This window comes from Lutjanus erythropterus, chromosome 20 (genome assembly GCF_056507025.1).
Source record: "Lutjanus erythropterus isolate fLutEry1 chromosome 20, fLutEry1.hap2, whole genome shotgun sequence".
Classification (NCBI taxonomy): domain Eukaryota; kingdom Metazoa; phylum Chordata; class Actinopteri; order Lutjaniformes; family Lutjanidae; genus Lutjanus; species Lutjanus erythropterus.
In genome coordinates this window covers 8,768,132-8,829,181 of record NC_139336.1, presented here as the reverse complement: position 1 = coordinate 8,829,181, position 61,050 = coordinate 8,768,132, and the positions used below count along the sequence as shown (strand labels likewise).

General features: G+C 38.7%; 5 protein-coding genes across 6 annotated transcripts; all 5 read left to right on the top strand.

Moving 5' to 3' along the window:
* The first annotated feature begins 1,150 nt into the window (after nucleotides 1-1,150).
* gfi1b (growth factor independent 1B transcription repressor) lies at nucleotides 1,151-5,784 on the top strand. The gene is made up of 6 exons (XM_084746565.1): nucleotides 1,151-1,244; nucleotides 2,558-2,737; nucleotides 2,829-3,058; nucleotides 3,234-3,371; nucleotides 4,515-4,680; nucleotides 5,108-5,784. The coding sequence occupies exons 1-6, from the start codon at nucleotides 1,151-1,153 to the stop codon at nucleotides 5,284-5,286; spliced, it is 987 nt and encodes a 328-aa protein (XP_084602691.1). The 3' UTR covers nucleotides 5,287-5,784.
* A 14,012-nt stretch (nucleotides 5,785-19,796) lies between these two features.
* gtf3c5 (general transcription factor IIIC, polypeptide 5) lies at nucleotides 19,797-28,210 on the top strand. Its single transcript, XM_084746491.1, has 11 exons — nucleotides 19,797-20,136; nucleotides 21,573-21,771; nucleotides 21,972-22,167; nucleotides 22,309-22,492; nucleotides 23,983-24,087; nucleotides 24,440-24,554; nucleotides 24,801-24,881; nucleotides 25,607-25,695; nucleotides 25,948-26,030; nucleotides 26,687-26,829; nucleotides 27,878-28,210. The coding sequence occupies exons 1-11, from the start codon at nucleotides 19,933-19,935 to the stop codon at nucleotides 28,069-28,071; spliced, it is 1,593 nt and encodes a 530-aa protein (XP_084602617.1). The 5' UTR covers nucleotides 19,797-19,932; the 3' UTR covers nucleotides 28,072-28,210.
* Nucleotides 28,211-29,614: 1,404 nt separating this feature from the next.
* LOC146308164 (bile salt-activated lipase-like) lies at nucleotides 29,615-40,257 on the top strand. Of its 2 annotated transcripts, XM_084745387.1 has the most exons (12): nucleotides 29,615-30,260; nucleotides 30,453-30,600; nucleotides 32,616-32,735; nucleotides 32,813-33,010; nucleotides 34,839-34,969; nucleotides 35,113-35,220; nucleotides 35,307-35,421; nucleotides 36,599-36,785; nucleotides 36,944-37,147; nucleotides 37,624-37,833; nucleotides 37,935-38,136; nucleotides 40,117-40,257. In XM_084745387.1, exons 1-11 carry the CDS (start codon nucleotides 30,123-30,125, stop codon nucleotides 38,116-38,118), a joined length of 1,743 nt encoding a protein of 580 aa, XP_084601513.1. In that variant the 5' UTR covers nucleotides 29,615-30,122; the 3' UTR covers nucleotides 38,119-38,136; nucleotides 40,117-40,257. The 2 variants fall into 2 exon arrangements, with proteins under 2 accessions (XP_084601513.1, XP_084601512.1); XM_084745386.1 differs by lacking the exon at nucleotides 40,117-40,257 and having other exon boundaries at nucleotides 37,935-38,181.
* LOC146308163 (bile salt-activated lipase-like) lies at nucleotides 39,755-46,153 on the top strand. Its single transcript, XM_084745388.1, has 11 exons — nucleotides 39,755-39,820; nucleotides 40,117-40,264; nucleotides 41,792-41,911; nucleotides 41,996-42,193; nucleotides 43,033-43,163; nucleotides 43,300-43,407; nucleotides 43,518-43,632; nucleotides 44,545-44,731; nucleotides 44,890-45,093; nucleotides 45,593-45,802; nucleotides 45,904-46,153. Exons 1-11 carry the CDS (start codon nucleotides 39,755-39,757, stop codon nucleotides 46,085-46,087), a joined length of 1,671 nt encoding a protein of 556 aa, XP_084601514.1. The 3' UTR covers nucleotides 46,088-46,153.
* Nucleotides 46,154-49,170: 3,017 nt separating this feature from the next.
* Nucleotides 49,171-54,729, top strand: LOC146308162 (bile salt-activated lipase-like). The gene is made up of 10 exons (XM_084745589.1): nucleotides 49,171-49,312; nucleotides 50,008-50,127; nucleotides 50,210-50,407; nucleotides 51,167-51,297; nucleotides 51,847-51,954; nucleotides 52,836-52,950; nucleotides 53,485-53,671; nucleotides 53,788-53,991; nucleotides 54,182-54,391; nucleotides 54,480-54,729. The coding sequence occupies exons 2-10, from the start codon at nucleotides 50,055-50,057 to the stop codon at nucleotides 54,670-54,672; spliced, it is 1,419 nt and encodes a 472-aa protein (XP_084601715.1). The 5' UTR covers nucleotides 49,171-49,312; nucleotides 50,008-50,054; the 3' UTR covers nucleotides 54,673-54,729.
* Nucleotides 54,730-61,050: the final 6,321 nt, after the last annotated feature.

The following is a 61,050-nucleotide window of genomic DNA, read 5'->3' as shown; positions in this document are numbered from 1 at the left end:
TTTAATAAATACCGTCAGTAAACACTGCTAATCTCCCAGACTGGTTTGGTGTGTGATAAAGAGGTGTAACACTGTCATAAGATCTTCTGGCCATGTAAATCTTGCACACAACACATTCATGGGCCACACACACCATTAGTTGGAGTAAATCCTGTAAATCAAACATTGTCAGGTGGAAATATTAGGTCGGATTTTTTTTTTTTTTTTGGTCGAAATTGTTTTTTTTTTTTTCTTTTTGCGTTTTTTTTATTTATTCATTCAAGTTGTATTGATTTTACTTTTCAAAAAAATTAAACGCCGCTAAGATCAGCGCAAATAGTCCATTGAATGCGACTAGTTAATCCTTTATTTACGGCACTGAAATACTCTGTTTGAAACGTATATTTCACATCTAAATTTAACCCTTTAACCATGACATTTTTTCCCTCGGAGGACTGTTTTGTATGACTGTTCCAGGGACAGCAAAGGCCCTGTGTTTTTCTACGCAAATTTCCAGCTGCAGGTTGGCCTTTCATTGGTTGAAACCACAGTCAGATTCCCCTGCGAAATTATCTGATTGAAAATCAGGGAGGGGAGAAAAAGAAAAGAGCAACAAGTGCGTGATGCTTTTACACTGCTTTGCTTTCCTGGCTTTTAGGAAAGGATTTTTGCGACGCGTTTTAACTCCGCTGAGCCGATTCACATCCAAAGAAAACGGACTTTAACATTGATATTACTGCGAGTTTCGATTTCGAGGAACTTTTTCAGTTAACGGTGAGTAGGCCTCTCTGCTGACTGTAAAATAAAGTCTTAACTCAGCTAGAGTGAAACTTTTTTACTTTTCCACAAGTAACAGAATAATTTAAACTTTTGTGAGCTAATTAACCTTTATGTCTGTAGGCCTGCTGGTCATTCGGAAGGTTAATTAAGTTCTGCTGATCAATTAGCGCTTGAATTTTATAAGAAATTAAATTGACAGAACGGCCCACCTGCAATTAAAGACTATGAGGATGTAAATTAAATGTAAAAGTAACCGGAGATCTTAGGCTCAAGCGCTTGTGGTGACTTTTTTCTTTTTAAAGTATGATTTAAGTATTTTATGCTTTATTCCAAGAAAACATTTTAAACGTTATTTTGTCGTTATCGGTGTTTTTTTGTGTGCAGGGTCAACATGCCGCGTTCGTTTCTGGTGAAAAACAAACGGTGCACGTCCTATAATATTCACCGATCATATGAAGACGAGCCGAGGGCCCCCTTAAGTCCAGGTAAGAGTCGAAATAAAGAGGCAATCCCACCCAATCGGTGCCATTTGCTTCCATTCTTTGTCCTTTTTTTCAGAACTAAATCTAACACATATGTTTAACTATTTGAAATTTGTCTGGTCAATCTCAAGCTATTTTATTTATTTGTTTATTTATATTAAGACGTCTTTTTAAATAAGGATTTTACATTTTTGTCACAGAACTGAAAGTAACAGGATCAGGAGTTTTCAGAATAGCAAAAACATGAAATGTAGCCACATGGCATCAATATGTAAGACAACCAGCACCTACAAGGGGTTCACCAAAAGTACCTTAAAAACAATTAAGAAATTATTGAGGGAACAGGACAGAATGTTGAGACTGAAGAAAGAAACTAGATTAAACTAACATGATAAATTTAACCAACATATTATGAATTTCTGATGAGAACAAAATCTAAGGTGGCAATACTGACACGCAAAAATACAAAAAATTAGATTTCTGAAGGGATCTAATCATTATCTTTCATGGTAAAGTGTAGTGTTGAGCTAAAATTCTATTTAATCTGTGTTCTAAGCAGCTTTTTATTAAGGTTTTACATTATTTATCTTCAAATTGGAATTAGGACAAAGTGCAGGACGCTTTGCTTGAGTAATGGCTGAAAGATTATCTGTGAACAGTTAGAACATTTAAATTACTACTGTCTACTTTTACTGCTTTTTATCATTATTTTAAAGCAGCTCTTGTGTTTGAAACATTTGCATGAACTTCTATTTTTAGGATTAATCATGTGTATGATATTAGAGGGACAGTTCATCCACAAGTCAAAAATAGACTTTTTCTTGGTCTGTAGTGCTATAGATCTTTTTGGTGTGAGCTCTGAGATCTCTGCCTTCTCTCCAATATAATGGAACTAAATGGCCCTCGGCTTGTGGTGCTCAAAGCAAAATACATTTGAAAAACTCAAAACCAGTGTCTTCTTCCAAAAATTATGACCCAGTTACTCAAGATAATCCACAGACCTTGTTGTGAACAGTTTCATGTAGGAACGACTTTATGTCTAGTAATAAACAACACTTCTAATAGTCTTCTGCAGGCCAGGTGAAAATCGTGTATTTGACTTTGGGGTGAACTGACCTTTTAATAAACTCATATATTAGTCTTCAGGTGAACATTTCAAGGCTCAGTAACTAAGAAGGTGTTTCCTATTTAAACAAAATGTCCTCCAAGAGGAACTGCAGGGTTTGTTTTTAAAAGAATATTTACTTATTCCTAATCATGCAGAGCTCAGTCGTTTGCTTGCATGAATCACACTTTTATTTGTTGTGGATTTGTAGAAGTCCCACCAGAAGTTCAGAGCACAGACTCCTCAGACGGGCCACAGTCAGAGGGACAGTCTCCTCCTCCAGACCGCAGCTCGTTTGTAAAGGAGGAGGCAGAGCTTGAACGCCTCTTACCTGCTCATCCGGAGCCAACCAGACCCACTGTGGCTCCCACACAGCCATATTACCTAAATGGTGAGCCACCACTGCATTTATGGCAATCTGTTCCTACACCTAAAGACAGCTGGACCTAAAACATGATTATTTTATGTCTGTGCACCCTCAGAGCCTCCCATGGCAGGATTCCCTCCTTATTACAAGCCGCCGTACGCCTGGGAGCCGGTGCCTTCCTCCTATGAGCTCCATCAGATGAGTTTCAGTCCCACAGTGCTGCAGCACGCCAGCAATCTTTACGGCAGCCACATCAGCCGCGGCACACAGCCTCAGCAGCCTCTGGACTGCAGCACACACTACTCCCCCAGCTCCAACACCTACCACTGTATCACCTGTGACAAGGTGCGCACCACGTGTTAGCCTCTGGTACCCGCAGATCCCATGAAGAACCATAAAGTTTAAAGCTGTAAATTCAAGCTGTGGTTTTAATTTTTGTTGAGAAGTTTCTTGTCAAGGCAAAATGAAAACGTAACTGTGTTAGAAAGCGGTTTCTATTAATGGTTTAACTTTGTTTCAGGTGTTCTCGACACCCCACGGACTGGAGGTCCACGTCAGGAGGTCGCACAGTGGGACGAGACCTTTTGGCTGCAACATCTGCAGAAAAACCTTCGGCCACGCTGTCAGTCTGGAGCAGCACATGAACGTCCACTCTCAGGTACATTAATGACTCCAAATGCTGCAAAGTAGAATGCAAAATTTTACTTCAGTGTATTAATTTGTGTAAGATTTTCAGGAGTTTAGCGGCAGAATACAGCAAAAGTGGAATATTCACAAAATAATTATATTTTCATGAGTGTATAATCACCTCAAAATAAAAATCATTGTGTTTTTGTTACCTTAGAATGAGCTGTTCATATTGCAGATTCTCTGCCATGGAGGCTGCCATGTTGCTTGGTCATGTTTCTACATTAGTCTAGAACAGACTAACGAAGAATTGAAATCAGACATGGTCGTTTGCTTTCTGTGCAAGGTTCTCCTACATGTTTGTAAGGGGAGGGTGGGGTTTCCAATCTATAAGCTCACTGTTAGATGCCATTAAATCTTATTATTAGTCCCTGCTTCAAGGATCTAGTCTTACAATTTCATAAAATTTGGTGACTTGTGAGTGACAGATCAAAAAATAAAAAGTAAAAATAAAAGCAGCAGAGGTAAAGATATTTAGACTTTGTAGAATCTCCCAAACAATGGAAGTGAATGGTGTAAATGACGTCTTTCAAGTCAATTTAGCAGGTAGGGGCTTTGGGAGACTTGGATTTCACCAGACGAGCAGTATGAAGGCATTTTGTGTCTTTTTTGCTTGTTAGTTAGTTTTGTTTTTTTGTTTTTTTTTTTGGGGGGGGGGGGGGGGTGCTTTTTTATGTTTGGAAATTGGTCACCATTCACTTAAACTGTTTGGGAGCTTCTGCAAGTCTGTTTTCCTGTGAAACTCCAGTCTTTGCAGCCTCATCGTGGTAAAAGTTACAGAGTCTCCTTAAACTAGATTATTTTATAACCATGGAAATCATAAATACAGGATTGACCACTGAAAGTCTTGGCCAGGACTTCCTTGTGAAATGGCAGTATTTGTGTTAAAATAAAGGTTAAATAAAATAAGTTAAAAAAAAAAAATCTGTCTTCAAATGTAGAAAAAAATTCTACTGACAAGTGAACTCCATTGGCTGATGATGATCATGTGACATGAACTTGTGGTGAGATTATTCAGTCTGCTGCTCTTTTCAAAGCCAAACTCAACATTTCTGACATCCTGCTCATTTGTTGATAAGTGCGTCACATTTTGTATACGTGTGTGTTTGATCAGGAAAAAAGTTTCGAGTGCAAGATGTGCGGCAAATCGTTCAAGCGCTCCTCCACCCTCTCCACACACCTGCTCATCCACTCCGACACGAGGCCTTACCCCTGCCAGTACTGCGGCAAGAGGTTCCACCAGAAGTCTGACATGAAGAAACACACGTACATTCACACGGGTAAGTCACAGTATGCAGATTGTTTTACAGTAGGTTAAATGTTCGTGGCTCCTCTTGCTGTAATCTCCTGCTCTCGATGTGCAGCGTCCAGGAGTTATATAACTACTGATAAATCAGAAAAAGAAACTTAAACAAATGTGCTGTGCATTTGCATATCTGGTTTTCCTGCTTCACACCAGGCCCTGTAAAAGGAACTGTATGCTCTCGACATTTGTTGTCAATAAATGTTTGACAAATCTGAACAATGGCACTATTCTTTATCCATAAATATAAATGCAAACTCCTCCTACCTGTTAAAAACACTCTGCACCATTTATGTATGGTACAGATGACAAACCTGATTTTCCAGAGGCATATGATTTAAAAATGATCTAAGATTTGATTGTGTTGATTTCTTACTTTCTTTTGTGTGTGTTTTATTTTGTAGGTGAAAAGCCCCACAAATGCCAAGTGTGTGGCAAAGCATTCAGCCAAAGCTCCAACCTGATCACCCACAGCCGGAAACACACTGGCTTCAAACCGTTTGGATGTGACATTTGCTCCAAGGGATTCCAGCGTAAAGTGGATCTGCGCAGGCACCACGAGAGCCAGCACGGCATGAAGTGAGGACCGAAGGAGCACAAGAGCCTCAACTTAAAGAGGCAGTTCACCCAAAATCAAAAAGACATATTTCCCTCATATCTGTAGTGCTATTTATCAATTTACATTGATTTGGAAATGTTTCTTTCAAGAAATTATGACTTGGTCACTCAAGATGATTCACAGACCTTGTTGGAGTTTCATGTAGGAACTATTTCTTTTCACCAAACTACACCTGCCAACATGATCACCGCGCTAGCTAGCTAACTGGTGCCACAGATCAGCTGAAGAGGACTGAGGTTATGACAGTAAGCTAAAACTAAACTAAAAACTAAAATTAGGTATGAAAAAACATTTTAGTTAACTGAAATAAAAATACAATTTTATTTGAAAGATAAAAAATTCACAGGAAATGTCTTTAGTCTTTGTCAGTTTGGTCAAACTTGCAAACACAACAAGCATGAGGAAGCATTGGTGTCTGAAATGTTATACCTATTCTGAACACCCCTGTATTATAATAATTAAAAAAAACTAAAATACTTATAACTAATAAAAATGTGACTAAAACAGATTTTTTTTAAAACACTAAACACCAAATTGAAACAAGCAAACCCACAAATTAATGGAATTAAACTGAACTGAAAACAAAACTTAAAAATTAAATTAAAAAAAAAAAAATGAAAAATACAAAACTATAATAACTCTGCACTGTGATATGGTTGGTAGATTGTAACTCAGTAGAAAGAAAACTGTTCCCGTCTCCAAAAACTCCTTCTCTACAAATAGGCATCTCATACCAAAACAATCTAGACTGATAAACAGCACAACAGAACCAAGAACAAAAATGTGTTTTTGATTTTATGGGGGAACTGTCCCTTTAAGAGTACGAAGTATCTGTACATGTACAATAAAGTTCTATCAATAAGCTGATATTGATGTAATCTAGATGTCTGGTATATTTTGGATGGTCTTCAAGATAAAGTATAAGAATGAGGAAGCTGTGAAATCAAATTCTAGTTGAAGATGATTTAACTTCCTCTCTAATGAAGAAATTGAAGTAATTGATTAGTTAAAGGGATAGTTCACCCAAAAATGAAAATTCAGTCATTATCTACTCACCCTCATGCCGATTTAGGGTTGGGTTTATTTTGTTTGTCCACAAAACTCTGCTGGAGTTTTTCAGGAAAACAGCACTGTAGAATTAACCAAACAGTGGAAGTGAATGGTGACCAGTTTTCAAATCTAAAACAACAACTGGAAAAAAAAACATAAAATGCCTCCATACTGCTTGACATAATCCAAGTCTCCTCAAGTCCTGGCATGCCGTTTGCACACCGTCACACCACACACACGCCCAGTTCAGATGGTGTGCATGTGCAGGTGAATGTGGCTCCAAGCTAAAGGTCTGAAAACATGGTGTAAATAACATTTTCTTTAGTCAGCTTGGCATGTTAGGTCTTAAGGAGACTTAGATTACACCAGATGAGCAGTATGGAGGCATTTTATGTTTGTTTTTTACGTTTGAAAACTGGTCACCATTCACTTCCACTGTTTGGGAGATTCTGCGATGCTAATTTCCTGTGAAATGCCAGCAGCAGGGCGAGTGGATAATGACTGAATTTTCATTATTTGAGTGAACTATCCCTTTAATCTATTAGAAGTTCAAAGATGTGTTTATATGTGGATGAATAGGAGATGTACTGATGTCATATAAAGTCAAAATATGTTTTTGGTTTTTGATAAAAGAAAAAATGAGAACATTTTATTTTTTGTTTTATATAATTTATTTAAACTATGCTTCCAGAAATGTTCTATATGTTGGGTGTTGTCTGTGTGTGAGTTGATAAATGCTTTCAAGTGGAATAAAGGGTGAACTGAGTTGGAAAATCCTTGGATGTTCCTTTGCAAAGTAGCTGGAAGGTAAAATAAATGCACAGTTTGTTTAAGATGAGCACTGTAAACACTTTTTCTCCCTGTTCACCTCTTTCTGTGCAGGTTTTTTTTAGTCGCTTTCCTGTCGGAGCAGGATGTAGACATAATGTAACTGTAGCTGCAGGTGAAAATCTTGTGCAGAACCAGATAGTGTGTAATGGAGTAATCCCACATTCAAATAACACTCCTGGAACTTCATGCAAATGCGACTCCAGGGAGCTATTCATTCCCAAGAGCTGACTAGAAAGCAAATGATGTCCAGAGAGATATTTTCATTTCTGTTTAATGCTCTGCAGCTTCCTTGTTATTACAAGGGAGGTGGAACCAACTCTTATAATCTCAGTAAAAAATCAGAATTGCACAAACTGTCAGCTCGACCATAATGAATTTTGGCCACACACCCTCGCGTACATCCAGTGGAGCTGCTTGGCCTGTACTCTGCGTTGAGTCTAATGGGATACAGGGATTAATAAGAGGCTGTGGAAAAGGGATTGATTACTTAAGCAACCGTCACCCCACCCAGTCAGCCTGTTGGATTTACTTCAACAAACAACTGGTGGCTCTAACGAAGGCTCACCACCTTCCTCAAACACCAAACCTGTTAGGACATTAAGCTGCTCGAGGCAAATCAGATCATCACCTGGGCCTTTTAAATCTGACAGGAACCCGGATGAAGTGTAGTCAAGAAAAAAAAGAAGACTGATTAGATCAGTGGTTTTCAACCTCGCAACCCTCACATCTGCCCCAGAAAGTCATTCGATCTAACTCTAAAATCTTGTCTAAGGCACGTTATTCCACTGGTATAGGCCATGTAATGTAGATCACATTCCCCAGTCTAAAATATGCCCTCATTTCCCATCATGACTAGTGCTGGACTGAGTAGTTTGTTAAGTTTTCTGTTTTCTGTTATAAAAAGCAAATGTTACTTTATGTTAGTGTTCGTGTTTGTTCAGGTTTATGTTATTAATTGAACCATCGCTACGCCCCTCCTGCGAAGAGCACCTGTCCAATCATAGACTAGCAACTGTAACTAAGGCGCCGTAGTCTTTCAAAAATGTAAAACACAAGAGGATGTGTGAGGAATGGATTAAACTTTGTCTTTCTCTGCTCTGAGACAAACTGCAACTGGCTAACTAACGCTAGCTTGTTACCTGCAGTAATATTAGCTGCGGTCAAGCTGTCTCAGGTCTAAACTGGGTTAGCTTAGCTTTTATCCCTCTTCCTGAAGCGATGGCGGCTTGCTGTATGACTGTCTCAAGACTTGCTGCACTGCGTGAATTTCTCTTGTCTATAAAATACATATACATGAAATATTTCACTATCTGACCAGAGTTTGGGGCATAAGCTAGCTTTAGCCTCAGTTGTTTAGCATTAACATTATATCATGTACATAGCCGTTAAGCAACTTCACATATAATACTTTTTCACAGGGTTCTTGTTTCAAAATGTGTCGGACGGGAACATTAAACAGTCTGCTGGAGATGGGGTGCCCCTATAGCTTAGCTGGTAGAGTGTGCACACCATGTATTGAGGCTGTCAGTCCTCTGCAGCGGCATGTCATCCCCTCTCTCTCTCTGCCCCACTTCCTGTCATATCTTCAGCTGTCCTATCATAATAAAGGCCAAAAGCCCCAAATAATCTAATAATCTAGGAAAAAAAAGATGACTGAAGGAGTTTTAGCATTAGCTTACATCAGCCAAATCTCCCGGTGAGAGTTATCGTTTTAGCCAACAAAATCTATGGTCACCAGCTAGAAATGAGAAGCTGCTTTATTTTTATTTCAACAATTACTTTTGAATTTGATATTTCATCTGCCACCGTTGTCTAGAGAAAAGAGGGTTGCACTCAGGAGTGATATCATCAAACAAGCTTTTTACTTGGTCAGGCTTGCCACAACATGTGATTTTATTTTATTCTCGACAACAATCTGGCGACCCCCAGAAATTATTTTGCAACCACCTTGGAGGCCCCAACCCCCAGGTTGATAACCACTGCATTAGACCAGTGTAACAGGATGACAACACATTTTTTTTTCAGTTTGATGGATCTTTAATGGGATTTAAAAATTATTTAGATCATCAAGATCATGTAGAAATGAAAAAAAAATAGGATCATCAACATCAGGGTATTCACCTATGTTGTGCCACTGTTACAGAAATCAGTGTCTATGCCAGGCAGAGAGGAGACGTGAAGGCTTACTGTCTGGCAAACAAATCTGAGGTCTTTATGCAAAACGTGTTGATATTACCAGGGCAACAGGGTCCGTTGAGATCCTCCACAACAGTTAGACTGACTGCTACAGCAGCCGAGCCGCTGCATCCTGGTGTAATGCCACAAAGCAAATCAAAACCCTGCACCGAAAAAAAAAGAGACACATGATCATTTTGGGTGGGACTAAACAAACAGGATGTGGGTCCTGAAAGGGGCGAGGCTGGGCTGCAGGTGTAGCCTGAGGAAAAACGGGAAAAAATCAAGAAAGCGTGCAAGTGTGCATGTACCTGAAACATTCTTCTGGTGTACAGGTGTATGGGGGTGAAAAGCTTTATGCAGTGCAGTAATTTTGATTTTTTTTAACACGGGTGTCAGACAGCAGCAAATGAGGGCTGTGTCAGCGGTGTCATGTGGTTATTGATCATTTGCATACGTGTGTTGCCTGAGGTGTTGTGGTATCCTAAAGGTTACAAACTTACTTGATTTTCTTTGTAACTGTTCAGCTCTCACTAACTTAACATGGGAATTTTCTAAAACTTCTTTAAGTTTTTCGGGTAACACTTTACAATCAGGGTTCAAATCATATAGACAGTTCACTCCAAAATCAATACATATGTTTTTCTCTTACCTGTAGTGCTATTTATCCATGTAGATAGTTTTGGTGATATTATCTGTAGTGTTGACAAGGGTGGGTTGGGTTTCAGTTACATTAAGCTGTTACACTTTATTTGAAGGGGTGTACATAAGATTGTCATTATACTGTTATAACCATGTCTTGACACCTGTCAGGAAGTGTTTGTGAATGTTTCTAACTGTTATCATAAAGTGTCTTTCAGTTATGTCATTTTTAATGCAAAGTTGTCATTGTTTGAGATGTCTTTGTTGTGACAACTTGCCGCTGTCCAAGCTAATGATGTTTTTATTATAACAACTTGACATTAATTGAGGCAACATAATTTGTCCATGTCTGTGTCATGACAGCTTGACACTAACCAAGACAACATAACCTGTCAATATCTTTGTTATGACAATTTGACACTAATCAAGTCAGTAATGTCAATAACCAATGTCAGTGTCTTCATCACAAAAGTGGTGGAGAGGTTGTTTTCTTGGGTTTGGCTCTTGGCACTTGGCTGAATCAGCTAATTAGGTGAATAACTCCACAGCTAACCAAGCTAACTGATGCCAGCTAACAGCAGACTGTGGTTAGCCTACTTTAGCAACAAGTAGACTAGCTAACCACTACCTGTCCATCAACTCTGTATGCTAAATTAGTACTGTACTCTATCATCAAACTGGCACCACAGGGATAAGTCAATAAATTAGGTTAGCTTCGTTAAGCTAGCTCCATGGCTAACCAAGCTAACTAGTTTGCACCACCTACCGATAACAAAAGACAACAGTTAACCTATTTTAGCGACAAGTAAAGAAGCTAACTGCAGTCTGTCCATCAGCTACCTTGGTAAGCTAAATTGGTGCTGTTACAGTTAATGAGCTCTTTATGACAACTCCAAATGTTACCACAAAAAAATATAATTGACACACTTATAATGGTCTCATGACGATGTCAAAACCAACCACATATAACAGTTTGATGTACTGTTAAAACATAAAGCTGAACGGTTGATTTTAAATTGTCATGACAAAGACATTGACAGAGTATGTTGTCTTGGTTAATGTCAAGTTGTAATGACAAGGATATTATTGGTTTGATTAATGCCAAGTTGTCATAAGAAAGACATCTCAAAAAATGTAAACTTTGCATTAAAAATGATATAATTGGCTGAATGACACATAACGACAATAGTCAAAAACATTCATAAGACTCCTTCATCTTGGTGTCATGACATGGATATGACAGTGTAGTGACAGTTTTCAGACAGATTAAAAACAAAGCTTTCTATTTCTATGAGAAGAGGTGTTGTTCTGCTTTCAGACAGGCTGAGCAAATACACAGGTCTGAAATACACAACTGAATTCCACCTAATTTGATTACATGTCAATTAATGTATGAAATATCTGTGAATTAACATCTTTTAATGGTGGAAGTATGAATTTCTCATAAAGTCATGGTGATTGTAACATTTGTTAGTTGTGAGCAACAGGCAGTCATCATACATCCTGAATTAATTCCTGCATTAAATCAAGTATATGATTTGTAAGCATGGAGCCAACAACAGGAAAATTTCTGAATATATTTTTCAAAGTATAGTTGTGTATAAAGTATAAAGTATAGCAGTGTGATAGATATCCATAACATGAGTGCAAGTTCCTGCCAACGGTGGAGTAACAGCAGAAAAACCAGAAACAGACCAAATCTGTCCCATCCAGCACAGACTAACCAACACATTAAAAAAAAATCTCAAAAAGATCAGTGCTATGTCTCAAAAACAACACACCCTCAATCTAAATGCAGCTCTGTCTCTCACACCTACACACATGAACACATACCATACCAGGCAAAGAGATGGAGCACAGCGCTGAAATTTGGCTTGCAAATTGCCTCTATGCAAATGATCCCTGGCTGTTATTGTGGAAATGCTGCAGGATGGAGGGGTGGCTTTAACATGCCTGAGGCATCAATGACACATTCATGGAAGGTAGAGGAGCGGGAGATCCCCAAGAAGGGCCACTCTCTCCCTGTGGGATCAAAGTCTGACTCATTATTTACTGCGGTAAGATAAGTGTTACTAAATGGGCCTTTTGTTGCACCTTATATCTCTAACTGGCTCTTGTTTTGGGCACAACCCCCCCAAAAAAATCACTTTTTCAGTTATAGAATCCAGATTAGTTCTCTGTCCCTCCTGTTTCTCTTTAATCTGAGTCTGTGTTGGCTGTTCCAGCAATTTAATATTCAAATAATTTGTCTTTCCTGTTTCTGGTACCCTTTTCTCTCCTTTGTAAGATCACATCTGACAGAACATGAATGCTTTCTGTAAAATCAGGGCAAACATAAAATGACAAGATTTGTCGAAACGGGTTCATGTTAGGTTCAACATTATTTAAAGAAGCAGTGTGAAATTGGAGAAAAAACACAAATATTGTAAACTTATTGTAGACTGTTTGAAAGTTGAATTTAGGGTATGATTATTACAAAATAAAAACAGATGCTTTTTAAACAAGAACTTACAATGCGAGGCAGCTGGATTTGCGCAATCATGTGAGAATTCATCTTGCCGGCTTCAAGTTATTAATTTGTGTTTGCACCAAAATCAGCATCCTAGGAGGGAGTACTGTCAGCTACTGGAGAGGTTTTAGGTGTGACGACAGGAAGAAGCAACCAGGGAAGTGACTTGTCTCCAACAAACAATGCTAACTCCTGAAGAGGTTAGCAGTCTGTTATTCTGTTATAGCCTCAGTCATATGAGAACTGGACAGTATTTCTTTGTTGAAATAAGAGCAAAGAACAACACTAAAGGTTTTCTCCATGGAAAATATGTTTTCATTCTTTTCAACAGGCTTCAGCTAAAGTTTGATCTGGCTAGTTGAAGTTAGACATGATAAATAGATGGTTCATCCAATCACCTAAGTGTTTTTTGAAAGTGCCTGCCCTTTTCAAACTTCCAACACACTTTCTAAGAACAACTTCCCAGATGATTTTGTGTGACAAACCACACCTGCACAAGAAAGATGCCAGAAAAGATCTAATCTAGTATCTAATGTGTACTGTATACATCTATATAAAGCATACGGCAAAAGCAAAACATTGTATGTACAGGTGTGGCAATAAAACAAAATATATATAAAATATGTAAAAATCATACAGGAATTTAGTGGAAACAACAAAAATTTTCTCATTAACTTCTATAAATGTAGAAGTTTTATTTGTTCAAGGTGGTGAAACTTAAAATGTCTAAGATTTATTCTCAGAACACAACTTATAAACATGAGTTCTTCTACCTTGAAGTCTTTGTCTTGAAATGAGTCTAATGAATGTAGTGTACAGAGTTCAATCCGGAAACACCATTAGCATATTAGCAGACCTCCCAGCATGCATTGTTTGAGAGTCAAAACTGAGAAAATGTAAAAGAAAATCTAATTTGTTTGTAATGTTCACCAGTGAGTTGTTGGTTCAACTTAATATCTTAAATTTGTTCTCTCAACTGAATTATTTTTTAATCCTAACAAAATTGGCTCTACTTGTCTTTTCAGGTTCAGTCAACTTGACATTTTAAGGCTTTTTAAATTTGTAACAAATTGTTCATTTTTAAAGAACTGCCAGTTGTGGAGTTTTTCACAGAATATGCCTGTGGAGATATTGATATTAAATACAATGAGCATAACATAACTGAGAAACAAAATCTGGCATTTGAAAGTGATTAGAAAGATTAACTAAAGAAATAAGACGAGTGAAGAGTGACTCAGAGCATCTTGTCAATGAACAGAAAGAAGCTTGAACTGTTATGTCATTAGTGATGATCCAGAACATAGCAAGCCAGAGAATTATGTTGTCTTTGTACAGTCAGTGTTGAATGACATGCCAGTGATCTAACTTGTAAAAGAAACTGTCAGCAGATTTCCTCTGTATGACTGGACACAGGAAGATACTGTATGATCACATCCGCTGCTGTCACCCACTGTGGGGGGTGTGATACTATTTGATTGTCATGTGACACTGTGTTGTGGTCCAGCGCATCCTGCCCTCCTGTAGATAAGTGCAGTGATGACGTGTACAAAAGGCCACGCCCACAAAGTGTCACACAAGAGTGATTAAGAGGGAAAAAAGGCCAACATTTCCCGTGGCTGCTTTTTCTGGGATTTAATCTATTTTACAAATCAGCAATACAACACAAGCTACATCCAGCCTGCAAGAAGAGCCACATCACTAAGATGAGGAAACAAAAAAAAAACAAAAAAAAACTCAACTTTGAAGATGCTCATAAACATCATTCGATATGGTTACAAGTAGGAGCCTCAGAAATAATGTTAGGTTTAGTTTTTGAAATTGTAACTGCTGGCCAGTAAAATGCCTCACAAATGCATTTTGTTTTTGGTGGAAAAGATGAATTTATCATTTTGCCTGTCTGGCGTGCCAATAAAATATGTCAGCAGTGGTAAGTGCTGATACTGGTTGGGGTGGTCTTGGATGTAAGCCACATCCCATCCCCCTCTCCCTTGAAAACTGTCCAATAACGCAAAAGGTAAAAAGAAAGCTTTGATATTGCTTTGCAATGAGTATTAATTTATTGTTTTTTTAATTTATTGAGCGTGATTGCTTAAAGGTCCATTGTGTGTGAAGAATATTGCAGAAATGGAATATAATATTCATGTTTTCATTAGTGCAGTATAACCTGAAAATAAGTGTTTTGTTTTTGTTACCTTAGGTTGTGGGTCCTCTTCAATGGAGCCCACTGTATTGCACCAACATATATGTACAGTAGCCCAGAATGCACAAACCAAACATTGGCTCTAGTTATCCTAAATGCTTGGAGGGATGAGGGAGAGGCAAGGTGTTACGCAAGCTCAGTGTGAGATTCCACTAAATCTGGTCCTTCAACATAAAGCTGTAAATTTTTAACTTTTAAATATAAACTTTGAAGAGGATTTAGAGGCAGCATCATTTCAAGCAGATAGTCTACTGCAGCCACTGCAGGGGGGCGCAGATAACCAGGGGAGAAATATATGGTAAAGTTAAAAATGAGCATAATTTATGTAGGAAAACAAACAAACAAGAGTTTGATGATGCTGTCACTTACTTTACTTTACTTTACTTCACTTCACTAAAATTTTGCTTGAATCCTTTTTATAAGTTGTTTCCAATGTCATTGTCAAAAATGTGGGGTGGAGGTGGCACGAAGGAAAAGTTTGGGAACCACTGGGTTGCTAAGAAATTTTGGACACACAATGATGGTCCACAGAGGGTGAATCAGTTTGATAAACTTTGCTGATCCAGGGCCTAGCGCCACTTACAGGTTGGCAATCTTAGGTTTGGGTGAAATGTCTTGATAATTATTTGATGAAATTTGGTACAGACCATTTCATAGCCTTAAATTTTAGTGTCTGACACTAAACTTTGAGACCATGATAAACCTTATACCTCAACATGTTCAGCATCATCATCGTGAGCATGTTTGCATGCTGATGTTAGCATTCAACTGAAAGCAAAGCTATGCGTAAATACAAACCTTGCAGATGTTAGACGGAGACCATGGTAAATCTTACACCTCAACATGTTCAACATGTTAGCATTGTCGTTGTGAGCACATTTGCATGCTGACATAAGCATTCAACTCAAAGCAAAACTGTGTTTAAGCACAGCCTAACAGAGCTGCTAGCTTGGCTGCAGATTCATGTTACAAATTACTATTATTATACTATTATTTTCAGGCCTCTAAAAATAATTCCGAAAGATCAGGGAAACAAAAACACCCTTTTATTACCTTGGCCATTATGTGCAAATATATTCAAACGGTGACATGTGTCACATGTGCTTTGTTTCAGGGGTCACAAGCCCAAAAAGGTTGGGAGGAGCTTTTCTGTAGATCTACAGAAGCATTTTGAGTGTTGCATGTGATTAAAAATGTAATGTGTGTGCAGTTGTGTGATAGCAAACCTTCACATTAAAGCCTGTTGTTGAACAATTTAGTGTGCAGCAAAAGCAATCGCTGATGATGATCTTCTGTTTTGACTACATAAAGTGACTGGGCTTTGTAGGTGTGGTCTATTTGTCGACATCACAATGTCCGAATATGGTTGTACATATGGAAAGCCTGTCTGACAAACAGCCAGCTGCAGGTCCAGAGGTTGGAAGTGCAGAAACTAAGTGAAAGGATGACAGGAGAGGGGATATGCTGAGTGAGAAGTCAGGGAGGGTGAAATCTGAGGACAGCAGGCTCTTTCAGAGTAAGCCGGGCGGTGGAGACTGTCTGATAACGTTATCATGGCCTCGCCACACTGTAACGGTTGGAGCAGGCCAGCAGGGCTGCAGGGAGGAGCGGACAGGCCCTCGACTGAGATAGCACCAAGGGCCGGACGAACGCTCGATGGATGAGGGCCCCCTACTAGACAAAGAGGCAAATAAAGACAGAAAGATTGTCAAAATCCTTACTTCACCACAGCACACAACAGATTGCCAGCCAAAACCTCGGGTACCTTCTGCCCCCTCCTCCTCATATCCCTCCCACAAAACACTCAGCTTCATAACATTGTGATAAGCCAGGCTTTTACCATTTGTTTGTTGACAGTGTTCACAAAGTTGCTTTAATTTCCCTCCAAAATGGAAGAAATTATAACAGAACACAGAACACAATAAACCCATAAGAACTGATTTAACATGGTGAGGAGTGTACAAGTTGACAAAACAAACTGAGAATAAAAAGAAAGGTAAAGAAATAGAAAATAAAAAATGTACCAAACAAACAATATAGTCCAGGGAAGGATTAAGTCACTGTTTTGCAAGTCACAAGTGTTTCAAGTCTTAACCTTTGAGATTAAAGTCTTAAACAAGTCATAATGTGACAGTGAGTTTCCAGTGACTCAACTGTTAAGCTAACATTAGCCAAGTATTAGCTAAGCATCAGAAATCACTCACTGCTCACTGTATAATCCACTATACAGTGAGTTTGCCATTTGGTACTGCTGTACTGGGTTTACAAGTGAAGTCAGGAAGTCCTAGTCGAGTTGAAACTAATTTTTGATTTTTATCAAGTTGAGTCTAAACTCGTCAACTTTGTGGCTTTAGTCTGACTCGAGTCAAAGTCATGTGACTGGAGTCCACACCTCTGGTATAGACTTCTCCCAGAAAAACAGTGAAGGTGGTTTTTAAATTTCCAATCATGTCCTCAAGTAAACCTTTTAAAAGTGAAGAGTACCTGACAAATCATTCAGCCACGTTTAGTTCTGATGTGTTCTGATGTTGTGGTTGTTTCCTTGATGTTATAAAGCCATGAGCAATTTTTCACAGCAGATATTTTGACATAAAATAGGAGGGTAAACAGGTTTTAGCAAAGATACTAATTAAAGTTGTGCATGCTGGCTCATTAGAAAGGCTCTGCTACACTAAATGTTATGGGACCTTAATTAGCATAATTAGCTACTGTGTCAGTGAGACATTTTCTGTAAGTTAAGTCATTATGTCTGATGTAACACCATACTCAGAGTCATATTATCAGTTTCATCTCTGTGTATCCAGCATGGAAACTGATCCAGGGACTTTCTAGCCAGCGGACTGCAAAAAAACAACAAAACTGGAGGCAGAAGGAAACTGTTAGCATAGAACAAGCAAACAGAAATACACTTCCTGACTACTCAAAGTTGTCTTGTTTGCTTTGCATGTTGCAAGTTACACACCAACACTTCCAAGAGACATGTATCTACCAGTGTTGAGATGTAGTTAACCACATGTGCTTCAGTTACTAGTTAAACTACAATCTGCAGTTGGGTGGTGTAGTTTTTATAGTATTTAACCATTTTGGATCATACAGAATAGTTTTAGTAGTTAATTAACAAACGACATACTCGTGATGTTGTTTTTTGCTTGACAATATGCACAATGACACAGCCATGGGGGACATGGTTGTCATTTAAAGACAATCCCCTGCTAATTGATTAAAATCACCTGTGGTTTGCAATCAGCATGTCTGAAACTGAATCCTGTGATGTTCCCTAGATATTAAACCACATCCTTGGGCTGCCCAACTACCTAAATCAAACACACCTACACTTTACTCAGTGTCAGTTCAGTTGTATCTCAGTGTAACAATACAAACAACTCCAGACTCAGATTGTGATCATTTCCTGTGACGTCTGGATGAAGGTGAACTACTTTTTGAAAGTAGTTTTTGTTTGACAAGCTATTTTTTAGAGTAGTTAACATGTAGTTTAACTACTTCTTTGTGAAGTAGCTATGTAATGGGAAATAGACAACATTGTCGTTGTTCGAGGGCATGTTTTCCATCTTCAAAGCTCAGCACCGGGTTGGACAGGATGCTATGAAATGAAATATAGTATGGCCATTATTACTTCAACATCCAGCATGAGTGTGAACTAAAAACAGTATTATATTCCAGTTAGGGAAGTTGTCATCCCAATCTCTACAACTGCACATGAATCACCTTTCCACTTTTCCGTCATTCTCCACTGCGTATTTTCCACACAGACATCTGACAGGACAACATTACCAAAAGGTCAGACAGTTCTTCAAAAAAAATATGTTTTCAAGATCAAATAAAATATAATGCTCCAACTCAAATAAAGGTGATTAAAAAAAGTAAATATAAGATGACTATAGACCCACATTGCAACCAAGCTAGTGTTGAGTTTTGTGCTCCCTTAAAGGCACAAAGAAAGAAGACAAACTAGAATCAAAGTAAACACACAGTGTCACATCAGGCTATAATTGCCTTTACAACAGAATCTTAAATAACTCAGTAAACACACAGACAAACTGTTTCTTCAGTCTTCTTTCTTCTCTGAGGGGATGACAGTCTGTTGACAGTTTCAGGGAGGGACAGAAGACAAATCCTCTTTACTGAGGTCCCTCTGACAACAGTGATGTCTCAGATGTCTCTGATGTCTTCTGACTAAACAAAGATACCTTTAGCTGGTGTTGAAATATTCAATCTGCAATATAAAATAATGACACATAGACATATCATTCAGAAAAAGTCAGAGCTTTCAAGAAGATTGTTTGTGTTGTTTAACTTTGATGGAGGCAAATTTCTCTATTCCCTCAGCCAGATGATTTCCTTTATCAGTTGCATTATGTTTGTTGTTACACTGCCACTATGTGGCCAAATGCGTACATTGCGTTCATTACAAGTGTGCCATTGTTAAGAGTGTAATGTGTTGAAGAAATATAAAGAAAAGGAAAAAACTGTGAAAGAAAAAAAGAGCAGATTTCTAATATAACCTAGAAGAGAAATCTACTTGAACATCTTGTCAGTGATGCCACTGAAATAAAACTACATTTAGATAAAGGTCTTGCGCATACTCATTTATTACTCATGTCCTTATTTATTTATTTATTTATCCCCTCACCCTCCTCTATGTATTATTTTGCCTTTACTGAATGCAAAAGCGTATAATTTTCTGGCATTTTATTTCCCCTTTCGTTCCTTAAAGATGTTTATATGTTAGTGTTTTTCTCAGTAAAATTCGGGGAAAAAAAAGAAATAAAAATAAAGAAAGAAATACACTACTACGACTAGTACTACTACTACTACTACTACTACTACTAGTACTTATAATAATAATAATAATAATAAAAATAATAATAATAATAATAATAATAACACTTAAATGGCGTTGGTAACTAAAATGTGTTTTATTGATTTTTTAAATTCTATTTCAGTGGTTAATTTATTCGGCGTCTCGTTGGTATCAAAGGGAGTTAAAAAAAAAAAAAGAGGAACTTTGGGCTGTGGAACTGTACATGTGAGCTACCGTTTCCACCCGGCGTTATTTTGCACTTGGACACACATACACGCTGCTGTAAGAGCAAAGGGGTCTTGGGCGCGTTTACTTACATCTTATTTAAGGTTTAACTACAGTCATTACGCTCGCTTAAAGATCAAATTTAAAAGAGCCAACATGGCGGGCTCCAAGGAGCTGAAGCTGGATTTTACTCTGAAAGAACTGACTCTTTCCGGTCAGTCTGAAGAAGTCGATGTCCCCGGCAGCTCGTCTACCGTGGAGCTGCGGGACAGCAAACTGGTGTGTGTAGAGTATCCGGCGGTGGTCACCAGTGTGGACAAGATGCTGGAGACTCTCGGGGGTGAACAAACAGTGTCCAAAGTAAGCAGGCCACGACAGGGACAGACTGTTGTAACTATCAGGACCCCCTGGTGTTGATTATTAAGCTCCAGCCTCACATACTGTCACACTTCATCTTGTTTCGTGTTATTCAGTAATTTTATGCTTTACCTAAAGTATGTTATAATATCTACATGCCATAAACCGTGAGACAAATGAAAGTGTTTACATATGTATATATTTTACCGCCATTTATTTTAGTCTGTTTCAGTTACAGAATTATAATGCAAATACGTGGTAATGTTTGGTTATTCGAATTTAAACGGTAGCTACATAGCTAGCCAAAATGCTATTTTCAATGTTTCATAAACATTTGTCCCTGAAAGCCCCAGGTTAATTGCAGTTTTTTGGGAGGTATATGCACCAGTAAAAATCAGTGTCTGCAAACATTGTGGGGGCCTTAAACCCCAAAGACACACATTTTTCTTCTTACTTCTAGTCCTTTTTTCTATCTAGTTTTGGTGTTCATTGCCAAGTTTTGGAGATATCGGCCACAGGGATGTCTGCCTCATCCCCAACACTTAGAACACTCCAAATCAAATTCCCAGAAAACATGATCTTGTTACTCAAGATGATCCACAGACCTTGTTGTGAGCAGTTTTATGTAGGAACACTTCTCTTTAGTTGAAAGAAAGTAGTTCTGGTAGATTCTACCATAGAAAGAAAGTAGTTCCTACATAAAAATCCTCGCAACAAGTTCTGTGGATCATCTTGAGTAACAGGGTGTGGATTTCTGGAAAGAGACACAGCTATTGATTTTTTTCAGATGTTTTTTTTTAGGTGCTTTTGGCACCACAAGTTGAGTGCCATCTAGCTCCATTATATTTGACAGAAGACAAGACAGATCTGTCTGTGACTGATATCTCCAAAACACTACAACTCACACCAAATCAATTTACATGGATAAAAAGCACTACAAAAATATGTATTTATGATTTTGGGTTGAACTGTTCTTTCATACCCTGACCACAAGATAGCAGTGCTGTTATCTATATATTCACTGTTCTGTTCGTGTTTAATAAGTAACCTTTTATAACTCAACAATATAACAGTATATTGAATTATATCAGAAACATTTGTCTACCTACCTTAACATATTTGTTGCCTTTTTTAGTTTTAAGCTGCAGGGATGTGACACCAAAAACTGCAGATATAATAATACCATGATTAAAGCTGTGAACGCCCCAAATGAATCGTACCTTTTTTGGGGACTATGCACTAGTAAAGTTTGGTGTCTGCTGACATGATGAGGACCTTCTGGTTACTATCTGAAGCATGTGAGAAGGGGTTAAATGGGCCCAGGATTGGCTTGTGAACAGATAACTGTCAATCTTTGTTCTGGCCACAGCTTCATCATCAGCTCTGTAACTAAACCGCTCTAATCCGACACCTGTCTGCATTTCCTTTTGATCTCGTAGACCTTCGCTCACCCCAACAGGCGTCTTGAGCTGCGTTACCGACCTCAGGACCCTTTCTGTCACTCTCTCTGTGGAAACCGCTTCCCCTCAAGTAACCTCCTCCTCAGAGTGCGGCGACGGGTGCGAAAAAAGGATCCCAAGGACGCTGAGATCAACATGGAAATACTCGGAGTCATCGGAACAACATACAAATTCCAAGGTTATAGATGAAAATTCCTCCTAATGTATGATGTTTTTGAAGATTTCAGAACTACACAATATTTGGAGTTTGAGAAACAAATGCACTCTTTATCATATAGAGATGTTTTGAACATGTCATAATAATAAAATTGATTGATGTGAAAAAAAAACTAATAGATGATTGATTGGTTGTTCTGATAACTTGTTTGTTTTCTGCAGGGATGGCGGACTTTCAGTGCCTCGCCGTGCACTCAGAAGGTGGAAAAGACACATCTCTGTACGACAAAATCATCCTCCGCAAATCAGAGAATCAAGATTTCTTTGAGCGGCCCATGCCTTACTTTCTTCCCCCAGCCATCTTCTCACGCCTCGACACTCCTGTGGATTATTTTTACCGACCTGACATCTTTCAAAAGTAAGTGTGAGGGCTCTGTTGGAAAAACATCATTATTTACTCTGGTCAACCTTACAGCGTCTGTATCTTTAATTTCAGTGTGATGCTGATGCTTTTTATCAGGAATATGTTAGTAATGTTTCTCCTCCTTTCTTTTTGCAGCCAAATGCCCGTCAACAAGAAGAGCTTAATTGGTGTGAATCGTGCTCGCCGGCCACACAACGCCATTTTTGTGAGCTTCAGTGATGCCACTGTGCCCTCAGAGTGCCTCGAGGCAGCCAGGAACAACTGGAGGAGAGTCTGCCTGAAGGAGCATGACAAGCAGGTGGAGGAACAATTGAAAAAGGTGTGTGCAGCAGTAATCATGGTCTGATGTAAATGAATCAACTTCATTACATCAGGAGGGAGTATCACAGGAGTCCAGACTGACTTCTCCAGACAAAATTTAATTTCAAGGCTCATTAGATAAAAACAAACTCTGGCCTTTTAATTAAATGTGTCACATTTAAGCAATGGCAGACTGCGAAGGTAAAATACTCAATTAAATTAAAAGTAAAATAATTAACACTGAAGAATGTCTAGACAAAAATTGATTAGTGGAGTAGAAAATTTGTTAAAAAGGCCAAAAAAGTTTTTGGTTCCAGCTCTCCCACTTTGAGGGTTAGCTGCCTTTCATATTATTGTAAATTAAATATCTTTTTGTTTTGGACTGTTAGTATCTTGGAAATAGAGATGACATTTTTCAGCATTGAAAGGCACAATTTACCCCCGAATCCAAAATACACATTTTCCCCCTGATCTGTGGTGCTATGTATCTGTCCTGCAGAGTTTTGGAGATATATCGGCTCCAGATACGTCTGTCTTCTCTGGAATATAATGATGGCACTCAGCTTGTGGTGCTCAGTGCACCAAAAAACTGATTTGAAAAACTCAACAGCACTGTCTCTTTCCAGAAGTCATGACCTGGTGACTCAAGATAATCCCTACTGTGAACAATTTCATGAAAGAACCTGTTGTCCATGAGTACATGCACGCTTCCTTCTGCACAGTAATACAATTGGAGGGTGTAGTTTGGTAGAAGAAATAGTCCAAATAACCAAAACTCAGCAACTTGAAAAAAAACAACCAAGATGAATAAAAAGCACTACAGGGAAGAGATAAAAATGTTTTTTTCTTTATAATTGTTTTAGGGTAATTGGTCCCATTTAATAGAATAAACTATTAAGAAAATAGTAGGCTACAGTAGAAATAGTTTTTCCATTTCTCTTTGTGTGTTCTTGACATACTAATCAAGTTTTGTTGTGAAAAATCTTGTCATGTTATATTAAGTAATAGGGCAAAACAGAAGCTACTGAGATAAGTATTCAGTGTGTCATGGTTTAGAGGATCTGAGTTTTGATTGCAAACAAAGTCTCTGTTTGCTTTCAGTGTTGTTCAGTAAAAACCCATTGTGTATCTGTTTGAGGCTTAACAAATGTGCTGTCCTTCACAAACCATTTGGAAAACTGATGTTTTGAAAAGATTTAAATCTGCATTGTTGACATGTTTTCTGGCTTGCAGTCCTCTTCATGAGTCTTTATTTTCCTTTATTTTCTATATTGGCCCACATCATGCAGTGACTGTTAGTAAAAGCCAGTTCTTTTTCCATTAGACCATTATTGACAGTTTTATTATTGACACCAGTGCAGCCAAACCATCATAAACAACAATTTTCACTCCAGAAATGGCACCTGGTTGAGGTTGGAAAATGATCCTATATACTGTACCACAGGTATGGCTTCACATCACATTCAGGGCTTCTTTTATCTTATCTCTAACCAAACTTTTTGTGCCTAGATGTTTGAGAGCCGGCCCATCTGGTCACGGAACGCGGTCAAGGCCAACATCAACATCCACCCTGATAAACTCAAACTGCTGCTGCCCGTCTTCGCCTATTACATGGTGAGCTGAGGGGACACAGTGTGCCTGGTAAAGAATGTGACGGTGAATTAAGGGACAAAGTAAACTCTGTTCAATGCATTGATGGCAATCGGATATCATTTTGAAACAGTGAAAAATTAACTAGTAAGCCTCAGTGAAGTGTTGATTTACAGTAGCTGAACTTTCCATGGAAACCATTTGTGAATATAAATTTGTTTATGAATATATGTGAAAATACAGTATATTGCATATTTTATTATAAAGTGTTAGTGTTATTGTGTTCAGTGTCTCCAGAGAAATTTAATCAAATTAAAAGGGAGAACCAACATTTTCTTTGCTCAGATGAAAGTTAAACATCAGGATCATTTTGTAGGTGACTGGACCGTGGAGAAGTCTGTGGGTGAGGCTGGGCTACGACCCCCGGAAGACCACAGAGTCCAAGCAATACCAGATGCTGGACTTCAGGATCCGCTGCAGCACCAAGCACGGTAAAAACCTGAGAAAGGACAACAGTTACTGTATTTTTCATAAGGAGGATTTCTACAAATTAATTTTAGTAGACTTTTACTTTTGAGAATGCAGGTTAAGTAAACTGCTTTACTCTATTCTGTGAACGTCAGTATTTTCCTGTAAAACAGTCTTCAGCAGCCAGATCAGTCATATCTTACTATCTGTTTTTTAATTTTTTGATTGTTAATAAAAAGTCATGACCTGACTGTTGGTTCCTCTTTCAGGATATTCATTATCAGACATGCCAGTAAAAGCCAAGAGGAGTTCCCTTAACTACAGTCTGCCTATCACATTCAACAAAGCAGGTGAGTTGGTGAATTTATTTAATTGTTTGTGTTTATTTGGCAGCTCCTTACACAGGTAAATGGAATAAACAAACAGCACATAAGTGACTCCCCTCTTTCCCCACTCCCAAGGATGACTAGTGCTGTGGCAAATGCAGTCCAACAAAGAGATACGTACCCACAACAACAAAGTAAAAGAAAGACTGATGTCTTACCTGACTCCCTGACATAAGTAGGAGAAAAGGAAAATGTAAAACAAACAGGCTTTCCACCCCTACAGCTACCAGGACTGCTTTTTTAGAAGCTATTTACATTTTGAGAAAGGGCAGCAAGTTAATTACAACATCAGCTTTCACAAAACAGCACAACACAGTTGGACTGGTTTGGACGGCGTGGCACGGTCTGGTTGGGAGTCAGGAAACAGAGGAGTGACGCTGATACCAGAAGGTGCCATTTTAAAGTAGGCGGCCTCAGTCTCGGAACCAATCATCACTGGACACGCATGCTGGGGAAAAAGCACAAACAACAGAACAGCACCTGCCTCTGACAAGGAGGGGGAACCAAGAACAAACATGTTGCTGTACAATACAAAATCCCTCTTGACCCAAACCCAGGGAAAGACGAGGTGCAAGACCTGCAATAAATGGTTAAAACCTCAACGTCAGTGCCCTGTCTGAAGCACATCCACAATAATCTCCACCACCCTGCTGCTGTTGCCAAGGCAAACTTTTTTTTGTCTTTTCCAGGTCCCCAGCCAGCTAGTGTGATGGAGCTTCCAGCTCAGGAGGGTCCAAGCACCAGTCGAGATCCAATCCCAGTCTCATACCAGCTGAAGGTCAGTGAAAGACCACTATTGCCTACTTACTGGAGCATGGCGCTAACATGCTAGTTTCAAGCTTCTGCTTTTATTGTGTCTCTATTAAAATTGCATATCTCATGTTTTGACTTATTTGATTTTGAACACTGTAGTTCTCCATAAGCCTGAATGTTAAAATGTTGGATGATGATAAGTGTTGTCTTATCGTAGTCATGCAAAACTGTCATTACACAACATCTGTATCAACTTACCTCTATTTCCTCTCCACAGGAGTCATCGTACGTTTTCAGAGAAGGCATGCTTCCTCCTCACAGACAGATGTTTTACCAGCTCTGTGACTTGGATGTGGAAAGGTTCATTACACTACGTTTTTCTTACATATTCACTTTAAAGTACTGAGTGATTAACCTTAATCAAACTGATATCAGATTGTCTGTAAGTACCGGAACAATCCCAACAATCAGGACAGTATGTTAGATAAAGCCCTGGTTCCCAACCTGGTGGTCCTGACTCCCGCCAGGGGTCACCAAAGCTTAATGTGGGGTCACAAGGCCTACTTCATTTTAAGGGGTGAAAGAAAACCAAATGAAATTATTATTTTTAAAGTTTAGATTAATGTTTAAGATACAAGCTACATTCACAGAGCTGTTTCTCTCTGCTAAACAGCTAAACATTAAAAGTATAGCTGAGTACATAATGTGATTTATATATGTATATGTGTTTGTGTATGTGTGTATAAATATATATGTAAGATATAAAGAAATCCTCACATTTATCAGAATAGTTGGAAATTAGTTTTTCAGCTCTAATCACAGAGCAGAAATGGTCATTCTGCATTCAAAATATTTTCAATGTAAAAGTATTAGCATCAAAATGTACCTCAAGTGATTAATGACTTTAAATAATAGGAAAACAAGTAAAGAACAATGAGCTCAAAACTGTACTAAGGTCCATTACTTGAGTAAATGTACTCAGTTACTTTCCACCTCTGTGGTTTGTGTGTCTCCAGTATCAAAGAGGTGACTGAGAAGAACTGCGGTAATGAGCAGACGTGTGACGAGCGGGACGGCTGGTGCGTCATCGGCACCACCGACAAACTGAGGGACATGATCTCAGCCATGATCAAGAAGGTCGTCCGAGCCCAGAAACCACGTAAGGAGAAAAAGAAAAAAAAAAGAACAGCTGCTGTGTCCTCGTTTACCTTATGGACACTATGTCTTCTTTGTGATCACACATTAACTACTCAGACAGTCACACTGATAAAGGGACTGGCTGTGGACATGTCAACGGTGCGACCAGGGCTGGTGTTATAGTGAGACAAAATCCTGCCCTGAAATATATAGTCTTTCCCTTACATGTAGTGCTGTTTATTCATCTAGTTTGTTTTGGTGTGAGTTGCAGAGGTTTGGTGATATCAGCTATAAGGATGTTTTCCTTCTCTCCAGTGCAATAATGAAACTAGATGACAAAAAAAATACATTAGAAAAATTGTTATTATGACTTATGACTCGATTACTCAAGATAGTCAACAGACCTTGTTGTGAGCAGTGTCATGTAGGAACTACTTTCTTTCTGCAGTAGATTCTACCGCAACTACTTTATTTTCTAATGGACAGATTGTGCTTCCTGCATGAAACTGCTCAAAACAAGGTCTGTGGATTATCTTGAGTAACCAGATGGTGAATTATGGAAAGAGACACTGGTTTCAAATTTTTCAAATATATTTTAGTGCTGCTTTGAGCACCACAAGCCAAGTGCCATTTAGTCCCATTATGCTGGAGAGAAAACAGAGATCTCTAAGTATTTTTGGGGTGATCTGTCTCTTTAATGTTTAATGTATGTTTTCACATGTTTTCATTTGTGTGGACTGCAGGAAGGCTAGCTTGGCTTTAGAGCACGACTAATGGGGATCCTAACAAATAAACAAATGTTTAATTGTGCTTCTGTGGCTAGGACTCATGGGATATGCAGTCATCGGATACTTAAATATTAACCATTCTGTCTACCACCCACATTGATACAAATTTATCTAGAATGTGTACAGAAGAACAATGAAAGAAACCCTCTATGAGAAAATACACTGTCTAGTGGAAGAGAATAAAACTTTGGCTCCTGTAACAATTAAACATTGTATTTAAAAATGTGTTAACTTAAACACCTTTTGGTTTATTAACTGCTGTTACCTCTCTCTCTCTCTCAGCATTACCAGAATTGCCCAAGAAACGCAGATGCTTACGCCCAAGGGCAAAATCCTCAGGCAGAGATGAGGATGAGGAGCAGGACGACGAGAACAAGGATGATGAAGAGGAAGAGGAAGATGAAGACGATGAGGAGTTTCAGCCATCAGAGGGAAGTGAAAATGAGATGGAGACAGAAATGCTAGATTACATTTGACAAAAAAACAATCATCTTGATCACATTAATCTTTACTGTTAATATTTTCCATTATTCATTCCTGTAAGAGCTGATGTGCTTGAATTATTTTTCTGAGTGACATGTAAATAAAGGTTTTCCTAGTGGTTTGTATAAGAAATGTGTCATTTTTGCAGTTTTTGATAAATACAGTACAACAAAAAATTTGTGGAGAGAGAGCTTCCCCTTCCCGACTTCCTACCCCTCACTTCTAGTATCCTCAGACCCCTCATCTTCAAACACGGCCCTCATTTTGATCTCAACTACACAGCTGTAAAGTTTCATTACTGCATCTTGCACATGACTGCATTTATCCTGTTGAAAAAATCTGTTCACAAGCAGACAGACATTCAGACATATAAACACCTGGCAAAGTACTCAGATGACCATATTTTCCCATGATGATGCACACAGACTCGTGAGGTGAAAACAATACCAGCCATGCTGTCACGGCTGCTAAAAATCATGACACCAATGAACACGAGAAAAAAATAGGCACAGTAGTTCAGCTGTATTGTGTCTACCTGGGTAGTTTGTGGCTCCTAGCTGGACATTTAAGCATAGGAACTATGAAAAGAGAGTCGTCTATACGTATCAAGATGCTGATGTCCACTTTTATTTACTTAAGTTATTCTCAGTGCTATAATGAAGGTATTTAGAGTCCAACTTTGCAGCAGTATGAAAAGGATTATATATGAAAGAAGGATTAAACTTTGGGCTACAGCCATGTGACTTTGAGTCCAGCTGTGCCAACTCAGCAGAGGTTGCCTTCCTGATATACAACTGCAAACTTAAAATCACACAAACCCTTTCTACAAAGGTCGTGTTTCTGAATCTCTCAACTCAAAGTCAAAAGCCTTCCCTATCTTACACCTGATGTAACAGCCACAGAAAATCTAGATCAATTATCAAAAACACCCTTTTCTGTTGGCCATCACCCTTTATCTGTTGACTGTTTGTGTTGGGCTTTAAAGGACGGGACAGGATGAGGCCAGGCCACCGTCACACATGTTCATACACTTCATTAGTTAACATGTAGGCACGTCCGAGTGTGGGGGAGGTGGTACAGCTAGTCCTGCATTTGTGATAAGAAGTACGCAAAGGCCAGCCAATCAAATTTTAGATTACATATATCATAGGTTAATCAAAGCCTGAAATACTTAATTGATTCCAGGGGTAAACTGTTGATGTTACAGATGCTCCCATTAAAGAAATCCAATGAGTCCAGAAAAGTTCACTGAAGTATTTTTCATTTCACATTTTGTATTCCATCTTAGCTACATACACTTCTCAAGTACTGTACTTAAGTGCAATTTAAGCTACTTGTAGTATATTTGAGGAATATTACTTAATACTTCCACTTTAATACATTTTAGAAGGGGAAATATTGTCCTTTTTAGTCCACTACATTTATATAAAAGCTTTTGTCACTAGTTAGTTTACAGATTCAGATTATAAATACAAAATATTATCACCAAATAAAATAGGATATATTGTTATAGATGAAACTACCAAGCAAGTAAAACTGCCTCACCACTGTCAGCCATACATGCATTAATCTCTCAGTAATAAAATATAAGTGATTCTGAAATGAGCCATTTTGCATAATGAGTACTTTTATGTTTGGTACTGGTAAAGTACAGTTAAGTCTGATGCAAATACTTGCAGTAATTTTGCTTGTAATAGAGTGTTTTTATACTGTGGTGTTGCTACTTTTTCTTAAGTAAAAGATCTGAACATTTGATGAGCAGGTGAGTAAAACAGGTGAAGTAAATGATGGAGAAATGGTTGATATAAACCTGGTTTGGTGGACGTCTAAGGTCTTTGAGGTTTTTATCATCAGTCTAAATACTGATGTCCAGTGAAAACCATTTATCTCACATGTTGAGAAGCTGTAAAAAGGAGCTTTATTTTTTCTGTCTTTCACTATATATGTTATGTTTTTTCAGCCAAACAGGTCTGAGGTAGTCCATGTGAAGTATTGAGGAGAGTGCTGCGGACAGAAGCAGACCCACTGACTGCACACTGGTCAGATGTTGTTAAGGGGAGGGGTCTTCCTTTATATAAGTCTGGTCGACCATCAACCTGGTTCTCACAGTTTGGTCATGATGGCGAAGCTGGGGATTTTGGTTGCTGTTGCTGTGTTTCTGGAGACGGTCTCTGCGACCTCTGTAAGTGTCACAAATATTTTATTCTTGTGTTCCCTGTTCAGTATGTAAAACAATGCTGTCATTTTTGCGCCCACAGATTTCCTGAGATGTATATATGCACCATGCCACATTTTACTGGTGTATTTCTGTGTCTCTGTATTGATTTCCATATCAACTCAATTTCTTGCACTTGTTTATGTTTGATTTCTGTAGCTGGGGGTGGTGTACACAGAGGGAGGCATGGTGCAGGGAGAGAACATTCGCCTTGGCTTCCGACGTCACATGGACATCTTCAAGGGGATTCCCTTCGCTGACATGCCTGGAAGGTTTGAGAAACCAAAGCGTCACCCCGGCTGGGACGGTGGGTAGACTGATTCAACTTCAATTATATCTAATTCAGTGGTTCCCATCCTTATGTCCTTCAGGGACTCTTTTTTTTATCATTGACTAAAGTGACAACCCCCAAATAAGTGAAATATTTTAGGTATATTTTAATTTTATATTCAACACATTACAGCAACAACAATTAAACTACAAAGTGAATACAATAACTGTAGGAAGTTTGTGCAAGATGAGTTTTTTAACAACCAGATATACGTAACAGGCTTCTTTGTTGACAAATTGAGTATTTTCTTCTCCCTCACATTTGGCCATTGTTCTATAAGCTCTTTGAGAGTGAAGTCTCTGTGAATATAACCTGTGTTTAGGTCTTCACTGTGCCCTTATTCTCTGAGATTTCTTTCATTTTTTTTCAAGTTTTATGAAATAATAATCTAAACTTTAAAATAAAAAAATAAAAATAAAATTGTTTTCTTTTAATAAAATGCTGAGACACAGTATGGATATAATGCAGATTTTTAAAAACGTTTTCTTACCCAATATCAATTTTTCTTAGAGTTCCTAATGATTTATTAATGAAAAACTGAGTGAAGAACGATTCAGGAATGACTTGATAATTGATGAAGTACTTCCTTAAGGAGTTCATGAATATTTGTGAACTGATCATACTGATCATTTTCTGTATGAATGGTTCCTGATTAACCCTGAACCAGCTGGTGAAAGGCACAAAACTAGCAACAACTCATTAATTACTAATTACTAATTCCTTAAACATTACTTACTCTTTTTGTGTCCCCCTAAAGCATAGAAATAAGTAATACTGAGTAGTTATTAAGTAGTTCCTCAGTACCTAATGGTTGCTTACCTTTAAAGTGTTACATAATACTGAGTAGTTAATGAGTAATTACTATGTCGTCCCTCATTACTTCATCGTAAGCTTATGATTACTTACTCTTTGTGTGTACCTTAAAGTAAAGTGACACATATTTCTGAGTAGTTACTGAGTAGTTCCCCATTACTTAGTGATCACTTACTCTTTTGTGTAGAAATAAATCATTTCTCATTGGCTAATGATTAACTAGTAGTTAGTTCCTCATTCATTCATTCATCACTCATTATTTCATTAACTAATCATTAGAACCACTATAAGATTTGATTAGATGTTAGTAATGGTTAACAAGCAGTTAGTTACTCATTTGTTCCCTAACTACACAATTTTTATGTACCTTTTTTAAAAGTGTTACCAAAAAAGTCCGTTTAAGTTCCTTCTTTTTTCATCTGTGTAGCAGGAAAACAGAAAAGATCAGACTTGGATAACCAGATTTTTTTTTCTCACTTGCCTCTAAGGGCTTCCATACTCAAAACTATAATTCACATAACAAGATATCTACGCTTACCTCTTCTCTTTTATCTTAAATTGAATTGATTGAAAAGGTTTTATCTTCTAGCTACTGAGATACATGAGCAGAGCTGACTGATAATATCAGGAAAATATTGAACTACATCTGATTATATTGGTGTTGCATTAATTTTGTCTGCCTGTACGAAAACTTTTTTTTTTAAACAGATCATAATTAAGATTGTTTTTGTTAGTTTTATATGCAGTTATTTATGAGTATTTGATCTTTTTTCTTTATTAGGTTTACTATATACATGCATCGTGCTCTATTTGTGTGTGTGTGTGTTTTAAGTCATGTATAATGAATAAAAATACTAGTGAATGTTTACTGGTTCAGTGCCCTGATTTCATTTTAGATAATAATGTTTATTGTCACTGTAAAATATCCTGCCTCCATTACATCTTTGTCATGATGTTTAACCATCATATCTGTTCATGTATATTATCAATATTCTGTATAAAGAATATTGGCAGATACATTCATATCATAATTTTTTTATTCCCTAACATCAGTATCCGCATTGACCCCAAAAATCCAGTATCCATTAGGCCCTAAATTATGACATAATATGTCATACAAATATACTTTTCTCTGGTAATTCTGGTAAAAGTCTTACACCGGCTGTGTCTCTCCTCAGGTGTACTGAAGGCCACAGAGTACAGGAAGAGATGCCTCCAGGTGAACCTCATCATGACTGACACCAGAGGCAGTGAGGACTGTCTTTACCTGAACATCTGGGTTCCTCACGGTCGCTCAGGTAAATACTGAGAGACATCAGACATCCATCTTATTAGAGCTTGACCTCGACTGGCTCTCATCCTTCCTGTGTTTTAGTGTCCTCTGGTCTGCCCGTCATGGTCTGGATCTACGGAGGAGGCTTCCTGGTTGGAGGCTCGATGGGTGCTAACTTCCTGGACAACTATCTGTACAGCGGGCAGGAGATCGCAGACAGAGGAGACGTTATTGTGGTGACACTGGGATATCGTGTGGGGACTCTGGGCTTCCTGAGCACTGGAGACTCTAGCTTACCTGGTAAGTGCAGTGACAGTATTGATCCAACCTAAGTCCCACCCCTTTTTGCTTTGTGCTCCAACAGTTGAGCAAGACTTGGTACTCGATGAAACCTAAGTCAGCTTTCTCCTTTACTGTTTCCTGTAGCAGTGTTTCTCTTTACAGGATGGCGAAGTGATGACTCGCCTTACTTTGATTGGCTTGCACTTGTTGCTTTTGTTGGTTTGGGTTGGGTAGGTTGTGGGTAGTTTTAGGCACGGGGAGTGTGATTATGTCAGGATAGAATAAGAACATCAGGGAAGCAAGGTAATCAGAAGTGTAGGGTGGAATATGCCTTTGCCATCTTGGAAAAAAAAAAGACTTGATTATATTGGAAAGAAAACAAATTCCTGAACATATATATATAACTGTACATTTTAAGTTAACTAATGTTAGCAAACTGCTTGCTAACAAGCTAGCTAATCTATATCAACAGCTAGCCAGTTACATGTGATCCCTAATGATACCAAATCATTGGCTGACTAGAGGGCTACGCCAGCAATCTAGTTAACTAGTGTTTTGTTAACATTAGCTAAGTCAAGATGCAACAATTTACAGCAACATCTTTTAAACATCTTCAAAATTTGGTTTTCTTTTCAACAGAGATGAGGCCTCCACATAGCAGCCAGTAGTGAGAACACAAGAATGTTGAATACCCCAAACTTTTATGTCATAGGGTATTTATGGCATTTTTGCACAGTTAGTGTAATTAGCATTAGTCAGCATAGTAACCTATATGACTTTTTAGCAACTGCTTGACTGATTTGGACAATACTGGAGTGGTTTGGGAGGTTATTGAGGATGCTTAATTAATTTTTGACATTTTTAAAATTCAGATCTTCCTTTAAAATTGGAGGTGGCCATGTTGCAACTCTCAGAAGGCTCTCAGATCTGAATTAAGTTCCTGTCAATTTAGAAGTTTTAGAGGACAAAGAATTGATTTGATTGTGCAGATTAGTTATTTGGTCTATGAAATGTCAGAAAATGGTGAAAAATGTTGATCAGTGCTTAAGATGACGTCCTCAAATGTTTTGTTTTGTCCACAACTCAAAGATATTCAGTTTGCTGTCAGAGAGGAGTAAAGAAAACAAAAACTAATCATATTTTCGAAGCTGGAATCAAAGAATTTTGACTTTTTTTTAATGAAAAAATGACTCAAAATGATTAATCAATTATGAAAATAGATGCAGATTAAATTAATAGTGGATTAATAATGGATTGTTGCAGCTCTAAGTGTTTTATGTTCATTGTTATTAGTTCAGCTGGTTCTTCCCTTGTTGTGCACAATTTATTGATAGTTGATTGGTTAATTTAAAGACAAACATTTGCTAAATTTCTTATATTTTTGGTAGAGGCTATGAGAATGACTACTGTGTGTGCACTGTCCATAGTAGTATGTTGTAATCCTACTAATAATCTCCATGTTTACTAAATGTATCTGTTTTATCAGTAATTGTAATTTAGTTTATGTAATCCTGTTACATGTAGTCTGTTACTCCCCAAACCTTTATGCAAGTTAGCATTTGGTAGTTTCATAATGCTGGAGAGCCATACTTAACATTTCTGACATAAAACTTTCCAGGTTCACAACAGGGCTCTACTGGCTGGCAAATAGACTAAAAGGAGAAAATTGGCCGAGTCACAGGCTTGCTCAACTCTTATTGGAGCACAGGGCAAAAGGAGGCGGGACTTTGGATGGACCAGTTGTACAGAGCCTAGAAGATGTTGGCCTCCCTACCAATTTTAAAAATTGTTTTATTAAAATAGTTAATTCCAGCTGTGATAGAGTAAAATGTTTGATCTTTGCCAGGAAACTATGGTCTGTGGGACCAGCACGCTGCCATCGCCTGGGTGCACAGGAACATCCGCTCATTTGGAGGAGACCCTGACAACATCACCATCTTTGGAGAGTCTGCAGGTGGAGCTAGTGTCAGCTTCCAGGTGAGAGGCTTCTTTCTGAGTGTTTAGTTCATTGTATGAGGTGATAGATGGCTGACAGATATGAAATTAAATTCAATGCATAATTTATGAGTATGAATCTAACTTGATATAATGTCTTATTTTTTCTGTCTGCGTCCCCACAGACTCTCACTCCCCACAACAGAGGGCTAATCAAGAGAGCCATCTCCCAAAGCGGGGTTGCCCTTTGCCCCTGGGGTATCATTAAAAACCCCCGCAAGATCGCAGAGGAGGTATATACAGCATCTCTGACATGTTTTATTTCCTCTGTGGAACTCCTTTGGACAAAGATTAAAGGTTATTCTAACCGTCTCTCCAGGTTGCTCTGAAGGTCAACTGTCCCACCGATGACACTATGGCTGCCTGTTTGAAGATGACTGATCCTGTGCTCCTTACGATGGCTGGCACTCTCAGTATAGACAGCTCACCTGATCGTAAGGACTGCACTCCACACTGCCTAGTTTACATTTTCATTTTAGACACTGTGTCAGTGCTTTGTACCAGAACAAGACACAGAGACATAAGCTTTTATGCTTTGATTAATGACCAAAGAAAAAATGAAATCCAAGCTATTGTACCTTAACTATTTTGTCTCACTGTATGATGTGTCCAATGTGTGCTATGGGCTTTCAGTTTACACATACAAATCTGTGGTGTCTGAAAAAAAAAAAACAGTTTAAATATTAATTAGTATTAAAAAGTTTTTATGTTTGGCTGAGGTGGATGAAGCTGTATCGATAAAAGCAAAATAGAGAGAGAGATGAAAAAGTTCTCTCCTTACGTCCTCCTCTTCTGCAATGGTTTATTGGTATCCAACTGTAGAAAAAGCGCCACTATGTACTGATTATTTCATATTTATCTTGATGAGTCCAGCTCCTAATGTTCACATTAGTGTATTTGATGGAAACGTCTGTCCATTTTTCTGGAAGTTCATTTAAAATTTACCCCAAATTTGGCTGGTGAGCGTTACTCATCAGTTGCAACTTTATAATTTCAATTTAAGTCATTTTATAGATGGTTTACAAACTGAACCATTAACAACAAATATCTGGTCAATATCTCAATAGAATTTTTTCTTAAAGATTTATAAATCACTCAGTCATCATAAACAAATACTTACACTTACACTAATAACTAATAACTAATAATACACTGTATAAAATGTTATAATGCGTGCAACAACAAACTTTAATCAGAATGTAATCAGTAATTGTCTTTTATCAGCTATGATGTAATATAATTCCAATATATAATTAAGCAAAATTATAAAATTATTTTATATAACACTAATGATAAAATAACATAAATTAGAACATTACTAATAATGAGCAAACATAGTGATATTTTCATTGTTTGTTAACAGTGAAATAACTAGTAACTAAAGTTTAATTAACTACCAATTTACTATTTATTGATGATGGTTATTATTAGTGTTACCAAAACCTGACAGATTTATTGGAGCTTCCATTCTTTCTGTCCGTATGTAAAGCATAAATAACAGAAGAAAAAAAAACACACACAGGTGGTGCAGGGCAAAATAACTCCAGCTACCAGCAAATTTAAGCAAATGGCAAATTATATTAAGTGTTTATTTGTATCTGTCTCTGTCAGACCCCCTTGTGGAAAACCTGGTCCTGTCTGCTGTGGTCGACGGTGACTTCCTGCCTGATGAGCCCTCCAACCTGTTCCACAATGCGGCCGAGATCGACTACATCGCTGGAGTCAACGACATGGACGGACACATCTTCACTGGTTTAGATGTTCCCACAATCAACTCCCCTCTGGTGGACACCCCTGTGTGAGTTTAAGCCGTTCGATCACAGACTAAATGAAACACTGACAATTCTGCAGCGAATCAAACTAGAGCAACATCACCCTGGTGTTCTGAGAACAGTTTTCACTGAAGGGAGGAGTTTTATCAGACCATATTTTCAAACCTTCTCTTCCTGACTGCAGAGAGGACGTGAAGAGGCTCCTGGCTTCATACACTAAAGAGAAAGGCAAGGCTGGTTTGGACAACGCCTACTCCACATACACCCAAACCTGGGGATCAAACCCCAGTCAGGAGACAATCAAGAAAACCATTGTGGAGATTGGAACAGACTACATCTTCCTGGTTCCTACTCAGGCTGCCCTCTACCTTCATGCTGCCAACGCCACGTGAGAATATGATTTTACTGTACAGATGTCACAGTTAGTTTATTTTAAGCCGTTTTGTTCCACACTTAGCTTTAGAGAGTGAGTAACTGGTAGAACAAGACATTCTCTGAAGAGCAAGACAAGATATCAACAACTGCTAGGCTAATTATTGTGCCAATTACAATTGGCAATTATTGTGCCCCTTACTGTTTCCCCATTAAGTTTAGACAGGTAGGTAAACCAGGACACTTGGTTACAATACCACTACACTGTTCTATGCATCTTATAGAAAATTTAGGCTATACTATACAGCAAAAAGCTATTCAAAAGTTTGCATATCTGGCAGCTGTGGTGGCATTACAGTAGGTGGTTCACCATCTGCTGCCTGGCGGAGATGTAAGCTCAACTTTTTGAGTGCTACAGTTTTCTTTCTTTATTTAACCCCGTCTTTGGTGTACTCATTACCACATCTCTGTTTTTTCTTTGTCTCACCAAAGGACTGGCCGTACCTACTCCTACCTTTTCTCTGAGCCCAACCGTATGGGCGGCATTGCCAGGCCCTACCCCAGCTGGATGGGAGCCGACCACGCCGATGACCTGCAGTACGTGTTCGGAAAGCCTTTCACCACACCACTGGCCTACTGGCCTCGCCACCGTGACGTCTCCGGCTACATTATCGCCTACTGGACTAACTTTGCTAAAACTGGGTATAACTCTGCACACACAAGACTTCACAGAAATGAAACAAATCTGAATCAGACACTGAAATAGAAAACTAAAACATTTTCTCTGTTGTTGTTGTCCACAGAGACCCCAACAAAGGAGACTTGAATGTGCCCGCTACCTGGCCTCTATTCACCAGCACGGGACACCAGTTCCTGGAGATCAATTCCAAGATGGACAAGGGCTATGTGGGACAGAAAATGAGGATGCGTTACGTCCATTTCTGGACCAGCATCCTACCCAACCTTCCCATGAACATCTACGAATAAAGAGCTTGTGCACCTCACGTCAGTACTGGTTCATGAAAAAATAAACTGAAGAGCAAATACAAATGATATTTCTTTGGTTTTATTTTATGATGTGCTTACATCACGTAGTGCCAAACAAATTTACTTACTTACTTTGTAAACACAGCAGAAAGATGGCTGATTTTTGAGTCTCATTCCCAGGATGTAAAATACCAACGTTTTGGGTTGGTGAAACGTCCTGAGCTCTGCAAAATAATGAGAAAATAAGAAGGTACGGGCAGAGCGCGTGGTCTCTGTGGATGCAGGCAGCACCACAGACTTGTGGTGGATCATGGGTGATAATTGAAAGGAATTATTTGTGCATGAGTAAATACATTGTTTTTTGGGAAAATCCTGAATAGTTTGCCTTGCAGTACTTTTGTACTTTTACTTAAGTAATATTTTGAAAGCAGGACTTGTAACAGAGTATTTATATGCTGTGGTATTGTTTTTTTTCTTAAGTAAAAGATCTGAACTGGTAAAGTAAATGATTGGTAAATGGTTTATGTAAGTGAAAAGTCCAAAAAACTCCTGCAGGCCTTGGATCAAGAAGCAAACCTGAAGCAAGAATCAGGTTCTGCACACTATTAATAGCTCCCAGAAATTATAACTGAGCAGTATTTTATTCTAGAAGACGTCTTTTTTTGTTGTTGTTGTTTTGGAGATATTGGCTGTAAATATGTCTCTCTTCTTTCCAATTTAATAGGACTAGATGGAACTCAGCTTGTGGTGCTCAAAAACATTGAAAAATCCAAAACTAGCTCTTTCCAGAAATCATCACTGATGATAGAAGTAGTAGTAAAAAAGAAAGAGTTTCGGTAGGTGTAGATTACCTTGAGTAACAGGTTTGTGATTTTTGGAACGAGACACTGGTTTTGAATTTTACAAATCCTCTTTTTTTGTGTGTTTTGAGCATAACAAGCTGGAGAGAATGTAGACATCTCTACAACTGGTAATTCCAAAGCTCTACAACTCACACCAAAAAAATCTAGATGGATGAATAGCAGGCCAGGAGAAAAATATGTACTTTTGATTTTTGGGATGAACTGTTCCTTTAAAGTTGCTGAGAATAATTAGTACAGTGTGCAGATCTTTTGTCTGATTTGTGCCTTCAGATGGTTTTTATAAACCTAGTTTGGTGGATGTCCAAGGACAAATGGAGTCTTGAGGGTTTTTTATCAAATGGACATTTCACTTCCTGCGACATTTTGGCTGAATTTGGTTCAGTACTGATAAGACATACCGCTGCCACTTGTGCCAAACTGGCACCAAACAGAACACTGAGCTCCTAAATTCAGTTACTGCTGACTTCATCACTCATCTCAACTACTGATGTCCAGTGAAAACCACCCATATCACATGCTGAGAAGCTATAAAAATTTAATTTTTCTTTGATCACCACGTGGTGCATGATGGTTCAGCCAAAGGCTTTTTAAGGTGTTTGATGTGATGCAGGTTTTGAGGTCAGTGCTGTAGACACAAGGTGGTTAAATATGACGTTATGTAACAGTGGGAAAAGCAGGCCCGCTGACCGCACGCTGGTCAGATGTTGTTAAGGGGAGGGGGTATCATTTATAAAAGCCTGCCCAATTATCAACCTGGTTCTAACAGTTGGGTCATGATGGCGAAGCTGGGGATTTTGGTGGCTGTTGCCGTGTTTCTGGAGACGGTCTCTGCGACCTCTGTAAGTGTGTTATTCTAGTATATCTAAAGAAGCAAGTTTTCCCTGTTCAATATGTGTAAAACAGAGTTCAGTTCTTTGTTCATTATTTGTTCATTTCTGAAATAATCATAATACATATATTGTATTGGAACTTAAGTTTTCATATGTCTGTGATTGATTAAAACATTTTCATTAATCCAAAACATGACAAATTGAGACAGAATTCAAATCTAAATGCACTTTACCATATTTATTGGTGTAATTCTATGCAAAGCTATGGATAACAGTTTTTGTATTTCTTTGTGTCATTTCTGTAGCTGGGGGTGGTGTACACAGAGGGAGGCATGGTGCAGGGAGAGAACATTCGTCTTGGCTACCGACGTCACATGGACATCTTCAAGGGGGTTCCTTTCGCTGACATCCCTGGAAGGTTTGAGAAACCAAAGCGTCACCCCGGCTGGGACGGTGGGTAGACTGAGTCAACTTCTCTCCTAAAGGGAGGGAAACATTCTGCTGATCCTTTTGCTAAGTCTGATTTATATTGTTTTCTCTCCAGGAAAAACAGTTTTGCCAAGATAGTCTTTCTAAGTTCCTTAAAAAAGTGTTTTCATCTGTGAAACGGGTGGGAAAAAAAAGTTTTGTCAGGATCTCTTTTCAACGTTACTTTCTTTCGTCTGTGGAAAAGGTATGTAAAAATTCTGGCAGGTGAAAAAATATTGCAAAAAAAAAATATATATTTTGAATTTTTCAGCCACAAGAGTCTGAAGCGCACCACTACCCCATGTTATAAATAAGACTAAAAGCATTCAGATTTTTTCTGCAGGTGTGGCTTCAGACTAACTTTTTTTTCACTACTAGACTGGAAAAAAACAATTTTAACTGTCCTGATGTGAGTGTAAACCATCCCAAGATCAAAACGCTGTTTATTTACTTCACATATTATCATATAGTCCTATATTGGTTCATTTTTAGTTGAGTTTTTAATATGAAAAAGTTGAGGAAATTATTACATTTATTTATTTATTTCGACTTAGTATCTGTTTCTTAAGCTCATGTACATCATTGTAATGTACACACACTTGTTGTTATCAAAGAACAAGGACTTCAGCTATTGTACTACAGTACAGAACTTGAGTAAATGTGTCTGTAAATGTATCTCAAGCCCTGATTCCAGGTGAGTTTTAATTTCTACATGCACTCCAAATACATTGTGCATGTATTTCTATCCAAAACAAAGATACAACATGTTACATACCTTGGCATCACAAAATATCTGACAAAAAAAATCACCGGTCAAAGCCTTTTTTCACTTGTTTTCACTAAAAATGAAGTAATTTAGAAAACTGAGTGTTGGAAAGCTTGGCAAAGCTAACCTGGCAAACTATTTTTTCACCAGCTCTTACGTCATAAACACAGGAGAGAAAACAATGGGCTGGTTGAACAGCAGACATTTTGACTTGTCAGAGCAAGAAAAACACAGGTGGATTTAATAACAGTAATCACGGCTCAGTTCCTTTAATTGTCCCAGTAACAGTGACAGTGAAGCAGCATGCACAATAGAGGGACGTCCCCCAAGAGGAATGGTTTGGTCTTTAATACAGCTGTGAGATTTCTGGTAGGACATTTCAAAATGTCTGCTGTGCAACCAGTCCATTTACATCAGACTTGGAAAACAGATCACCAACATTTTTTATGCATTGCAGGGCTTCTGTATTAACAACTAGAATTCCCACCATAAATACATGCCTGCTCACTCCTCTTTGAAATTAAACTGAATTGACTGAAAGGGTTTTATCTTCCAGTTTTAAATGAGCACCAGCTAAAGGTCTAAACTGTATTAGAGCCCGGCCCGAATTTTTTAAATCTCTATCATCAGTATCAGCTCCAAAAATCCTGTCAGGCACTCCACCGTATGATACAACTCATAAACAAACATACTTTATTCTGCTAATTTTCTAACATTGCTCTTACACCGGCTGTGTCTCTCCCCAGGTGTTCTGAAGGCCACAGAGTACAGGAAGAGATGCCTCCAGGTGAACCTCATCATGACTGACACCAGAGGCAGTGAGGACTGTCTTTACCTGAACATCTGGGTTCCTCACGGTCGCTCAGGTAAATACTGAGAGAAGCCCTCAAGAGTCTCATCCCTCTCATCAGATCTGGACTCTAATGGCTCTCGTTGTCTCTGTCCTCTAGTGTCCACTGGTCTGCCCGTGATGGTCTGGATCTATGGAGGAGGCTACCTGGCTGGAGGCTCAATGGGTGCTAACTTCCTGGACAACTATCTGTACAGCGGGCAGGAGATCGCAGACAGAGGAGATGTTATTGTGGTGACACTGGGATATCGCGTGGGGACACTGGGCTTCCTGAGCACTGGAGACTCTAGCTTACCTGGTAGGTACAGTGACAAAAGTGACCCATCCTAAGTCCCACCCCTTTTTGCTCTGTGCTTCAATAGCAGTTGAGCAAGCTTGGTACCCAACAGAACCCCAGCCAACTTTCTCCTTTCCTGTTTCAAATCATCTTCTTCTTTGTACAGCCATGTGTAATCCTTGCCTTTGTTGCCTTGAGTCATTTGAGTTGGGTAGGTTCTGGGTAGGTGTCGGGATGAGGAGTATGATTGGGTAGGGTTAGGGTAAGAACATCAGGGTAAGCCAATCAGAAGCAGAATAGGGTGGAACATACCTTCATAATGCTGTGGGAAAAAATGCTCCCAGTAATAATATGCAATGTGCTACACTTGTTTATGTTGTTTTGAACATATATATTAGTCACATCTAAAGTTAGCTAATGTTAAAAAAATGCTAGCTAACTAGCTAGATAATCAACATTAATAGCTGGCTAGTTATATCTGATAGCTAATGGTAGTGAAACACTGGCTAGCTAGTAGGCTCAGACAGCAATTGTTAGCTAGCTAGCATTTTATTAACATTAGCTAACTTCATATGTCAGTTTTACAGCAGTATCTTTTAACCATTTTTAAAATATGTTTTTCTTTTCAACAGAGACAAGCCTAGCACAGAGTATATGTAAGGAAAGGAGAAAGTTGACAGAGGCTCTATTGGATATTAAGATTGCTCAACTCTTATTGGAGCACAGAGCGAAAAGGGGGCGGTATTGAAGAAGGGTCAGTTGTACAGAGCTTAACAGATATTGGCCTCAATGCCAATTTTAAAAATTGTTCAACTAAATTAGTTAAGCTGTGACTGAGTGAAATATATGATCTTCGCCAGGAAACTATGGACTGTGGGACCAGCAGGCCGCCATCGCCTGGGTGCACAGGAACATCCGCTCATTTGGAGGAGACCCTGACAACATCACCCTCTTTGGAGAGTCAGCAGGTGGAGCTAGTGTCAGCTTCCAGGTGAGAGGCTTTTTCTGTTTTCCTAGCTCATTGTGTGAGATGATCAATGGCTGACAGAAATGAAATTAAATACAATTCAGTTCAAATTAAGAATATGTCTAGAATATGTCTTATTTTTCTGTCTGTTTGCCCACAGACTCTCACTCCCCACAACAGAGGACTGATCAAGAGAGCCATCTCCCAGAGTGGGGTAGCCCTTTGTCCTTGGGGTGTCATTAGAAACCCCCGCAAGATCGCTGAGGAGGTATATAACAACTTTTCTGACATGTTGGAAAATCTCACCAGAATTTAAACATGCACATATAGATTTCATATATGAGCAACAATTCAAGATGATTTGAACCGTCTCCCCAGATTGCTCTGAAGGTCAACTGCCCCACTGGTGACACTATGGTTGCCTGTTTGAAGATGACTGATCCTGCGCTCCTTACATTGGCAGGCAGCCTCAGTATAGCCAGCTCACCTGATCGTAAGGACTGCACTCCACACTGCCTAGTTTACACTTTCATTTTAGACTTTGAAATCTCAGCTGCTGTACCTTAACTACTTAATCTGACTATATGACATATCCAGTGTGCGCAATGGGTGTGAGATAAAGGGACAGTTTGCAACCTCCTGTTTTTAAAAGCAAAATATGACAAAGAGCATCAGAAACAGACTTAGTGAATCAGCCATGAATGAAGCATGTTACTTAAATGTCCACTTTAGTTTCTTACTAACCTTAGCACTGAATGTAGTTAAGTTCATAAACTAAATGACTCACAAATCTTATTCTCTTCCTCCCCTGCTTGTGTCATTTCCATACATCTATAGTCACTTCTGGCTATGTTGTCACATACAGCTGTTATCTCATTGGTTATACTTTGAAAGATCAGCTGCAAACGAGGTCAGAGTCACCTGCCAACCCTCTCTCCCTAGGAGAACGGGTTTTACCGCTGATCATGTGTGAGGGCCTTTAGACTGCAAGCCAGCACCTAATAAATTGGAATTCATTGAAGGATAGCCCCTTGAGATGTAGCATCTCATTTTCAAAGGGGTCCTAATGCCTGATTGGATGACATCTGTGCAAAATCTGCAATGCACATTGGTAGACTTTGCCGCCATTGTGTTAAAGTTAAACTCCTAAAAATATTCTTGTGGCTTTGATGGCACTAATGTATTTCAGTCAAACTAGATATTTTGAGAGACTGATTGGTGCTTTTATTCCCTCCATATTAAGAGTTTAGTTTTATGCATAGATATAAAGCATAAATTACAGAAAAAAACTGTGGGACCACAGGATGTGCAGTGTAAAATTTGTCCAGCCACCAGCGTTCTAGCAAATAAAACATGCAGATAGTGCTGCATACAGTGAGTGTCTGATTGTATCTGTCTCTGTCAGACCCCCTTGTGGAGAACCTGGTCCTGTCTGCTGTGGTCGACGGTGACTTCCTGCCTGATGAGCCCTACAACCTGTTCCACAATGCGGCCGAGATCGACTACATCGCTGGAATCAATGACATGGACGGACACATCTTCACTGGTTTAGATGTTCCCACAATCAACTCCCCTCTGGTGGACACCCCTGTGTGAGTTTAAGCCATTCGATCACAGACTAAATGAAACACTGACAATTCTGCAGCGAATCAAACTAGAGCAACATCACCCTGGTTTTCTGAGAACAGTTTTCACTGAAGGGAGGAGTTTTATCAGACCATATTTTCAAACCTTCTCTTCCTGACTGCAGAGAGGACGTGAAGAGGCTCCTGGCTTCATACACTAAAGAGAAAGGCAAGGCTGGTTTGGACAACGCCTACTCCACATACACCCAAACCTGGGGATCAAACCCCAGTCTGGAGACCATCAAGAAAACCATTGTGGAGATTGGAACAGACTACATCTTCCTGGTTCCTACTCAGGCTGCCCTCTACCTTCATGCTGCCAACGCCACGTGAGAATAACATCTCATTATACAGATTTTGTGATTAGTTTATTATAAGCCCTTTTGTTCCATGGTTTGAAATCAAATATAACTCCTACTGCTTTCAACCTATGAGTATTATTTGAGTTCCAGCTTCATTTTTCAAATTTCAGTTTTAACACAGAGTTGCTCATCCGGGGACTCAAGACTAGAATAAAACAGATTCAATTTGAAAAATAAATTTGGAACTTCACAGAAATTGAAATAATGCAAGTTGAAAGCAATACGAGTTCAATTAAATTTCAAATCATTATATTCAACTTCGATATGTGAAATACAATTTAAAAATGTGCACACAATATTCAGTTTGAACATTTCAAATTCAAAAACGTTAAACGTTAAATTCAGATGAAATTTTTTGAGTCTGAGAACCTGCATGGACCCAAATTTTGTTTATTTCTAAGATTTAATCACATTTAATCTTTTAGAGTCATTGTCACATTGCTATTCTTTCCTTGCCTTACCAAAGGACTGGCCGTACCTACTCCTACCTTTTCTCTGAGCCCAACCGTATGGGCGGCATTGGCAGACCCTACCCCAGCTGGATGGGAGCCGACCACGCCGATGACCTGCAGTATGTGTTCGGAAAGCCTTTCACCACACCACTGGCCTACTGGCCTCGCCACCGTGACGTCTCCGGCTACATTATCGCCTACTGGACAAACTTTGCCAAAACTGGGTATAACTCTGCACACAGAAGACTTCACAGAAATGAAACAAATCTGAATCAGACACTGAAATAGAAAACTAAAACATTTTCTCTGTTGTTGTTGTCCACAGAGACCCCAACAAAGGAGACTTGAATGTGCCCGCTACCTGGCCTCTATTCACCAGCACGGGACACCAGTACCTGGAGATCAATTCTAGCATGGACAAGAACTACGTGAAACAGAAGATGAGGATGCGTTACGTCCATTTCTGGAGCAGCATCCTACCCAACCTTCCCGTAAACATCTACGAATAAAGAGCTTGTGCACCTCACGTCAGTACTGGTTCATGAAAAAATAAACTGAATAACAGATACAAATGATATTTCCTTGGTTTTATTTTATTATATGCTTACAATACATAGTGCCAAACATATTTACTTTGAACACATTGAACACAAGACACTTTATGCACTTATATACTTGTATATACCTTTTTTTTTAACAAGGTTGATTTACTAAACTAATAAATCATAAAAAATTAAAGTATTTTTCATGATGGAGTGTGGAGGATGAATCCAAGAGTCTTACAGCCAGAGGACAAAGGTAGAATAGAGGTATAATTTCTTTTTCAGAACTTCAAAAATATGCAAAATATGGAAGCTAGCAAGTTATATTTGTCTGGTGCCACTCTGCTATGTTGTGATTGTCAGGGCAATCTTTAAAAAACAAATTTTAAATACGGGAATGTAAGATATTGTAATGTTAGTAATTACAGTAGATATGAGAAATGGTACATGAATCTGCGCATAGGCATATATTTATTAAATATACATCAATTCATGACCAGGTGGCATAATACAGAAAAAATAATATTCCATAATTAAAGTTAAAGCTTTCTTTGGCAAGTCGTTTAATTTCCTGTATCAGGACACAAAAGAGCTTAACTAGAGCTGGGCGATATGGCTTATAAATGACACTTCAATGTTTTTAGGTTATGCTGTGATATTCAATATTAGGGTTAAAATCTCAATATTAAATCTAAAATTAATCAAAATGATCTTTCAGTTTAAAGAATTAAATCAAATGGCAGAATTAGATTTTCCCAGTATTGTTTTTTTCTCCACCCCACATACTCAAGGCATCCATGCCCAAAAAACACTTCAAAGACGACACAGCACAGTTTACCGACTATTATTTCTGTTATGACTGTTATTTCTAGCTTGATACCATACCACACTTGTTGGCAATAATCGTCACTGGAAAAACAACAACAACAATGAAATCAAAAATTAACTTAAAATCGAATAATATAGAGATTTTCACCAGTCAGACATGACAGATGTCATAGATGATTCTGCCTGGAGAATCGAGGAAACTGACACCACAACAATGTAGATGAGGACGACAATAATAATAACAAACAATAATAGCTTCTATTCTATCATATCTATTTAATAGCTGTACAGTAGACAGCCATACAAGATGGACTTTGCATTCAGAGGTCTACAAAGTAGAAGTCTATGGGACAGAAGCAAAACATGAATACATCATTAATGTGACAAAGTGTCCAAAATTAAAAATGTCCCCATCAAGTTTTGATCTGTATTTTTTCACGTTAGCCACGTAGATATGAAACAGCTGGATAAACACAGGTGCTACCCATGATACTATTTAAGGTTCAGTTTAGCATAACAGAGACTTTCTAGTGAGCCAACATGTATAACAGCAGCACCCTGACTCTGTTTGACCTGAATGGAATGGGACCTTAATAAGTACGATTGGTAACACCTGTATTTATCCTACTACTTAATGCCAAAATGCCTGTAGTGAAAAAAGGTCTATATTTATTTCTTTATTATATTTAGTTACCTACACTGTGACAACTGAATAGAATATCTGTTGATAATATCTGTCAACAGAGGAGTGTTTGGAGCTGTTGTGGCAGGAAGGTCTGTAAAGACTTTGGCCTGTCTAGCACGAAAATGCTAAAGTTTAAAATTATTTTTCAACCAGTGGCAGCCCCTCAGACATGTAAGCTCAATTTGCAGGTTTATCTTATCTTAAACCATGTGTTGTTGGCTAATTTGAGAATCGGTCCACCTGCTTCTGTGAGTCAACAACAGCATTTGCTCAATTACCCACTTTACAAGGACTGCTGGGTGGTTCTCTCTTCCACAAGTTAGTGTTTCTTCATGTGCGTGGGTTATATACAGGTTCACCTAACATCTATATGAAGATAAAGGAACAACCAAACCTCTACATGAAGACCATGGAGTGTGTCCTCTTATCTCAACCTTTACTAAAAATAAATCATATAGTTGGAAGATGGACGAGAGGACAGACATTACCTTTACACATAAACATTTATAAAGAAAGATTTCTCTTAATGAAATGGCTAAGTTGTGAACTTCACCAGATATATGTTAAGTTATGTATAAATTAATACTTAGTTAACATGAATACATGAGTAAATGATTACTAGACACATTAGTTAACTGTTAAATAAAGGTTAGTTAATACTTATCATTGCATTAACTAATATTAATATCATCTTTATAAAGTCTTAAGGGATGTATAACTTAATAAAATAGTTAAAATGAACACATTATTAAGTGATTACTGGACACATTAGTTAACTGTTAAATAATGATTAATTCATGCTTATTACTGCATTAATAATGTTAATCTCCCTTAATGTAAAGTGTTATATATTCTTATACCACGTGATACCAGGCTGCATCCAAGGTCAAATCATGGTCAGTTGTAAAGGTTGTATAACATGGGTAAACAGCTTTATTAACCATCTTCTCTTGCAGCGTGTATGTGTGTGTGTGTGTGGGGGGGGGGGTTCTTGTGTATATAAACACCTGGAGAGGACCTTCCTGGTTTCTGGACAGCCATGGAGAAGCTGAAGATTCTGTTTGCTGTTGTTTTGTCACTGGGAACAGCCTCAGCAGCCTCTGTAAGTCTGTAAGAATTTCAGTCATATGTCACATGTCAATTGTAAATATGCACCATTTACCTGGAGTAATCCATCTGCTCTTTATGACTGTAATATGGGTAAAAAATTAAATCTATGTTACAGCTAGAATGTGGTCATTATAAAAATATTGTCTGGCTTCATTTAACAATGAGTTTATGTCATCTCTGTGAACTTTCTGTGATTGGACTTTTAACAGTTGCTTAAAAACACATTTACAGTGTAGCTTTTACACAAAGAAAGAAATTAACTATGATATATCTATGCAGTTTCTTTAAAACATATTCTGTACAATGACCAACAATCAATGACAAGTTTGTTCTCACAACAATGTTGAGGAAAAACAGGTTCAATAGGTTACTTTACCTACTGTCAGTGAAGATGAGAGCTCTTGTTTGACTGTGTCTCCAGCTGGGTGTGGTACAAACAGAAGGTGGCGCCGTTAAGGGACAAAATATCCCTCTCGGTCTTTTCCGCTCTGTAGACGTCTTCAAAGGAATTCCCTTCGCTGCCAAACCTGGAGCATTTGAGAAACCCAGACCTCATCCTGGCTGGGAAGGTGTGTACACAGCTGCTTAGAAATTTCTCTTACGCTGCAAAATCGTTCCTTCATCAAGGAAAGGTATTGCTTCCACGTATATAAGTCCTTAAAGAATAAATTTTTACCAAAAAATTGGAAGGTATGGAGTGTTTGTGTGTTACAACAAGATGTTTTCCACATTTTAACAAGATATTTCCATGTTATAACAAAATACATAGAATAATGTTATGACAACAAAAGTTTTGTGTTATAACATAAGTTTTTATGCATTTTCTAACTTAATCTACATTGTCAAAACAAGAATTGTTTTGTATTCCAAAATACATGAAAATATCATGAGAAATTGAATTTCTTTTATTATTTTGCATTACTTTTATTATTTCAATTTTATGTATTTAATTATTTTATTTTTATTCGCTTATTTATTGTATTTTTCTTTATTATTATTATTATTATTATTATTATTATTATTATTATTATTATTATTTCCTCTATCACAAACTTCGGCACTTCTTCCATAAATCAGTGCAGAGGTGATAAGTGTGTACAGGAATGGACTTTTTCTGTGTTGTGATTTTCTGGGGGGCTTTGATTTCCTGCACTACAAAAGAGACCAAGCAAGTGGTGTTCGTGTTGCCTTCTACACATCTTCAGCAAATATCCAGCCATGATGATCAATGATAAGAAATGATCAATATTGTTGTCATCCCCAGGAACACTGAAGGCAACAAAATTTGCTCAGAGATGTCTCCAGATCAGCATGCTCCAGACTTCAAGTTTTGGGAGTGAAGACTGCCTCTACCTCAACATCTGGGTTCCTCATGGCCGACATGGTAGCTCTTCTGTGTGTTTCAGTATATTAATGGTAGAGTGATCGATATAGAAAAATAAAGATGCTTCTCTTTCCCCTCCAAGTGTCATCGGATCTCCCCGTCATGATCTGGTTGTACGGAGGAGGCTTCATGGTCGGCGGCTCCATGGGGCCAAATTTTCTCAACAACTATCTGTACAGCGGTCAGGAAATTGCAGACAAGGGTGATGTTATTGTGGTCTCAGTGGGATACCGTGTGGGAGTACTGGGATTCCTCAGTACAGGGGACTCACGCTTACCTGGTAAGGGCATTTGGATTACGTGGGATACATATGACAGTTCTCCTTCTTACCAGCCTGCATTGTGTGATTTACATTCAGTTACTCAGTGGTGGGAAGTAACTAAGTACAAATACTTTGTTGCTGAACTTAGTGACAACTTTTTACTTTTACTACTTACATTTTAACACAAATATCTGTACTCTCATTTTCAAAACAGACAAAAACAACATAAAAGGCATAACAAGACAAATATTACAGAAAAGACATAAAAAAAATCAAGAAAAACGATGTTAGATGTGATAAGACAAAAATAATTTAAAAGATGCAACAACAATAAAAAAAAGCACATAAGACATGATGAAAAAGACATAAAACAAATGCAACAAGATGCAAATATAACAAATGTAACAAGACAAAAACCCAATAAAAATATGTAACATAACAAGACAAAAAACAGCTTCAAAATGTAGTAAGATGAAAAAGATGTAAAAAAAAGATTTAACAATATGAAAAGACTGGGAGGGAGAGTTGACCACACAGAAAAAGTGAGGCTCAGTTAGCTTTGCACAGAAACAGCCTGTAGAAATGTCCTTCAGAGAGCTACTTTCTACTCTTTTTTTTTTTTTTTTTAACTTTGAGCACAGTGGAAACAGTACTTCTACTTCACCATTGTACCTGCACTTCTACTTGAGTACAGAATGTGTACGTCTGCCTCTGTGGTAGTATTTAAAACTGATTGTCTTTAATGGACTTTTGACTCCGAATTTGTCACCACGTCAGGAAACTATGGTCTGTGGGACCAGCACGCTGCCATCGCCTGGGTGCACAGGAACATCCGTTCATTTGGAGGAGACCCTGACAACATCACCCTCTTTGGAGAGTCAGCAGGTGGAGCTAGTGTCAGCTTCCAGGTGAGAGGCTTCAGTTAAAGACACAGTAAAACCTTCTGATAAAGCATGAATGTTTAGAAGTTGTAACTAATGACTTAATTAATGGTTCATTAATAAATCATTAATGCTTTACAGGGAAGCAATAATGCATTAATAAGAAACATTTAAAGGGATAGTTTGGCTTTTTTGAAGTGGGGTTGTATGAGATACTCATCCACCCCTAAAAGCTGTTTGACAGGAAGGAAGAGCAGTGAAAATATACCGTAAATTTAAAATGCTATCGGTTTTTCTTTAGATAGTTAAAATAAGTTTTGCTTAGCATGTGTTGACTGCCATCTTGTGTGGATAATACATCGACTATAGATGATTATCTCACACAAATTCACTGTCAAAAGTATTCTAAGAACTATTAATAAATCCATTAGTTACAATTTATAAACCCATTACATAATTGGCAATACCTGAAAAGTGCTATTTGATGCATTTTTCCATTACTAAGGCCAGGCAATGTGGAACGTAAACACAACTACAAGTAATAATTTGATATTCAATGTGTGCATTCCTACACAGACTCTCTCCCCTCACAACAAAGGGCTGTTCAAGAGAGCCATTTCCCAGAGCGGTGTTGCCTTCTGCCCGTGGGCTATGAGCAGCAACCCACGCAAGGTTGCAGAGGAGGTATGTCATTGTCAGACATCATGGATATGGACCCTGCTGTCACAAAGGAAGTCCGAATTTTTAATTTAGAGGATCATTTTGTAAAATTAATCAGACTTAAGTCCTAATTTTTAAACAATTGTTCAACTTCCGCATTTGAAATGGTGAAAATGTTCAGGCCACAATAATCCATTTGTCCCCAGTGGATTGCAGAGACACAGTCCAACATTGATATTAGGTATTGGAAAAATATTCACCAAATGTTGAAGATTTCATGTAAAAAAAAAAAAAGCCTCATTAAATCTACATTTGATGTTATAAAACAACAAAATATTAAAACTTCCACAGGGGTTGAATACTTTTTATAGACACTGCCAGTGCATCATTGGGTAACATTTGGCCTAGATTGGTTTGTCTATGAAAATTGCTTATCAATAATCTGTATGTCACAAGATTGTTGGCTTTAGTACACCATGCTCATACTTTGTGATGGTAGGTGAAATTTAAACTTTCAGTGGCTCTAAAATCCTGCCCCTCCATGTTTGCAGATGGGACATGAGCCAAATGAAAAAAATCAAAGTACATGACAAATACTTTGAACCTAAAGATGGTTTCTCTGTCATTTTAGATTGTTCTTATCATGCTTGTTCAAGTGTTCTTTTTTCTTTCAAGTTTGGTTTAAATTAGCTATTTCATGCTATAAGAAGGGGTTTCACCTCATGAAAAAAGACCAGTTTTATTTTGCTTCTCTCTGCCTCTGTGAAACTCAGGTGGTGTCATTGTGGCTGAACAGTTTATGACCTCATTTCAGTCAGCCACAATGACTTCAAAGCAGTAAAACGTTTGTTTTTACAGAATAACACCATTCTGCTTAAAACATGCTTTTATTACCATGTGTTCAGGTTGCTGAGACGGTTGGCTGCCCTGTTGATGACAGAATGGTGGCCTGTCTAAAATCAACGGACACTCAGACTCTCACCATGGCTGCTCCCCGCATCAGTCAAGGCTCCCCAGACTGTGAGCATTATTCTCTGTCAGTGGGACAGTACTGAACTGACATATTACAAACATGTTACAAACACTAACAGAGAGTAGCATTTGCATTTTGGAACATAAGAAAGCACTGCGTCATCATCAGTAATGCATCATGGGAAATTATGCAAATGATGGTTGTCTCTCAGCCTTTCAGCTGCACATGTGAATGTCAGAAGCCACAATCCTACAGCGCCCCACAATGGTTAAGGACACCATAACACGAGTTACATTCCACAAACTACACAAGCTTTCCAAATAAGGAAAACACAACATTAACTGACAATATTTTTCACCACTAATCTGTAGTTCTGTTTCAGCCATGTAATCTTACTACTACTGCTACTACTAATAATAATATTCATAATCAAGAAAAAAGAGTGCTCATATAGTATCAGTATCAGCAGATATCCAAATACAGATATGAGAACTGGATCGCAACTTAAAAAAAAGTGGAGGTCTTCTAATATAAATCCCTGTAAGATGCCACCTCAGTAACTCAGTGTCAATTTATCCCAGATCCTGGTGTGAAAAACCTTCTTCTGTCTCCTGTTGTTGATGGAGACTTCCTCCCTGATCAGCCTGAGAACTTGTTCCAAAATGCTGCTGAAACTGACTACCTCGTAGGGGTTAATGACATGGATGGACACCTTTTCACCTCACAGGACATTCCATCCCTTGGCAACAAGAATCAGGAGACACCTGTGTAAGGCTGAGTGGACTTCAGAGAGAAGGCATTTTTATTTTGTGGGCAAAAAGAAAGAGAGGAAAAAAGAGAGCAGATTTACACTAACAGAGCTCTCCACTTTATTTTCACTGCAGGGAGGATGTAAAGAGGCTCCTTGCTGCTTACACTAAAGAGATGGGGAAGGCTGGTCTGGAGACTGCCTTTGCTGAATACTCATCCAACTGGGGACCAACACCCAGCCAGGACACCATTAAAAGAACTGCTGTGGACATTGGGACTGACTACATCTTCCTGGTTCCTATACAGACTGCCATCTACCTGCATGCTGCTAACGCCAGGTGAGGCTAACTGCTTGATTCTTTTACCTTCAATTATCTTTTTATTATTGCAGGTGTGTTTTGCAACAAAAGACAAATGCTTACTAAAGATAAGGGAGGTCAAACACAGACCACCACAGACTCTCACTGAACAATTTTCAACAGAGTAATGCTGGACGGATACACACTAAAAACTCTGAGTCTTTAACAGGTCTGGCCGTACCTACTCCTACATGCTGTCTGAGCCCAGTTTAATGGCTGGACCAGGCAAGCCCTACCATGACTGGGTGGGAGCTGACCATGCTGATGACCTGCAGTATGTATTTGGCAAACCCTTCACCACGCCAACGGCTTACGGGGACAGACACAGAGACCTGTCTGCCTACATGATTGGCTACTGGACTAACTTTGCCAGAACTGGGTAAAAAATATCTGCATGCATGTGCAAGACTAAAATTTGTGCAGCTTGGGGGTTATTTTACAATTCTCATAATTGGCTATTTTCACAGGAACCCCAACAAAGGAAACCTGAAGGTGCCTGTGTACTGGCCTGAATTTACCAGCACTGCACCCCAGTTCCTGGACATTAATGGTAAGATGAACGACAGCTCTACTGGGCAGGAATTGAGGCTACGTTTTGTTCGCCTTTGGACCAGCACCCTTCCCAGCCTCCCATCACATGGTGTCACAGATGTTGAGTGATGTATTTTAGTTAAAAAAAGATACCAATTATGCAAATAAAAGTGTGTGCAATGACAACGTTTGACTTCTTATTGTATTATTTAGGGCTGACAATTATTTTAATAACCGATTAATCAGTCAATTATTTTTTCCATTGATCGATGAATCTGATTAAAAGAATATGTTTTTAATTTCCAACTCATTCAGAAACAGAACATTTGGATTGACAGAGCAAATAAGTGGACAAACAACAGGTTGCTGCTTGAATATTCTGTTAAAATAATATAAAATAATAAGAAAAACTAAATGTTTGTCAAATAGCTTCAGTAAAACGATAAATGTACACAAAAATACACATAGATGTATGTTAAACACCTGCAAAATATGTAGGCTACTTTTTTTTTGTGCAAAAAATATTTTTTTTTGTTGTTTAAGGGACCTGAGCTGTTGGAACAATAAATAAATGATAAATAAAGAAATGCAAATCAGAAAACCCAGTAATAGGATTTCAATCAGGAGAGACTAAGAGTAAAAGCAAATAGTTTATTGACATTTACATGAGATATGAAACATGAAAAGTCATTGTGAAAACAATATGCACATATATAAATGGGGGTGATAAAGCTGTAGTGAAGAGAACCCCCCGGGGTCAAGACACTGGTGGTGGTGGAGAAGAGGTGCAAAGCAGAGACTGGTGAGGTGAAGTGGGTCTGGACTCCTGCTGCCTGGACCTGAAGACTGGAGGAGAGGGCGGCGAGGAGGATCGAAGTGAACGTCTTCTGGCTGCCTGGACCTGAAGACTGGAGGAGAGAGGGGTGGAGGGGGTCGCGCGACTGTCTGAATGACAACTGACGGCGCAAAGACAGAGGTGATTTAGAGTTTGGCGGCAGCAGCACATTGACTGGCTACCGAGACTGGCAAAATCTGATTTGATAGTAAAGAGGAAGGTGAACGCCCACAATCAACTGATTAGAGGGAACAGGAGGAGAGAGACGGAGTAAAGGAAAGTTATGAATGAAGGCAGCGTAGAAGAAAGTCTTCCTGATATAATTTACACTGAGCTTCATTTGTTTCAACATTCACACTTGTGTATTACTATAAATGTAGAGAACAAGTAAACATGACCTTGCATGGCAGTATCACACACACTCACTGATGCACACACTCAGAGATGCTCTCACTCACTCCCTTTCTTCAGGAACTTTGCATTGCAATGCAAAAATGTTAGCACGTCAACATGCTCCTGGCTGAGGCTGGCAATGTTTCCTGCTGCAGAGAACAGACGCTCAGACGGTGAACCGAGGAGTGAATCCAGTACGGTGGCAGGAGATGTAGAGCTGGAGTATCAGTGCATTGCATGATGCCTTTCCCATCAGGTAGCCTGTCATTGTTTGCTGTTTTTTTCTGGAATGAGAAAGATAGTAGTGTAAGAGTATGTATCATAGCACAATTTACAACAACTCAATATATGCAAATATTTTATTTGCAGTATTAGGTTAAGGCAAGTAAGTATCCCAAAGACTAAATAAACGGGGACACACAACATATTTCATATACACATACATACATACACACACACAAGTACCATAAGAAATACTTAATTACACAAATTTGAGAAGATTTGCTAAGTAACTTTAATCCCTGTCTAAATGCAATTCATCCTGCCTCACTCCTCACTTCCATATAGTGCAGCTTAATCATTAAATTATTACCATCATTCTGTGCAAGTTTATTTATAAAGCACATTTAAACACAGCTTAAGCTGATTAGCTGAAATAAAAAGTAACACACACATGTGCTCCATCACTGTCAGTAACCAGCTAACAAGCAAACACCAGCATCAGGCGAGCTAACAGAGAGACTAACGTTGTGTTTCTTCACTTTAAAATGGAATAAAATGTAGGATATTGTAGTGACTCACCCTGCTGTTGAGCTCCCTTCATCCTCATCGATGACTCCAACATGTTTCCGTTTCATGTGCTGTATCATCACCGAGGTGCTCCTGTGCCATGTCATATCACTTTTGCAAAGCTGGCATGTTACGCATTTTTTTTGTTTTGTGATGCGTGAAGTGTTCCCACACTTTTGAGGACTTCAGTCGAACCATTTTCTCCGCATCAGTCATGTTTCATTTGTTGAATTTACTTCATTTCTTTTGAAAATACCACCTCCAAGTTTTTTTCTTAACTTTATTTCAGTCAGCCAATGGTAACAAAGGTCTGCAGGGGAAGTAAACGGCTCCGCAACACCGCGAGTGGCGCATAAATCGCGCAACACAACAAATCGATAATGAAATTTGTTGTGAACACTTTTAATCGATTTTTATCGATGTTATTGATTAGTCCTTGCCACCTTACATTTTACCTCGCAGAACATAGAAGTTGTTGGTCTACTGCTGCCTTCAAAACCATTCAAAACTCTTCAAAACACTGAAGTCACTCAACAGCACATAGAAACTAACAGATCAAGGCGGCAGTAGACCAGGAACCCCTGTGTCCTGCAGGCTAAAAGCACTGATTTCGCCCATGGTATCTGGTTGATTTGTAGAAAGCAACATTTCGCTTATATAAAAACAGTTTCCATCAGAAAGGCTGCCTGATTGTAGTGATTATATTCTAAATATAACATACACTTGAATTGATATTGATTCTTTTAGGTGAATCTTTCTTTATAGATATAATATCTAACATATTTCATTTCAGTACCTAAAAATGGCTAAACCTATGTTATATATTTAGTTCAGTTGTGTACTTACATTGTACCAAATTTTCCCAACAATGCTCAAACCTAGAGAAATCTCTAATATTGTTGTGTAACACAGCCCGTGTCACTCAGTTGCCAGTCAATTGTGCCGTTTGACTTTTACCCCATGTTGTTGCTGAAACACTGGTTTTATAGCAGCACTGGCCTTTTGGGTCTGGATATTTATTCCTTATTGTGCACACACAGGAGCTGGGGATGACAACATGGTTTCTGCCCCAGGGACACAACACTGCCAACATGACAAAATTCCTGTAAGTGCCGTAGCGGAATCCAAGTTGTCATCCCCAGGCCTCAGTGTGTAATGGCAGGGCAAAACTGTCATTTTGGAGGCACCGTGACAACCTCAGTACAAGTTTATCCAGAACGTATAAAGACATGTGGGGTAACCTGCTTTTATGCACATGGCCTCCATTATGCCACAATATTTATTTTCAGAGTCAGCTGACAATTCACTGTATCGTGTGCACCTGCACCATCAAGGCACACCCTCTAAAGATTCTTCTGTGATGGATCTTGCCCGTTATCATGGTGGATGCGGGGTAGGCAGGACGACAGGTGTCATCATACAGTAACAAGCCACCTGTGTCTTCCTGCAACATATTCATGTCAGCAGAAGCAACAATTACAAAGATCAGTTGTGATTAATGCAATTCCAACAGGGAGATAAGTTATACATACATAACATGTAAGCGGTTATACATGCCCCCTAGTCAGTGTAAATTGGATAATGTCACATAAATATATTCTGTCACAATAATACAGCATTATCCTGCTAAACAGCACATTTGTTTCATTGAGTGCATGCTATTTCGCTACACAATAATCCAGCAGACTGTCTAGCTAATGCACACGGCAGCACTATAACATTACAACTACGTTCAACAAGCTAATAAAGTTATTTTTAACATGATTTATTTGACCACAGATAGTATACTACCCCTCAATTGAATTTGTCATGTAAGTTTAGCAATGGTAGTTGTACTTTGCAGCTATTCATGAGAATGGAGTGATATAATGTGATTAAACGTGACTAAAAGTAACATCAATAAAGCTTTTAATACATTACCTCATCCATGTACATTATATCTTCCACACGTCAGGTCACATCAGGTAGATTTTGTCCGCCGATGGTGATGAAGACAACAACTTCCATCATGCCATGCTACCTCGCGATATTATCAAACTCTGTCGTTGTCATTGTTTTCATGTGAGAGAGGCTGCAAGCAGCTGAAACTACATATTGTACATTTAAGGGCCTACAATATGTTTTGCTGCTCACCCTGTCCACAGCACACCCACTTCCTCTCCAGATGGCATCTACTAATATCCATGAGTGCCTTATGCAACCAAACATGTTGTTTGGTCCAATTCAGGCACTGTCATCATGTTTTCAAGGGACGGTTCACCCCAAAATCAAAAATCTTATGAACAGTCCCTTTAAAGCTTAAACTTTAGGTTCTTAGCCATCACTGCAGAAACCAAAACATATGTAAGCAAATTGTCTATCACTGCTTTCAACTAATAATGCATTTTAAGTGGGATCTATTACAAAGGTGTGTTTAAAGGGACAATTCACCCCAAAATTGAATACACTGTGAACTGTCCCTTTAAAGCTTAAAGTTACACTTCTTAACTATCACAACACAATACAAAGTAAATGTAAGCAAATGACACATCACCATTTTCAACTAATAATACATTTGAGGAGGGACATATTCCCAAGATATGTGTGTAAAGGGACAGTTCACCCCAAAATTGAATACACTGTGAACTGTCCCTTTAAAGCGTAAAGTTACACTTCTTAACTACCACAACAAAATACAAAGTAAATGTAAGCAAATGACACATAGGGCCCTATCTTACGCTGATCAAAAGCGCAAGTGGCAAGCGTGAGGCGCAGTGGATTTAATTTATTCAAGGCGTGTCCAAATCCACCTTTGCCATCTTGTGCCAGGGGCGGGAGTGATATTTCGCCTTGCCCCGCCCTTTGCGCCGCCAGAGCAAAGCAGGATACACCTATCAGATGTGCCCAAGTGCCTTCATTAATTCACAGGCGAGTTTAGGCCGAACATGCAATAAACCAATCAGAAAGTCAGCTCTCATGAACCTTTAAGAGGAAGGTGTGCCAACAGCGCAAGCGGAGGCAGCATGACGGTGGATTTACCAGGAGGAAACAAAGAGAAAAGATTTTTAAAGTGAGGAGACAGATCTCCTGGTTCGAGGAGTGAAAACGCGATATATGGAGACAGCAGGACGTCTCTAAAACAGCTATATGTGTAAATCATTTATTTTACATTAACGCCTGCAAAAAACAATACAATAAATGAACCGCAAATGTCATGCAGATATGTAACTGCTTATATTTTAACCTGAAGCACGTTGAAAGTATGTTGTATTTTATAATTCATTATTATCATCATCATCATCATCATCATCATCATCATTAACTCTGCTGGCTGAGGAGCAGGGGAGAGAGATGGTGCAGTAGAGAGAGGAGGCGAACAGATCCAGTCCAGCCGCGAAGCTTCCCGGTTCCGCTGGGCCACCTGAGCCAGGTGGAGGAGCAGATACGCGGCTGTTCGTGCTCTTCCTACTTCTCCTCTCCCACCTAATCCTCATCTCTCTCCTCCCATCCTCGCTCCTCTGACCCGCTGCGAAATAATCAGAGAGAGTTTCTTAAGTTTGAAGTGCGCAAAATTTCGCACAGATATATCCAACCAGCTGTGATAGAAGCACACATAACTTTTTCTCTCAGGTTGGGCCGGACTCATGTGGTCAAATATAATGTCTGTATATTTAATATGTTATAGATCATAATTCTTTAAACATTGTTTTTCTGGATCATAACAAACACGCAGACATAAACACTACAGCTGCTCCAGCTGTCATACTGACTCACCTGATAAAGACAATCAGCTGTGATCCCGTTTGCAGGTCTGCTGAGATTTATTGGGCTTTATAATTATAATAATAGTACTGTTGTACTTATTAGTGAGATTAACTTCAAAGACACACACGCTCGTGCACGTCTTTTAAACTGAAAGGTGTTTGGTGATTGTGGAGATGAGTGTGCGCACCTCAGCCAAGGGCAAGACACACACATACCTGCACGCTATTAACTTCAGTATTTACACTTTATTGCTGGTGGATATGTTCAAAGGACACTTCACTAATCGACACTCCTGTGTAGAATAAAGACTCATGTAAATTAAGGTGTTTGGTGATTGTGGAGCCATTGCGCCACCAGCGCAAGTGATTTTGCTATCTTACGCCAGCGCAAGTGCCATTTTTGCCATGTGGGTAAGATAGCAAACGCACTTGCGCTGGGGCTGTGCCTCTGTGGGTGGGAGGTCTAAGCATGAAGGCAAAACCAAGGCGTGGCCGGGCGCGTTTGCTATCTTGTGCTCAGCGCATTGGAGTAAAACGCGCTTGCGCTTTAGACCAGCCAAAACCTGGTCGAAGCGCAAAGTCTGTGGTCTTTCAGCACAAGATAGCACCCGGCAGGCTTGGCAGAAACACACACACGTCTTCACAATCACAAAATACCTTCATTTATGGTCATTCTCTTCCTCCCACGGGAGTGTGGATTAGTTAAGTGTTATTTGAACATATTTTTTTTATCAGCAATAAAATGTA

Excerpts from the sequence above, each read along its gene's own strand:
- gtf3c5 (XM_084746491.1), top strand. The coding sequence starts at position 19,933 with ATGGCGGGCTCCAAGGAGCTGAAGCTGGATTTTACTCTGAAAGAACTG. Across the intron at positions 24,088-24,439 it reads CCGTCTTCGCCTATTACATG|GTGACTGGACCGTGGAGAAG; the intron begins GTGAGCTGAGGG and ends ATCATTTTGTAG. Across the intron at positions 24,555-24,800 it reads CCGCTGCAGCACCAAGCACG|GATATTCATTATCAGACATG; the intron begins GTAAAAACCTGA and ends TTCCTCTTTCAG.
- LOC146308164 (XM_084745387.1), top strand. The coding sequence starts at position 30,123 with ATGTTGTTAAGGGGAGGGGTCTTCCTTTATATAAGTCTGGTCGACCAT. Across the intron at positions 35,422-36,598 it reads TATAGACAGCTCACCTGATC|ACCCCCTTGTGGAAAACCTG; the intron begins GTAAGGACTGCA and ends TGTCTCTGTCAG. Across the intron at positions 36,786-36,943 it reads CCTCTGGTGGACACCCCTGT|AGAGGACGTGAAGAGGCTCC; the intron begins GTGAGTTTAAGC and ends TCCTGACTGCAG.
- LOC146308163 (XM_084745388.1), top strand. The coding sequence starts at position 39,755 with ATGATGGCGAAGCTGGGGATTTTGGTGGCTGTTGCCGTGTTTCTGGAG. Across the intron at positions 41,912-41,995 it reads GGTTCCTCACGGTCGCTCAG|TGTCCACTGGTCTGCCCGTG; the intron begins GTAAATACTGAG and ends TCTGTCCTCTAG. Across the intron at positions 43,408-43,517 it reads CCCGCAAGATCGCTGAGGAG|ATTGCTCTGAAGGTCAACTG; the intron begins GTATATAACAAC and ends CCGTCTCCCCAG.
- gfi1b (XM_084746565.1), top strand. The coding sequence starts at position 1,151 with ATGCCGCGTTCGTTTCTGGTGAAAAACAAACGGTGCACGTCCTATAAT. Across the intron at positions 2,738-2,828 it reads ACAGCCATATTACCTAAATG|AGCCTCCCATGGCAGGATTC; the intron begins GTGAGCCACCAC and ends GTGCACCCTCAG. Across the intron at positions 3,059-3,233 it reads ACTGTATCACCTGTGACAAG|GTGTTCTCGACACCCCACGG; the intron begins GTGCGCACCACG and ends ACTTTGTTTCAG.
- LOC146308162 (XM_084745589.1), top strand. The coding sequence starts at position 50,055 with ATGCTCCAGACTTCAAGTTTTGGGAGTGAAGACTGCCTCTACCTCAAC. Across the intron at positions 52,951-53,484 it reads CAGTCAAGGCTCCCCAGACT|ATCCTGGTGTGAAAAACCTT; the intron begins GTGAGCATTATT and ends AATTTATCCCAG. Across the intron at positions 53,672-53,787 it reads AAGAATCAGGAGACACCTGT|GGAGGATGTAAAGAGGCTCC; the intron begins GTAAGGCTGAGT and ends TTTTCACTGCAG.